This window comes from Notamacropus eugenii, chromosome 2, assembly GCF_028372415.1.
Source record: "Notamacropus eugenii isolate mMacEug1 chromosome 2, mMacEug1.pri_v2, whole genome shotgun sequence".
Classification (NCBI taxonomy): domain Eukaryota; kingdom Metazoa; phylum Chordata; class Mammalia; order Diprotodontia; family Macropodidae; genus Notamacropus; species Notamacropus eugenii.
The window spans coordinates 8133223-8200491 of NC_092873.1; the positions used below are offsets into that span (position 1 = coordinate 8133223).

The 67269-nt window shown below is 37.2% G+C and overlaps 1 long non-coding RNA gene and 2 pseudogenes across 1 annotated transcript; all 3 read right to left on the reverse strand.

The window, feature by feature from the left end:
• Positions 1 to 33675: 33675 nt before the first annotated feature.
• Positions 33676 to 37942, reverse strand: LOC140522467 (bromodomain testis-specific protein-like; annotated as a pseudogene).
• On the reverse strand, positions 37886 to 41636 carry LOC140524326 (bromodomain testis-specific protein-like; annotated as a pseudogene).
• Positions 41637 to 45959: 4323 nt separating this feature from the next.
• Positions 45960 to 52935, reverse strand: LOC140523398 (uncharacterized). The gene is made up of 3 exons (XR_011973384.1): positions 52358 to 52935; positions 51427 to 52220; positions 45960 to 46144 (listed from the first exon to the last, which is right to left on the reverse strand). It is a non-coding gene; the product is annotated as an uncharacterized lncRNA (long non-coding RNA).
• Between the last annotated feature and the right edge of the window lie 14334 nt (positions 52936 to 67269).

Genomic DNA, 67269 nt, shown 5'->3' on the forward strand with positions numbered 1-67269 from the left:
TCTGATTTCTTCACTCTGAGTCAGATCATGCAAATGTCTCCATGATTCTTTGTTTTCATGATATTTGCAGTTTATTATAGCACAGATAAATATCTGACTACATTCATGTACCATAATCTGTTTAATTATTCTCGAATTCTTTGGCATCTACTTTCTTTTCGATTCTTTTCTATGACAAAAATTAGTGCAATAAATATTGTTTTGTGGATGAGGACTTGATTCTTGTCAAAGATCCTAATAGTGCAATCTCTGGCTCAGAAAGTATGAATGTCATACCCTCTTTATTTGCACAACTCCAAACTGCTTTCCAAAATGATTGAACTACTTTGCTGCTCTACCGGCACTATGCCTCTGTGCTTACCTTCTTACAATCCCATACCTTGCTTTCTAAGAGTAGCTTGATGCTTTATGAAGGCAAAATTCTTACCACAAGGAGAATGTCCGGAAACTTCATTTTCTTGCCAGTCAGAGATGGCCAGGGAAGGGAAGGGCAACATAGAGTTAGACTACAAGCCCAACTGTAAGAGTTCGTAGAAAGTTAACCAATCAACAAGAGTTTCATAAGCATTTACTATATGCTAGTCACTGTGCTTAGGGCCAAAGAACATAAGATGACTAACAACATAAACTCACAAAACAGTGAGGATGAAAAGCAGTAGGGGGAAAAGTTAGTGTGGAGTTCTTAGGGTTCTAAGTCGATTCATAAGTTACAGTGGATGAACAATATAGAGACGTGAAATGGAGCAGGTCTGAACATTTTTTCTGATTAGTGGTGATAACGGAACTACAACATTTGAATTCTTCCTCTTCTATGCCCTATTTAGAATGTGAGGAAATGGCAACAGCAGCTGAACAGATAAAACTAGGAAGAACACTTGGATCTAACCAACATATCCAGAAGAATTGCATAACGATAAAATTTACAATCAATTAAATGAGTACAACAAACTTTTGATGGAACTGAGGAATATGTTTTCAAGGTATCTGAAAGGAGGAAAGAGTTCATAAGGAGGGAGAGGCTCCTTTCCTTTTTAAAATGTGACTCAAAAATACAGCAGCAATTAAGCCTCACACACAGTCCTCATCATGATAAACCATAGGAATGGACTGTGCTTGCATACAAGGTATCCTGGATGGATGCATCATAAGGGAAGAAAAGGTTTTCAGAGGTTGTTATCAAGCAGACCATACCTTCTTAAATGGACGTGTTTGGATATCTTTGTTAATTTGTAAAAGTCCTTGACTCAGAAAAAACGTTTAATCTTCTCCTGAAACATGATATCCCCAATCCTATGCTAAAATCATACAAAATTCTGTAACAGAGGCAACCAGTCGTTTAACAGAGGACAAAACACAGACATATTTGCTTCCTTTATTTATCTTTTTCTTGAAGGATGTCCTTTGAAGATTGAAAATGAAAGGATCCCAATCTATTCAATGAAATTAAACAAAAGTATTTTAAAAAAAATATGTAATTTATTTATTTTTCAGTTCTCAACATATAATTCCACAAGAATTTGAATTAAAAATTTTCTCCCCACCTCTCCCCAGCCCCTACTCCAGGACAGCATGCACCCCATCCACCCCTTCCTCCAGTCTCTCCTGCCTTCTAGTACCCACTTTCTTCCTTCCATTCCCCTTCACCTCTATTTTCCTGTAAGGAAAAATAGATTTCTGTAATTCTTTGCCTGTACATCTTCATTTCCACTTGCATGCTAAAGCAATATTTAACATTTAGTATTAAAATTTTGAGTTTCATATTCTCTCCCGCCCTCTCCACCCATCTCGATTGAGATAACAAGCAATTCAAAGTAGGTCATATATGTCTAACAGTGCAGGGCACTTCCAGATAGTTTGGTTTTAAAAGACTTACCACATTACTCTCTGTCTTATCCTGCCCTCCACTTATTCCATTCTCTCCCTTGACCTATCTTGCCACAATAGTGTTTGCTTCTGATTATCCCTTTCCCAAATTTGCTGTCCCTTATATTATCTTCCCTCTCCTATGCCCTTTCCCTTTGCCTTCCTGTAGGGGAAAACAGATTTACACATGCAGTTGAGTGTATGTTATTCGCCCGCTCTAGCCATATCCCATGACAGTAAGGCTCACTTATTTCCCTTTATCCCCCACCCCTCGCCTGCTCCGTTGTAAAAGCCTTTCCTTCTATTTTTCATATGAGATGATTTCCTACATTCCACCTCTCCCTTGCTCTTACTCATAATACATACCCTTCAATAGTAAGTTTCATCTTTTTAGGTATTCTCGCTTCATATTCAGGTCATCCTGTTTCCTCTGTCTATATTGTTTGTGTGTATACATATATACACGTATGTATACAAATATATACGTATATATATATATATACACATATATATATACACAGACACATATATACTGAGACACACATAGGCATATATAATATACATATTTACATACCCATATATATCTGCATCTACTCACAGACATATGGAATTATATACATATAGTATATATGTATATGTATGTATATATACACACACATACATATACATATACTACCTCTAACTGCCCTAATAATGTAAAAGGTCTCAGGAATTGTAAATAACAACTTTCCACGTAGGAAGGTAAGCAACTCAGATTTAATGTGTTCTTTAAGACTTGGCTTTCTTGTTTATTTTTTCATATTTCTCTTGATTCTTGTATTTGAGAGTCAAATTTTCTATTCACCTCTGGTCTTTTCTTTTTTACAAATTCTTATTTCTGAGCATTCATTTCCACAAGATTTTGAGTTCCACATTCTCTCCCCGTCTCTCCCCTCCCCCATCCCAAAACACCCTGCATTCTGATTGCCCCTTCCCTCATTCTGCCTTCCCTTCTATTACACCCCTACCTTCCCTTGTTCCCATCTTGTTTGTTTTATGATGGGACAAAATAGATTTCTATACCCCATTACCTCTATTTCTTATACCCCAGTTGGGTGCAAAGCAATTCTGAACATTCTTTCCTCAAACGTTGAATTTCAGCTTCTCTCCTTTCCTCCTTCCCCACTCATACCTATTCAGAAGTCAAGCATTTCAATATAGGCTCTATTAGCAGGGTTTTGCCAAAGACTTCTATGATAATCGTGTTGTGAAAAACTAACTATATTTCCCTCCATCCTATCCTGCCCCGTATTTATTCCTGTTTTCTCTTTAGATTTTTGTCCCTCCCCTAATGTGTTTACCTCCAATTACTCCCTCATCCCATTTGCCTTCCCACACCCTAGGTATCCCTTTCTCCCCTATTTTCCTGTAGCGTAAGATAGATATTTATAGGAAATTGAGTGTGCATGTTATTCCCTCCTTAAGCCAAATGTGATGACATTAAGCTTCACTTTTTCCCTCCCACCTCACCCCTTTTGCACTCCATTGAGAAAGCTTTTTCTTTCCTCTTTAATAGGAGATCATTTGTCCCCTTTCATTTGTCCCTTTCGCCTCCCAATATATTCCTCTCACCTCTTAGTTTTAATTTTTACTTATCATTACTTCCTATTCAACATACCCTAAGCCCTCTCTCTCTCTGTCTCTCTCTCTCTGTCTCTCTATCCCTCTCTCTCTCTCTCTCCCTCCCTCCCTCTCCCTCTCTCCCTATCTGCACGTGTGTGTGTGTGTGTGTGTGTACTTCCATCAACTAGCCAAATACTGAGAAAAGTTTCAAGAGTTAGGAATATTATCTTTCTATATAGGAATGTCAACATTTCAACTCTAGTAAGTCCCTTATGGTTTCTCTTTCATGTTTACCTTTTCATGCTTCTTCGATTCTTGTCTTTGAAAGTCCAATTTTCTATTCAACTCTGGGGTTTTCATCGTGAATGCTTGAAAGTTTTCTATTTCATTGAATGACCGCTTTTCCCTCTGAAGTGTTCTACTCAATATTGCTGGGTAGGTGATTCTTGGTTTGAATCCCAGGTCCTTTGACCTCTGCAATATCATATTGCAACTCCCCAGTCCCGTAATGTAGAAACTGTTAGATGTTCTGCTTTCCTGATTGTATTTGCACCATACTGGAATTTTTTCTTTCTGGCTGGGTGCTGTATTTTCTCCTTGACCTAGGAGTTCTGGAATTTGGCTGCAATATTCCTAAGAGCTTTTCTTTTTGGATCTCTTTCAGGAGGTGAAATTTTTACCTTCTGCTTCGAGAATATCGGGGCAGTTTTCTGAGATAATTCCATGAGAGATGGTGTCTAGGGTCTTTTTTGGGATCACGACTTTCACGTAGTCCCATGATTTTTAAATTGTCTCTCCTGGATCTATTTTCCAGGTCACTTGTTTTTCCAAAGAGATATTTCACATTGTCTTCTATTTTTTCATTCTTTGGGGTTTTTTACTGATTATTTTATTTGCTTTCAGTGTTGTCCAATCACTTCCCATTATCTTAGATTTTTTTCAGCATCCTCGTCCTCATTGTCTCCTCTCTCCCTACTCCATCGCAAAGACAGCAAGCGGTATTAAAGAGCCTATACAATACATTCCTATTGAATGCAATTTCACCTCCGTCGTGTTGTATAGAAGACTTAAAATGAGTGGGAAAAACCATAAAACCAAACCAAAGGTAACACACAAAAAATGGTTTGCTTCATGCTGTGATGTATCCCACAGTTCTTTCTTTGGACATGAAAGGCATTTTGCCTCCAAAGTCCATTGGGAATTGTTGAAGTCCTTGCATTGCTTTGCAGGACGAAGTCTACCAGAAAAATTCCTCACACACTGTGGTTGTACACACACACTGTGTACAAAGTTCTCCTGGTTCTCCTCCTTTCACTCAGCATCAGTACCTGTAAGACTTTCCTGGCCTCTCTGAAGTCTTCCTGTTCATCATTTCTTATAGCAGAAGAGCATTCCCTTACATTCATATATCACATCTTGGTCAGCCATTCCCCAAATGATGGGCATGCCCTTGATTTCCAGTGTTTGCACATCATAAATAGAGCTGCTTTAAATATTTTTATACGTGGGAGACCCTTTCCTATATTGCTGTATCAAAGGGTATGAACATTTTTGTAGCCCTTTGGGCATCGTTCTAAATGACTCTCTAGGATGACTGGATCAGATCACAGGTCCACCAACAATGAATTAATGTTCCAACTCTCCTACATCGTTTCCCACAATTATCATCTTCGTGTTGTCTCATGTGAGCTTATCTTATAAGTGTGATATGGCACCTCCAAGTTTTTTATTATTTGCATCGCTCTAATCAGTATTGATTTACAGAACTGGTTCATGTGACTACAAGTAGCTTTAATTTCTTACTCTAAAATGTGCCTATCCCTATCCTTTGACCACATACCAGGTGGGAAATGACTTGTATTCTTGTCCACTTGACTCAGTTCTCTCTATATAGTAGAAACTAGACCTTTTACACAGACCCCAGTGGCAAAACTTCTTTCCCAGTTTCCTGTTTTCCTCCTAATCTAGGTTGAATTGGATTTGATTCTGCAAAAACTTTTCAAGCTAATATAATCGAATTTATCCGTTGTGCACTTCATAATGTTCTCTCTCTCTTCAGTCAAAAATTTCTCCATTCTCCATAAAATTGACAAATACAGTATTACTTGCTCCTCTAATTTCTTTATAGTATCAATCTTTATACCGAGATCATTTGGACTTTATTCTTGTGTAGGTATCAGGTTTTGATCTCTGTCCAGTTTCTGCCACACTGCTATCCAGTTTCGCCAGCAATTTTTGTCGAACAGTGGGTTCCTTTCCCAGAAGCTGGAATCTTCGGCTTTCTCGAACAATAGATTGGGACATTCATTGTCTATTGTGTCTTGTGTACCTATATTTTTCCCCTGGTCGGGTCTACTCCTCTGTGTCTTAGCCAGTAGCAAATGGCTTTGATGAATGCTGCTTTGTAATACAATTTGAGATCTGGAAGTACTACCCCACTCCACTCGCATTTTTTAAATTAAGTCATTTGATTTTCTGGACCTTTTGTTCTTCCAGATGAATTATGATTCTTTCTCTATATTTTGTAGCTCTCGAAAATAGTTATCTGGTAGTTTGATAGGTATTGCACTAAAGAAATAATGTAATTTCAGTTGAATTGTCATTTTATTATATTGACTCAGCCTACCCATGAGCAACGGATGCTTTAATACCTACTGAGATCTGACTTTACTTGTGTAAAAAGTGTTTTGTCAATGTGTTCATATAGCCCCTGGTTTTCTTCTGACAGGTAGAATCCCAGATATATTACAGTGAATACTGTAGCTTTCAGTGGGAGAAGGTAGAGAAGTAGGAACTCAAAGTTTGAGGAACGTATTTTGTAGAATTGTTTTTGCATACAACTGGGAAAAAGGAAATAAAGGGAAGATAATGGAGTACAGAAATTTATTTTGCCCTACAAGACAAGGGAGAGGACGGGGACAAGGGAATGTAGGGGTATGATAGAAGGGAGGGTATATTGGTTGAAGGGGTAGTGAGGATGTTCAGTGTTTTAAGGTGGGGTTGGGAAGACATGGGGAGTAAATTTGGAACTCAAAATTTTGTGGAAATAAATGTTGAAAACTAAAAATAGATAAACACTTGAAATCAACGAATGAATCAGTGAATGAATAAAAGCTGTAGCTTACCTGACCCTGAGGTGGCTGTTGTGAGAAAGCAGAGGCTAGATGAAATCATTCAAGATTTCCCAGGACTTACCAGAGAGCTAGCTGCCTTAAGTGTGTGGGAGGAGTGGTCTGGCCACAGAAGATCTCCTCTGTTGAACTAGAGCATAGGAACACTCTGTGGTTGGTGAACGTGTCTGCACTACTGTCTTCCCTAGTCCCCTAGGATTCTGAGGCATGTATAGATTCCTGGTGTTGGTTTGCGGACTCCAACGCACTGGGGTTTCACATTTCTTCCTTGTTCGCTGAAGTTCTTGATAATTTCTTAGAAGATAATTGTCCAGGTCCTTTTTTGCACCATGGCTTTCTGTTAGACCAAGAATTCTTGCATTTTCTCTCCTGGATATATTTTCCAGGTTAGTTCCAGAACACCTACAGTACTGGTCCCCTTCAGCCTCAGCAAGGGGGACCACGCAGCCCTTTGAGATTTTCTGAACCTCACAGGTTAAGAGACTGTTTTCCACTTTGGCTGATCCCACTGTTCCAGGATTTGTCCTGGGGAATTATTTAAAGGGTTTTTCAAAGATCAGCAAGGGGAAGGGCAGAGCATTGAACAATCACTCCTCCATCTTGGCTCCCAGAAGTTCAAGTAGATAACTTACAGACTTTGGATCTGTGGGCTGAGAGTCACAGGAGTGACTGCTGCTGTTACCAAGGGTCCTGTACATCTCTCTCCCTCACTTACACAGGACTCCTTTCCTGGGCTGATATGTTGGAGAATTCGCATACCTTCTTCAGTTTCAGTCCAGCCAGGTGCTCCACTATGGTGTGTTCTGTGCTGATGCAGCATGTGCACTCCACGCTCCCCCAGCCCCATGTTAGAGATTCTTCCCATCGAAATTCCAGACCGTCCTGGGTTGGAAATCTGCCACACTCCATCTCACAGTGGATTCTGCCACTCTCAGATTGATTCAGGGTAATTGTAACAGGGCAGTAGAGTCAAGATAGTAGAGTGAAAGGAACGACTCACCTAAGCTCTTGGCAAAACTCCTTCGGATACCTCTGAAGGCAGAATCTGACCAAATTTTGGAGGTGTGCGATCCAGTGAGAGACAGACTGTGGCGGATTCAGAGCCCAGGACAGACTGGAAGGTCCACGGGAAGGATCGGTTCTGCGGAGGTCAACCCACAGCACACAGTGCAGTGTGGCCAGCAGAGTGGAGTGGAGGGGCCCCGGGAAACCTGATAGCAGCAGGCAGAATGGGCTTAGCTGCAGCCATGTTTGGGAGGCCATCAAAGCCAAGCCAGTGAGAGCTACTGAGTGCCAGATATCAGCAAAGCAGCTCCTGAGACTTTCAGCCCTCAGATCAAACAAGGTGAACCTACTTGAACTCCTGGGAACCAGGATGGCAGAGTGATCAGTAAGTGCTTTCTCCTCCCACCCTGATGACTGTGAAAGAACCATAAAATATTTCCCCATAAAAATCCTGAGTCAGCGGGAACAGCAAAGGGGGCAAATAGTCTCCTAACACCTGAGGCTAGGAATATAGCTAAAGGGGATTTCTCCTACTGTGGCAGAGGCAAACCAGAAGGTCAGAGGACCCAGGGCAGAGAAAAGTCGCACTGGGGCCCAGCCGAGCCTCAGCACAGTGAGAGGGGCTCCAGAAGGGGTGGGAACTCAGACTAGCATCTAGGAGTGTCTTAGCACTCCAGGAGAAAATGGGAAGACAATAGGGCAGCTGTAATCACCATCCCCTGAGCTTACTTTTGTCTCAGTGCAAATGAGGAGATCTCCTGTGACGAGACCACACCTCCCCATACTTAAGGAGCTAACCTCAGGGCTGATATGGGATACACAAAGCAAAAACTTGCTCTTAGTTTTTTCACAAGTCAGCTCAACACCAAGTTGCACAGCTTCTAACTGAAAGCATTAGAAGCCACAACACACAATCAATATCACGAACAAGAAAAAGCAGAAGGGCAAAAACCATAGAATCTTTCTATGGGAATAAGGACCAAAACACAAATATCAAAGAGGTCAGTACTGGGGCTGTACTTCCTTCTGAAACTTCAGAATGGTCTAGAAACAGCTCACATGCACAAACAACTCTCCTGGAACACCTGAAGAAAGAAATAGAAGAAAAACTGACCAATGATTTTAAAATGATAAAAAAAGAATTCACTGATGAGAACATCTCCTTGAAAAGGAAAATCGAAAAAATGGAAAAGGAATACAAAATTAACTGAAGAAAATAACTCTCTAAAAGGAAAAGTTAGTCAAATGGAAAAGGAAGAACAAAACCAAACTGGGAAACTTTGGCAAATGGAAAAGCAAGTACAAAAATTAACTGGAAAAAATCACTCCTTCAAAGGAAAAATTGGACAGATGGAAAAGGAGATGCCAAAGTAAACTGAAGAAAACAATTCCATAAACATTACAATTGGGCCACTAGAAACCAATTAATCAAGGAGACAGCAAGAAGCAGTCAAACAAAATCTAAAGAATGAAAAGATAGAAGAAAATGTAAACTATCTACCCAGAAAAACAACTGACCTGGAAAATAGATCCAGGAGAGACAATTTAAGAATTCTTGGCCTGCCAGAGAGCCATGATGAAAAAAAGAGTCTGGACAGTATCTTCCAAGAAATCATCAAGGAAAACTGCCCAGAAGTGCTAGATCCAGAGGGCAAAATATTCATCGAAAGAATCCACCGTTCCCCTCCCGAAAGGGATCCCAAACTCAAAACCCCAAGAAATATCGTGGCCATATTCCACAACTATCAAGCGAAGGAGAAAATACTACAGGCAGCTAGAAAGAAACAATTCAAATATGAAGGAGCTACAGTCGGGATCACACAGGACCCTGCAGCTTCTACAATAAAAGATCGACGGAAGTGGAACCCAATATTCCTTGAAGCAAAGAAGCAGGGATTACAACCAAGGATCAACTACCCAGCACAGTTCAGCATAACATTTTAGGCAAAGAGACCACCATTCAACGAAGTGAAGGATTTCCAGACCTTCCTGACAAAAACACCCGAAAGTAATAGACGATTTGATATTCAAATGCAGGTCTCAAGAGAAGCAGAAAAAGGTAAACGGGGGGGGGGGGGGGACTTGTTACTCAATTTGGGCAAACTGCTTACCTCCATATGAGGAAAGATGATATCTGTAAATCTTGAGAATTGTGCACCTATTATGTAATATCAAAGGGATATATGCAGAGGGAACGGGCATAAAGTAAATGATGTCATGTTAAAAATATGATTGAAGTATGCCCAAAGGTTTCTAAGAGGAGATGTGAAAAGGAGGAAGTAGAAAATGGTAAATTACATCACAGGAAGAAGTACAAAAGTATAGTAGAGGGAAAGAGGGGAGGGTGATGAGCATTGTTTGAGAGGTACTCTCATCTGATTTGTTTCAAGCAGGGAACAATAACCTTAAGTAGATAATCCTACCTAGCTCCAGAGGCAGTAGGAGGGGAAGGGGGAAGAAAAGGGAGGGAAGATAAAAGGGAGGAAAGAAGCAGTAAGGGTAAAGGAGAGTAAAAGGGAGTGGGGTCAAAAGAAGGAAGGGAAGGCTGCAGGAGGAGGTGGTGAAAAGTCAAATTTATTCAGATTCTCCTTTTAGAGATATCTGAAGGAATTTCTGGTACAGCATAGGTGAGTACACGCTCTCCCTCTCCCATCTTGCACAACAGCCCCCTCAGATTCTATTAAAAAGCAGCAATCATCCAACCCACTTGGTACTGGCTAAGACATAGTTGGTTGGGCATAGGTTAGGTACACAAGAGACATTAATCAATGCTTATAGGATCCTATTGTTTGAGAAACCCAAGGATTCCAGCTTCTGGGATACAAACTCACTGTGTGCCAAACCTGCTGGGAAAACTGGAAAATAGCATGGCAGAAACTGGGCATAGTTTCGAGCATATGCTCGAAAAAAAAAGTCCAAATGGTTCACGATCAAGCTATAAAGACTGATACTATATAAAAATATCAGGGAGCAAGGAATAGATTATTTCTCCGTTGAAGGAGAATGGGGACATTTATGACCAAATAAAAGATAGAGAATATTATGAAATGCAAAATGCATAATATTGATTACACTACATTTAAAAAATTTTGCTCAAACATAGCCAATGCACCCAAATTAGGAGGGAAGCAAAAAACTGGGATTTTTATGAATATTGGCTGGAGAAAGGCCTCATTTCTAAAATATATAGAAAACTCATTCAAGTTCAGAAGAATACAAGGCCTTCCCCAACTGATAAACAGTCAAACGATATGAACAGGTACTTTTTAGAGGAAGTAATTAACGTTATGTATGGTGACAGGAAAAATGTCCTAAATCATTCTTGGTAACCCTAACCCTAAATATGAAAATCAACACAACACGAAGTTAACTCTCAGTTGATGCACTAAGATGTTAGCAATCAGCAGCAGGAACTCACATATGTCGGACCAGTGTTCTCCAGTACACAAAACGGAAGGAAAAATACATCTGAAAGTAAGCTTGTCTTCTTTTTTAATTAAAAAATGACAACTAGTTTAGCAATTGTATCTGAATAAGAAGTAAACCTGTCTTACCTATTATCTCTTAAATAGAAATTACATTATAACGTTCAACGATAGGTAATTAAAGTGTTCTAGCCAATTTAGTGGTCTCTAGAATTCCTGCAACAACTAACAATTTGAGGGACACTGTTAAAAATATAGTGAAATAAACGTTTTTAATAAAGGATTGTACAAACATATTTTCATACATATACACATGGTGCATATTAAAACAAGACACAACATATTTTCGAAGTCAAGATTTGTTCACTTTTGTATATTTAATGGAAAAGCAGTAAACATTGTTAAACATAGTTCATTTGATACATAAACATTATTTCTTCCTCTAAGCGTATTTCCGGATGCTGATTCATCTTTGGCATTCTCAAGGATTTTTTAGTCTGTTGTCTCCTGGAGAAGTCCGTCAAGGTTTGTAATCAAAGTTTATCAGTAGCTGCTGGGAAAGCAAAGAAGGAAAATCTATTGACCTTATATATATGTACGTCTATATGTGTGTATGTATACACATACCACATGTATGTATGTGTGTAATTCTTTACTTTTACTTGGGACAAAGGATTCATTATAGGAAGGAATTCTGTGTGTGAGAAGCATGAAAATTGTCACTGGTCCAACTGAGCCTAAGAGTGTCCTGAGCCCTTTGAAGTGAAGGAAGTTGGTCATGGTGTCATAGGCAGCATGTATCTTATCATAGGGATGAGTTGAACTCAAGCTCTTGGGGAAGTCATCTGCCATACAAGGTGTTTTAAAGTTCAAACACAAGGCTTTCAATGTTTCAAGTGCTATAATAAAGTTCCTCTTTTTATTACCCTTAAGATGTGTGTTGATTTGATTTTAGCAAATTGTTACTATGATCTTCCTTTTAAATTTTTGCTGTAGAAATCACTATATACATAACAATCAGGATGATGTTCATAAAAACTTCTTTACTTATGCTCATATTGAGCTTTACTTCCTACTTAAGAATGCTGATATTTGCTTTTGAGTTCACCACACAATCAATCATGCCAATAATTTGATTTGCCTATTTCAAGAAAATAAGAACCACAATAGCAGTTTGCGGCAACTTCTTTGTATCTTTTGGTTAAACTGATACCCAGGGCGTCAATAAAAATTTTGCTTTGATTTTCAGTACTGTTGGTCATGGGAAAAAGAGTGTCAATTGAGGTACTAACAATTATATTGATATTTGTAAACGGTTTTTCAATCCTGGCATTCTTAGTACGGTTTGCCCCCTCTCTCTTCACCCTCATGAAATCATCGTAGAATCACAGGATTAAACAGAATAATAGAATCTCAGGATTGAATATGACTTCAATAGCTTTCTAATCCAGACAGTCCTTGATCCTCTATCATCCTGAGGGCATTCGCCCAATGTGACTCATTTCTCATTTGAAGATCAGAAGGTGCTACCGAGAACTCAGCACTATTCTTTCTTCTGTTTCATGGGATATGGTGGCCAAAGATTCATTACTTACTGACCAGGCTTCGGCATGTCAGTCTCTCTGTAATTGACCAGGCTTCTCTTCTGGAAACAGACACAAGAGGGCTTGTGACACCTTTCTAGCTTATTGGAAAGAAGCTGCTAAATCTTGCACTTCACCTGCAAAGAAGAATCCCTGGTTGCTTCAACGTGATGAAGAAGAGGGATGTGGAAATGAAACAGCACCTCTGTGGAAGTTTTTCACCATATTTAAAAATCAGGTATAGTATCTAATTATAACATTTTATTTGTGACCAATTAGGACATACCTTCATTGAATTCCCTAGTTATATTTTCTTCCAACTCCTGTCACATCTGAAGTCAAATGAAAAGACAAGTCAGAACAGTGAGGTAAATGAGGAAATGGGAAGTCAAGATAATACACAGAACTCAAAAAATCTTATAAAGAATGCAGACATCCAAAGAAATGACTAATAAAATTAAGACCTCAGTATATTTGATTTTAGACATTCAAAAGAAAAGCTATTGATGTAATAAATTAATATTATTATGAACACAATCATGAATTTCTCACGATTAAAGACAAAGAGACATGTGAACATTTTTAGCACAGTAGTCATGTCTCAGGTTGGGAATACAATTTTCGTCTGTGTTAAGCAAATTGTGCCCTCTTTATTTCCATTGGATCAATATAACATTTTTCGTTAAAAAGAAAATCAATTTCATATTCTATGCTTAAAATACTTAATTTCAAACATTAAAATTGTCTTCATTAAGTTTCAGTATAAACAGAAAATGACCCGTAAGTGGTCCTTAACAGAAAAGAAAATTCCTGGAAATGATGAAATACAATACACTATCGCCAAGGAAGGGCAGAGAGTACTAAATGAAAGCCGCTCCTGCATTGTCTGTTACATTCGAATTATTTCTTTATCCAGGCAGACACTGATTTCATTTGAATTTCAAAATACATGCTTTCTCCTTGTGCAGATTTTAGAAACCATGCTAAGATAAATTCTACTTCCATCTTTAACTTGTAAAGAAGGAAGGAAAGATTGTTTCCTCATTCATTACTTCAATTCTTAAAACCACTTCATAGATACAGAAAGAGAAGATGAAATGGGAAATCACTGTTGATAACGATTAAAATGGTATAGTTTCCCTTTCAGGAGACAAATGAAATAGTTTGAATAGTATAGATAGATATGAGGTCAATCTTACAACATACACATACACCATTATTTGGACATTTTGTTTGTATTGAGTGTGACCTGGTGTGGAGTATGCCGACTTCTCATGTACTATAATTTTGTGCCTCCACTCTTAAGGCCACTCTCGTAATTAGTTTTTGCGTTCTGTATTCTGCAAATGTGAAGTTCAAGATGGGTTTGTGGGAATTATTTCGTGTTTACCTAAGTAATGATAATGTTTGTTGCCTACGTAAGGGTCAAGGATGCCCTTCGCGCTGAACATAAGGTGAATGTAAGGTTAATGGTACATGGGGGAAGAATTCAAGACCTCCCCATCCATTAATGGGCCTCAGACATGTTTTGCTAATTTCTAACGAGGCACAGAGTCACAATAGTCTTGCCCTTCAGCCCTGAAAAAAGTATCTATGCTTTGACGTGAGGGTTTATTTTGGGCCTTAGTATTTGGACTCTTAATAATCACTCTGAAGGCAGGAGTGTCCATACTCTGACTACTTCTTAAAGAGGCCTATTCAATGAATGAGCAAGGAGTCACCCTAAGGGAATACCTGTATAGCCATTGGCCTAAAAGTGCCAAGGTCTCCCATTGCATCTGTGGTCATCTCCAGGCTTCCTGAGGAATATCACTTCACTAGATTCAGATGGCTCTGGGGACGAAGTGATTCTATTGACGTTGCACAGCCCTCCCTCACTCAGAACAAATTCAAGTGTCATCAGTTCTTTGATGGGAAGGTGTTCTTCGGGGATGAAGAACAAACACATGTACGTGTCCATGGAGAAAAATATTTATAGCAGCTCTCTTTGTGGTGGCCCAAAACTGGAAATCAAGGCGATGACCATCAATTGGGGAACAGCTGAATAAACTGTGGTATTTAACTGTAATGGAATGTGAATATACTATAAGAAATGATAAAGAGGAAGACTTTGAGAGACCTGGAAAAACTTGTATGAAATGATGCTGAGTGAAAGGAGCAGAACCATCAGCCCTTTTCACACAGCACCAACCACAATGTGTGAGAAATGTTTCTAGGAGACGTAGTCCTTCATTGCAATGCAAGGACTTAAAAAATTCAGAATGGTCTCTTAAGGTAAAACGCCTTATACATGCAGACAAAGAACTACGGAACTGGATCACAGAATGAAGCAGAACATTTTCTTTTGTATTATGTTTTCTTTTGTTTGATGATTTCTCCCATTCGTTTTAATTCTTCTAAGGAACATGAATAAGGTGAAAATGAATTGAGTAGGAATGTATGTATAGACCCCATATGAAATTGTATGTTTTCTCATGGAGGGCGGGTGCAGATAGGAGGAAGGGGGGGAAGGGACGAGAAAAAAATCTAAGATATATGGAAGTGATTGTAGAACACTGGAAACAAATAAAATAATAATTAAAAAAGAAAAAATGTTATTCCATCTTCTATCTCCAAGATGTTCCAAAGACTTTCTCCCATGCCAGCATATAATCCCACCTTCCCTGGGTCTTCAGAATACCCAGTATCATTTGAAAGCTCAGTTCAAGTGCGTCCAAGTCCTATTTTCATTCCGAGTTCATTTGCCCACCGTGCAAAACAAATGACCTTGTAGGTAGTGTGTATATGCTTCGTACTTACTTAGATAAAAGCATAAATGGCTTTCAGTCCTTCTCAAAGGCATCCCTCCTTCCACACAGTGGAGATGGGTTGACAATCATAGTTTAAGTCATTTTATGAATATTAACTCAACCGTTGGTAATTTCAGTGTACGATGACTGAGAAATTGCTCTGTTATTGCTAAAAATCCTTAACACACTTAATGAAGTCACCACAATAAGGGAGAAGACAAAATAAAATTCTAGTGAAACTGAAAGATAGCTTAGAAGGATCGATCATTGTTGGTTTCACTACGTGCTCCAAAGCAACAAGATCCATCTTTCCACATAATTGGCCATCACATACAGCAATGATTACGACAAGTCTTTATAAAAAGACCACCATGAAGATAATTGTTACCTCCATGCCAGTAATGTGTTGAATAGAGCAAAGAAGAGACCTTCTGTGAGAAATAAAGAGGTATTTATTCAAATCATAACTTCTTTTGATGTTTAGTGACTTCAGAACAAAGATGGAAAAAAAGGGGATTCTAGAAGGTATGCTGAAAAACATAACTCACGTTTGAGAAATAAAAGAGAACAAAGGCTTTTAAGATGATTTAGAATATTTCTCTGTCTGCATGTCTCTTCTGATGATTTTTTTCCAGAAGAATTTGAAGGTAACTACCCAAAGCAAAAGAAAACCACACACAAAGAAGAAATGAAATTGGTTATTATGAGAGAAGAAAAGATTGATTCCTGGAAATGACATCAGAACCAGCTGACTACAATCTGAATATAGACTAGTTGTTGTTTTTTTAATGGCAAAAATAAACTTCTATTCATAAGGCAATTATATGGTGATATAGATGCCCCAGCATCTATGGTGGTCCAAGCCATGAACAGAGAGCAAGTAAGACCATTGAGTAATATTGAGTACACCCATTTTCATGGATATAGTTGCAGAGAACAGAAGGGTGAAACAAATTGTTGATTAAGGAGCTGCAGAAGTAAGAACACATGTATAGATCTTATACCACACGGTTCAATGAAATAAAATGAAGTGAAGGTGAGCTGATTGGCAAAGGGAAGGAGTGATTATAATTCCTATCTATGTACAAGTAAAACAAAGTGGTCAACTATGGCTTAATAAGGAGACTTTCTCATGCAATATTTTCTTAAAAATTGCAAAACTATCTGTTTTCAAAATGAACGTTTTAATTAAAACTTCACGATGAAGACATGTTTATTAACTTTTATTCATGTTTCATTATATCAAAATCACTCAGAAGATTACTAGACACTGACCCAAAATGCTTAATCATTTGATCTTCCCTGAGTGATTAACACATTCAGTACATATATTTTTAAGGCATTTTAGTAGTGTCTTTAAAAAAAACGAAACATTTGCTGTATTGAATGTTGACTGCATTACATTTATCATGTTGGCTCTGGGAGGTCCTTAGAATTAGGCACGTTTTATAAAGGGAGAGAAAGATGCCATAGATATGCAATATCTTTTAAGTTTCTAAACTTAGTTGAAGAAAATACGCATACATATAGGATATTTACTAATATACTATTTTACTATTTTACTATTAGTACTTTACTAATACTAATAACTAAATTAGGACGTAATTCTGTATATTATATGTGATGACTTTGCAAAAGATTTCTCTACAGTATTGAATAAAAAAGATGTGTTGATATGGGTATGGTTTTTTTTTTATGTACATGTTGAAGACGTTCTAAAAAAAGCAGAAGGATCACAGAAAGACTGTGTTTTAAGTGTTAAGATGCCAGTACCATGGGAAAATAATCAGAGGAGATAAAACCCATCTTTAAGAACTGGTTAAAGAGGAAATAGAATTCATTTTATTTATTTTTTTTATTTTGTAATGTTTAACAATCACTGCCATACAATTGTGATTTTATCCCCCCCACCTACCACCCACTCCCCCCTCCCTCCCCACGACTGCATACAATTCTGTATAGATTCTACATATACTTTCCTATTGAGTATATTTTCACTATAGTCATGCTATGTAGTCAGACTAAGATAAATGAAAGAAATCGTATAACAAATCAGAACATGATACACAAACACATACACATACACAAACATGATCTGCTACAATATGTGAGTGACTTCCATATTTCTCTCTCTGAGTGTGGCAGGCATTTTGCCTTGAGATCCTCCATTGGGATTTTTTTTTTTTTTGGTAAGAAGTTCTTGTGTTATTACACAAATCTAAGTCTACCAGAAAAAACTCTCACATACTGTGGTTGTTGCTGTGCATAAAGTTCTCCTGGTTCTGCTCCTTTCACTCAGCATCAGGTCATATAAGTCCTTCCAGGCCTCTCTGAAGTCTTCTTGTTCATCATTTCTTATGGCACAATAGTACTCCATTACATTCATATACCATAATTTATTCAGCCATTCCCCAATTGATGGACATCCCCTTGACTTCCAGTTTTTGGCAACTACATAGAGTGCAGCTATAAATATTTTTGTACATGTGGGACCCTTTCCCATTTTTATGATCTCTTGGGGATATAGTCCTGGTAGCAATATTGCTGGGTCAAAGGGTATGCACATTTTTGTAGCCCTTTGGGCATAGTTCCAAATTGCTCTCCAGAATGGTTGGATGCGCTCGCAGCTCCACCAACAATGAATTAGTGTTCCAACTTTCCCACATCCTCTCCAGCATTTATCATTTTCTTGTTCTGTCATGTTTGCCAGTCTTATAGGTGTGATGTGGTACCTCAGAGTTGTTTTGATTTGCATCTCTCTAATCAATAGTGATTTAGAGCATTTTTTCATATGATTATAGATAGCTTTAATTTCTTCCTCTGAAAATTGCCTGTTCATATCCTTTGACCATTTATCAATTGGGGAATGACTTGTATGATTATACATTTGGATCAGTTCTCTATATATTCTAGAAATGAGGCCTTTATCCCCGAGCTTAGCTGTAAAAATTCTTTCCCAATTTACTACATCCCTCCGGATTTTGGTTGCATTGGGTTTGGTTGTGCAAAAACTTCTGAGTTTACTGTAATCAAAGTTATCCATTTTGCATTTCATAATGCATTCTATCTCTCCTTTAGTAAAGAATTCTTCCCTTCTCCATAGATCTGATAAATACACTATTCCTTGCTTCTCCAGTTTATTCATGGTATCAATCTTTATACCTAAATCATGTACCCATTTGGACTTTATTCTTGTGTACGGTGTCAGGTATGGGTCTATGCCTAATTTCCGCCACACTGTTATCCAGTTTTCCCAGCAATTTTTGTCAAACAATGAGTTCTTATCCCAGAAGCTGGGGTCCTTGGGTTTATCAAACAGAAGGTTGCTATATTCCTTGCCTACTGCATCTTGAGTGCCAAGTCTATTCCACTTGTCTACCTCTCTGTTTCTTAGCCAATACCAAGTGGTTTTGATAATTGCTGCTTTATAGTACAGTTTGAGGTCTGGTAGCGCTAGGCCACCTTCCCAAGCATTTCTTTTCATTAGTCCCTTTGATATTCTGGACCTTTTGTTTTTCCAAATGAATTTTGATATTATTTTGTCCAGCTCTAGAAAGTAATTGTCTGATAGTTTAATTGGTATGGCACTAAATAGGTATATTAATTTGGGTAGAATTGTCATTTTTATTATATTAGCCCGGCCTACCCATGAGCAACTAATGTTTTTCCATTTACTTAAATCTGACTTTATTTGTGCCAAAAGTGTCTTGTAATTGTGTTCATATAATCCCTGGGTTTGTTTTGGCAGGTAGACTCCTAAGTATTTTATACTGTCTACCCTAACTTTAAATGGGATTTCTCTTTCTATCTCTTGCTGTTGGACTTTGTTGCTAATATATAGGAATGCAGAAGATTTGTGTGGGTTTATTTTGTACCCTGCAACTTTGCCAAAGTTGTTTATTAATTCTAGTAATTTTTTACTTGAATCTCTGGGATTCTCTAGGTAAATCATCATATCATCTGCAAAGAGTGATAACTTAGTTTCTTCTTTGGCTATTTTAATTCCTTGGATATCTTTATCTTGTCTAATTGCTACAGGTAACATTTCTAGTACCATATTAAATAATAGTGGTGATAATGGACAACCTTGTTTCACCCCTGATCTTATTGGGAATGCATCTAGCTTATCCCCATTGCATATAATGCTTGCTGAAGGTTTTAGATAGATACTGCTTATTATTTTATGGAAAGTTCCCTTTATTCCTACATTCTCCAATGTTTTTGGTAGGAATGGATGTTGTATTTTGTCAAAAGCTTTTTCTGCATCTATTGAGATAATCATGTGGTTTTTGTTAGCTTTGTTGTTGATGTGATCGATAATGCTAATAGTTTTCCTAATATTGAACCAGCCCTGTAGTCCTGGTATGAATCCTACCTGATCATAATGTATTAATCTCGTGATAAGATGCTGTATTCGTTTTGCTAGAATCTTATTTAAAATTTTTGCATCTATATTCATTAGGGAAATTGGTCTATAATTTTCTTTCTCTGTTTTGTCTCTTCCTGGTTTGGGTATCAAAACCATATTTGTATCATAGAAAGAATTTGGGAGGACTCCTTCTTCCCCAATTTTCAAGAATAGTGTATGTAGTATTGGAATTAACTGTTCTTTAAATGTTTGATAGAATTCACTGGTGAATCCATCTGGCCCTGGAGATTTTTTCCTAGGGAGTTCATTGATGGCTTGTTCAATTTCTTTTTCTGAGATGGGGTTGTTTAAGTATTCAACTTCCTCTTCTGTTAATCTGGGCAATTTGTATTTTTTAAAATATTCATCCATCTCATTTAGATTATCGAATTTGTGGGCATAAAGTTGGGCAAAGTAGTTTCTAATTATTGTTTTAATTTCCTCCTCATTGGAGGTGAGTTCACCCCTTTCATTTTTAATATTAGTAATTTGGTTTTCTTCTTTCTTTTTTTTAATCAGATTGACCAAAGGTTTATCAATTTTATTAGTTTTTTCATAAAACCAACTATTGGTTTTATTTATTAATTCAATAGTTTTCTTAATTTCAATTTTATTAATCTCTCCTTTGGTTTTCAGTATTTCTAATTTGGTATTTACTTGGGGATTTTCAATTTGTTCTTTTTCTAGCTTTTTCAACTGCAAGCCTAAGTCATTGATCTCCTCTTTCTCTATTTTATTTATGTAAGCATTCAGAGATATAAAACTTCCCCTAATAACTGCTTTTGCAGTATCCCATAAGTTTTGGTATGTTGTCTCACTATTGTCATTCTCTCGAATGAAATTGTTGATTGTTTCTATGATTTCTTCTTTAACCCAACCCTTCTTTAGAATTAGATTATTTAGTTTCCAACTGATTTTTGGTTTCTCTTTCCATGGCCTTTTATTACATGTAATTTTTAATGCATTATGATCCGAAAAGGATGCATTGATTATCTCTACCTTTCTGCACTGGATTGTGAGATTTTTATGTCCTAATACATGGTCAGTTTTTGTAAATGTTCCATGTACCGCTGAGAAAAAAGTATATTCCTTTCTATTCCCATTTAATTTTCTCCAAAGATCTATCATATCTACCTTATCCAGAGTTTTATTTACCTCCTTAACCTCTTTCTTGTTTATTTTGAGGTTGGATTTATCGAGTTCAGAGAGGGGGAGGTTGAGGTCCCCCACTAGTATAGTTTTGCTATCAATTTCTTCCTTCAACTCCCCCAACCTCTCCTCTAAGAATCTGGATGCTATACCACTTGGAGCATACATGTTTAGTAATGATATTGCTTCATTGTCTATGGTGCCTTTTAGCAGGATATAGTTTCCGTCCTTATCCCTTTTGATTAGATCTATTTCTGCTTTTGCTTTGTCTGAGATTAGGATTGCTACTCCTGCCTTTCTTACATGAGCTGAAGCACAATATATTCTGCTCCATCCTTTGACCTTTATCCTATGTGTATCCCCCCGTTTCAAATGTGTTTCTTGTAAGCAGCATATTGTTGGATTATGGCTTTTAATCCATTCTGCTATCCGTCTCCGTTTTATGGGAGAGTTCATTCCATTCACATTCACAGTTATGATTACAATCTGTGTATTTCCCTCCAACCTCTTTCCCACCATTTGTGCTTTTAGCTCTCCTGTCTCCCTTCCCCTCCTCAATAGTATTCACTTTTCTCCCCCTCCTCCTGCAGCCTTCCCCTCCTTCTTTTGACCCCCCTCCCTTTTAGTTCCCTTTACTCTTATTGCTTCTTTCCTCCCTTTTAGCCACCCTCCCCTTTCTTCCCCCTTCCCCTCCTACTACCTATAGAGCTAGTTAGGCTTATCTACTTAAGATTATTGTTCCCTCCTTTGAACAAATCAGATGAGAGTACCTCTCAAACAATGCTCATCTCCCTCCCCTCCTTCCCTCTACTATAGTTTTGTACTTCTTCTTGTGATATAATTTGCCATTTTCTGCTTCCTCCTTTCCACACCTCCTATTACATTCCCTTCTCATACTTAAATCATATTTTTGACATGACATCATTTACTTTATGCCCGTTCCCTCTACATATATCCCTTTTATCATAATAGCTGCACAGTTCTCAAGATTAACAGGTATCATCTTCCCTTATAGGGAGGTAAACAGTTTGCCCTAATTGAGTAGCAAGTTTTTGTTTTTGTTTTTTCCCCTCTGTTTACCTTTTTATGATTCTCTGGAGACCTGCATTTGAAGATCAAATTGTCTATTGAGTTCTGGTGTTTTGGTCAGGAAGCTCTGGAAATCCCTTATTTCGTTGAATGACTTTCTCCTTGCCTGAAATGTTATGCTGAACTTTGCTGGGTAGTTGATCCTTGGTTGAAGTCCCAACTCCTTTGCCTTACGGAATATTGGGTTCCAATTCTTTCGATCTTTTAATGTAGAAGCTGCAAGGTCCTGTGTGATCCTGACTGTGTGTCCTTGATATTTGAATTGTTTCTTTCTGGCTGCTTGTAGTATTTTCTCCTTCACTTGATAGCTCTGGAATTTGGCAACTATATTTCTTGGGGTTTTGAGTTTGGGATCCCTTTCGGGAGGGGAACGGTGGATTCTTTCGATGACTATTTTGCCCTCTGAGTCTAGTAGTTCTGGACAGTTTTCCTTGATGATTTCCTGGAAGATATTGTCCAGACTCTTTTCTTCATCATGGGTTTCTGGCAGGCCAATAATTCTTAGATTTTCTCTCCTGGATCTATTTTCCAGGTCAGTTGTTTTTCCAATTAAATATTTTACATTTTCTTCTATCTTTTCATTCTTTAGATTTTGTTTGACTGATTCTTCTTGCCTCATTGAGTCATTAGTTTCTACTTGCCCAATTCTAATCTTCATCGTAGTGTTTTCTTCAGTTAGCTTTTCCATCTCCTTTTCCATCTGACCAATTTTTCCCTTTAGGGAGCTATTTTCTCCATTTAATTTTTGTACTTCTTTTTCCAATCGACCAATTTTCCCAGTTAGGTTTTGGGTTTCCTTTTCCATCTGATCAATTTTCCCAATTAGGTTTTGGGTTTCCTTTTCCATTTGATTAGCTCTTCCTTTTAGGGAATTATTCTCTCCAGTTAATTTTTGAACTTCCTTTTCCATTTCTTCAATTTTCTTTTTCAGGGTGATGTTCTCATCAGTGAATTCTTTTTTTATGGTTTTAAAATCATTGGCCAGTTTTTCTTTTATATCCTTCTTCAGACGTTCCAGGTAATCTAGTTGTGCTTGCGAGAAATTCATAGTCCCATCTGAGGTTTCAGATGGAAGTACAGTCTCAGCTCTAACCTCTTTGGTGTTTGTGTTTTGGTCCTTATCCCCATAGAAAGATTCTATGGTTTTTTCACTTTTCGTCTCCTTTTTCCGATTCATGATGTTGGCTGAGTGTTGTAGCTTTTGGTTCTTTCAGTCAGAAGGTACAGATCTTTAAGTTGAGCTGATGTGTGTCTGGGCTAAAAGCAGGCTTTTGTTTTTTGTTTCCCCAATCAACCCTGGGGTTAGCTTGTTAGGTGTGTGGGAGGTGTGGTGTGGTCTCAGGATATCTCCTCAGCTGACTTGAGGCAAAGGCAAGGTCAGGGGATGGTGATCCCAGCTTCCCTATTGTCTTCCCTTTTCCCCTGGAGGGCTGGGGCACGCCTAGAAGCTAATGCGTGTTCCCGCCCCTCCTGGGCCTCGTCTCCCGGCTCTGAGGCTTGCCTGGGTCTCAGTGAGAATTTTCTCTGCCCTGGGTCGTCTGTCCCTCCAGATCGCCTCCACCACAGTAGGAAGAATCCCCCTTTGCCACTTTTCCAGCCTCTGGTGTTATGAGACCGCCCGCCCCCTTCTGCTGTTCCCGCTGATCCAGGATTAATCTGGGGAAGAATTTTATGGTTCCCTCACGGTCATCAGGGGGGAGGAGAGAGCACTTACTGATTACTCTGCCATCCCAGTTCCTGGAAGTTCAAGTAGTGACCCACAGAAGTCCGTCTTCAGGCTGAAGATTTCAAGGGCTGCTGCGCTGATGTCTGGCACTCAGCGGCTCTCACCGGCTCGGCCTGGCTTATCTCCTGCTCCGCTGGTCTCGCCCGCCACTCTCGGGCTCCTCTGGTCCCCTCTGAACTTTACTTCCTACGTAAGAATGCTAATGTTTGCTTTTGACTTCACCACACAATCAATCATGCCAATAATTTGATTTGCCTATTTCAAGAAAATAAGAACCACAATAGCAGTTAGCGGCAACTTCTTTGTATCTTTTGGTTAAACTGATACCCAGGGTGCCAATAAAAATTTTGCTTTGATTTTCAGTACCGTTGGTCATGAGCAAAAGAGTGTCAATTGAGGTACTAACAATTCTATTGATATTTGTAAACAGTTTTTCAATCCTGGCATTCTTAGTACCTTTTACCCCCTCTCTCTTCACCCTCATGAAATCATCGTAGAATCACAGGATTAAACAGAATAATAGAATCTCAGGATTGAATATGACTTCAATAGCTTTCTAATCCAGACAGTCCTTGATCCTCTATCATCTTGATGGCATTCGCTCAATGTGACTCATTTCTCATTTGAAGATCAGAAGGTGCTACCGAGAACTCAGCACTATTCTTCCTTCTGTTTCATGGGATATGGTGGCCAAAGATTCATTACTTACTGACCAGGCTTCGGCAGGTCAGTCTCTCTGTAATTGACCAGGCTTCTCTTCTGGAAACAGACACAAGAGGGCTTGTGCCACCTTTCTAGCTTATTGGAAAGAAGCTGCTAAATCTTGCACTTCACCTGCAAAGAAGAATCCCTGGTTGCTTCAACGTGATGAAGAAGAGGGATGTGGAAATGAAACAGCACCTCTGTGGAAGTTTTTCACCATATTTAAAAATCAGGTATAGGATCTAATTATAACATTTTATTTGTGAGCAGTTAGGACATACCTTCATTGAGTTCCCTAGTTATATTTTCTTCCAACTCCTGTCACATCTGAAGTCAAATGCAAAGACAAGTCAGAACAGTGAGGTAAATGAGGAAAGGGGAAGTCAAGATGATACACAGAACTCAAAAAATCTTATAAAGAATGCAGACATCCAAAGAAATGACTAATAAAATTAAGACCTCAGTATATTTGATTTTAGACATTCCACAGAAAAGTTGTTGACGTAATAAATTAATATTATTATGAACACAATCATGAATTTCTGACGATTAAATACAAAGAGACATGTGAACATTTTTAGCACAGTAGTCATGTCTCAGGTTGGGAATACAATTTTCGTCTGTGTTAAGCAAATTGTGCCCTCTTTATTTCCATTGGATCAATATAACATTTTTCGTTAAAAAGAAAATCAATTTCATATTCTATGCTTAAAATACTTAATTTCAAACATTAAAATTGTCTTCATTAAGTTTCAGTATAAACAGAAAATGACCCGTAAGTGGTCCTTAACAGAAAAGAAAATTCCTGGAAATGATGAAATACAATACACTATCGCCAAGGAAGGGCAGAGAGTACTAAATGAAAGCCGCTCCTGCATTGTCTGTTACATTCGAATTATGTCTTTATCCAGGCAGACACTGATTTCATTTGAGTTTCAAAATATATGCTTTCTCCTTCTGCAGATTTTAGAAACCACGCTAAGATAAATTCTACTTCCATCTTTAACTTGTAAAGAAGGAAGGAAAGATTGTTTCCTCATTCATTACTTCAATTCTTAAAACCACTTCATAGATACAGAAAGAGAAGATGAAATGGGAAATCACTGTTGATAACGATTAAAATGGTATAGTTTCCCTTTCAGGAGACAAATGCAATAGATTGAATAGTATAGATAGATATGAGGTCAATCTTACAACATACACATACACCATTATTTGGACATTTTGTTTGTATTGAGTGTGACCTGGGGTGGAGTATGCCGACTTCTCATGTACTGTAATTTTGTGCCTCCACTCTTAAGGCCACTCTCGTAATTAGTTTTTGCGTTCTGTATTCTGCAAATGTGAAGTTCAAGATGGGTTTGTGGGAATTATTTCGTGTTTACCTAAGTAATGATAATGTTTGTTGCCTACGTAAGGGTCAAGGATGCCCTTCGGGCTGAACGTAAGGTTAATGTAAGGTTAATGGTTCATGGGGGAAGAATTCAAGACCTCCCCATCCATTAATGGGCGTCAGACATGTTTTGCTAATTTCTAACGAGGCACAGAGTCACAATAGTCTTGCCCTTCAGCCCTGAAAAGAGTATCTACGCTCTGAGGTGAGGGTTTATTTTGGGTTTTAGTATTTGGACTCTTAATAATCACTCTGAAGTCAGGAGTGTCCATACTCTGACTACTTCTTAAAGAGGCCTATTCAATGAATGAGCATTGAGTCCCCCTAATGGAATACCTGTATAGCCATTGGCCTAAAAGTGCCAAGGTCTCCCATTGCATCTGTGGTCATCTCCAGGCTTCCTGAGGAATATCACTTCACTAGATGCAGATGGCTCTGTGGACGAAGTGATTCTATTGACGTTGCACAGCCCTCCCTCACTCAGAACAAATTCAAGTGTCATCAATTCTTTGATGGGAAGGTGTTCTTCGGGGATGAAGAACAAACACATGTACGTGTCCATGGAGAAAAATATTTATAGCAGCTCTCTTTGTGGTGGCCCAAAACTGGAAATCAAGGCGATGACCATCAATTGGGGAACAGCTGAATAAACTGTGGTATTTAACTGTAACGGAATGTGAATATACTATAAGAAATGATAAAGAGGAAGACTTTGAGAGACCTGGAAAAACTTGTATGAAATGATGCTGAGTGAAAGGAGCAGAACCAGAAATCCTTTTCGCACAGCACCAACCACAGTGTGTGAGAAATGTTTCTAGTAGACGTAGTCCTTCATTGCAATGCAAGGACTTAAAAAATTCAGAATGGTCTCTTAAGGTAAAACGCCTTTCACATGCAGACAAAGAACTACGAAATTGGATCACAGAATGAAGGAGAATATTTTCTTTTGTATTATGTTTTCTTTTGTTTGATGATTTCTCCCATTCGTTTTAATTCTTCTAAGGAGCACGAATAAGATGAAAATGAATTGAGTACGAATGTATGTATAGACCCCATATGAAATTGTATGTTTTCTCATGGAGGGCGGGTGCAGAGAGGAGGACGGAGAGGAAGGGATGAGAAAAAAATCTAAGATATATGGAAGTGATTGTAGAACACTGGAAACACATAAAATAATAATTAAAAAAGAAAAACATGTTATTCCATCTTCTATCTCCAAGATATTCCAAAGACTTTCTCCCATGCCAGGCATATAATCCCACCTTCCCTGCGTCTTTCAGAATTCCCAGTATCTTTTGAAAGCTCAGTTCAAGTGCGTCCAAGTCCTATTTTCATTACGAGTTGATATGCCGACCATGCAAATCAAATGAGTTTGTAGGTAGTGTGTATATGCTTCGTAATTACTTAGATAAAAGCGTAAATGGCTTTTAGTCCTTTTCAGTGGCATCCCTCCTTCCACGCAGTGGAGATGGTATTGAGACAATCATAGTTTAAGTCATTTTATGAATATTAGCTTAACCGTTGGTAATTTCAGTGTACGATGACTGAGAAATTGCTCTGTTATTGCAAAAAATCCTTAACACCCTTAATGAAGTCACCACAATAAGGGAGAAGACAAAATAAAATTCTAGTGAAACTGAAAGATAGCTTAGAGGGATCGATCATTGTTGGTTTCACTACGTGCTCCAAAGCAACAAGATCCATCTTTCCATATAATTGGCCATCACATACAGCAATGATTACGACAAGTCTTTATAAAAAGACCACCATGAAGATAATTGTTACCTCCATGCCAATAATGTGTTGAATAGAGCAAAGAAGAGACCTTCTGTGAGAAATAAAGAGGTATTTATTCAAATCATAACTTCTTTTGATGTTTAGTGACTTCAGAAGAAAGATGGAAGAAAAGGGGACTCTAGAAGGTATGCTGAAAAACATAACTCACGTTTGAGAAATGAAAGAGAACAAAGGCTTTTACGATGATTTAGAATATTTCTCTGTCTGCATGTCTCTTCTGATGATTTTTTTCCAGAAGAATTTGAAGGTAACTACCCAAAGCAAAACAAAACCACACACAAAGAAGAAATGAAATTGGTTATTATGAGAAAAGAAAAGATTGGTTCCTGGAAATGACATCAGAATCAGCTAACTACAGTCTGAATATAGACTAGTTTGTTTTTTTTTTTAATGGCAAAAATAAACTTCTATTCATAAGGGAATTATATGGTGATATAGATGCCCCAGCATCTATGGTGGTCCAAGCCATGAACAGAGAGCAAGTAAGACCATTGAGTAATATTGAGTACACCCATTTTCATAGATATAGTTGCAGAGAACAGAAGGGTGAAACAAATTGTTGATTAAGGAGCTGCAGAAGTAAGAACACATGTATAGATCTTACGCCACACGATTCAATGAAATAAAATGAAGTGAAGGTGAGCTGATTGGCAAAGGGAAGGAGTAATTATAATTCCTATCTATGTACAAGTGAAACAAAGTGGTCAACTGTGGCTTAATAAGGAGACTTTCTCATGAAAAGTTTTCCTAAAAATTGCAAAACTATCTGTTTTCAAAGTGAACGTTTTAATTAAAACTTCACAATGAAGACATGTTTATTAACTTTTATTCATGTTTCCTTATCATAACTAAATCACTCAGATTACAAGCCTTTGACCCAAAATGCTTAATCATTTCATCTTCCCTGAGTGATTAACACATTCAATACATATATTTTTAAGGCATTTTAGTAGTGTATTTAAAAAAAATGAAACATTTGCTGTATTGAATGTTGACTGCATTACATTTATCATGTTGGCTCTGGGAGGTCCTTAGAATTAGGCACGTTTTATAAAGGGAGAGAAAGATGCCATAGATATGCAATACCTTTTAAGTTTCTAATCTTAGTTGAAGAAAATACGCATACAAATAGAAACTAATAACTAAATTAGGATGTAATTCTTTATATTATATGTGATGACTTTGCCAAAGATTTCTCTACAGTATTGAATAAAAAAGATGTGTTCATATGGGTATGGCTTTTTGTGTTTATATAGATGTTGAAGACGTTCTAAAAAAAAGCAGAAGGATCACAGAAAGACTGTGTTTTAAGTGTTAAGATGCCAGTACCATGGGAAAACAATCAGAGGAGATAAAACTCATGTCTAAGAACTGGTTAATGAGGAAACAGAATTCATTTTAAAGAATATGAGCTGCACTAGTCACGGGTACATAAAATGTGTTCATTTATGTATGGCTACAACTGAGGACGTAACAGATGGCATAGGATAGTTGATCCATAAAAACATAAGTACATTTGCCTGCATAAAATTTAAGTATCTGGCAATTGTTCTTCCAGTAGAGGTGTTACCTCCGCAAATTTGCATGGAGTGTTTCTTGTGTTAAGAAGAACACCACGGGATTAATCCCATCCACTGTAATCTCCAATTGTAGTGATCTCTCCCTTTTATAAATACTTATGTGTATATCATTCCCTCAATAGTTGTTTATGTGTTATCTTATATTAAAAATGAAATTCCTCTATTTTGCATTGGCTTCCTATTGAGGCTACAGATTCTTCAAGGAGAAAGGGCATGTCTTACACAAAGCCTTTGCAACCTATTGAGGACCTACTATAGTGCAATTAGCATAATTAACATGCACTAGTTGATGATGTAAGTTTTGAACAAGGAAGAAGCTGTAATTTGACTGAAAGCTGACATACTGAAAACTTGCATGCTCTGGGACATTAGACGAAAAAGGGTGCCAGTTTTCCCTGATCACAAATAAAATGAGGCAATTTGTACTGACAAAGATGGACTATAACTTATTGCTTCCTTGCTTTACCTTCGAGGGCTCGGTCCACACCTAGTTTTTGACTGCAGCCTGAAGCCAAAAGCTTTGGAAGGTTAATATTTCCATCAATGTGCTCCTAAAAGAAGGAGGGAAATGAAGACAATGAGTGATAGGGGAGTTAAATGGAAAACAAAACTTATTTCTTTGCTATACTGATTTCTGAAACTTAGAAAAATTTCTGAAACATGAAAATGCAAAAGAAAAAAGTTTCCATAGGAATGAGACTGGCCCTCACAATAATTTCTTAGTTAAGACAAGTAAACTGAAATGAACCAGGTGAAGAGAACACTTTTTTAAAATTAGGAAGTGCTTATGAAAATGTGGGAGGCCGTGATTAGTTTTACATAATTGGGAATGGTCAGTCACTATGTTTTTGGAGCAGAGACAGTAGCATTTATTAAGTGTCTAATATATGCCTAAAATAAAGGCCACAAAGCTAAGAGATTTACAATTATTATCTCTTTTGATTCTTACACCAATCCTGGGAAACAGCTGTTGTTATTATCCCCCAAATGAGAAAGATTAAATGACTTGTATCACACAGATAGCATCTGAGGCAACATTTGATATCAGATCTTTCTAACCCCAGGCTCAACTTTCTATCCATAATTCCTTCAAAGTACCTCTAAGTGGAAAAGAATCTCATCCTCAAAAATTCTGTTTTTGACCACATTGGCTTAAATTTCACTTACTTTATCACGTATGATGGGTACTAGGTTGAAAATATGTTTTGAAGAACATCGCTATTATCCACTTCCATACTTTTTTGGTTGGCATAATGATGAATAGCATACATAATTACATACAAATATGGGAAAGCAACCGAGAATGGAGAAATCTACTTGATGGTAATAAAGTGAACTCTTTAGGAAAATTTGACTGCAATGTTATTCTACGCTTAACTTTGCCTTCATTGTAACAATTTCCAAAAATAATAATAGTAACAATACAATAATTATATATGGAATATGTATTTTGCCATTGAGGGCTCTGGGAAATTGAAAATTTGTTTAAAAAAATCAGACTAGAAAAACTCAAAGTGCTTTAGTCCAAATGTCACCTTGCAACAATTTTAATTTTAGCTTAACTTTCAACTCATGGCAAAATCCACAAATAAATCTTTCGTTTTCTTCTTCTTGTTCTTATTCTTCTACTGCTAGTACTACTGCTAATACTCGTACTCCTGCTACTAGAATTACTGCTACCACTACTATCACAACTACTCGTACTACTTTTACTACTACAATAATAAAATTACTTCTACTGCTAACATGCTGTGAAAAGGAATTCTTTCAAAAATGACAAAGTATAAGTAATCCCTGTCTTGTAGGAACATTTTTCTAGTTGAGTTACAAAGACTTAGAAAAAAGAAATGATAGTTTGATAACAGATGTGAACACCATAATGAATATACACTTAAATCCTAAATTATGTGCTATCTGATGACACGTGGAATTCAGGAGATTAAGAAGTCAAGACAGGTGAAAAGTCCAAAAAGGAGCCTGGGAAAACATTCAGTCAAAAGTCTCTTGAAGTTGAAGAGTAGAGTAGGAGGAGTTGTTGTAGTAGTGGTAGAGGTAGTAGTGGTAGTAGTAGTAGCAGCAACAGTAGTACTATTAGTACTAGTAGTAGGGGTAGCATTGGCAGTAGCATTAGTATTAGTAGTAGTAGTTTTCAGAACGTTTATAATATTGGTGAAAAAAGAGAAACATCATACTGAATATACTTTTCATTAATCAGGGACAAATTATTAATTGCGTAATTTGATTTTAGTTTTATTTTTTTCCTTCTGTAGTTTTTTCTGATCTTCATTATCAATTCGATAAAATGATGTGACTTGCTGTGAAACTACTGTCTGCAATTGATATTTGAGGGAAAGACGAAATTTTGTTGCAGGTATCTGACTTTAGCCTGATAGAAATATGTCCAAATAATTTCTATTACTGATTTCGTAAAACAAGATTAGCTTCCAGAGTCTGCAATTTTGGACACTGTGCAAGAATAAGTGCCAAAGCAATAAAAAAAAATGGAGATAAATGAAAAAATTCTAGGGAAGCACAATTAAAAAATAAGATCAGTAACACCCAAAAGTTAATGCTACATGCATAAACATAATCATTTTGAACAGAATTACTGTCCTCAATTTTACAGAAAAGTGGTGGTTCGTGTTTGGAATTTCACTAAAAATATGATACAATCTTTAGTGTTTCAAAAGTTAGTTCAGAGCAGTCTGAGTTGCAACTACTCGGATTGTTCAGCATGTTTACATTCTTGTAAAACATGTAATGGTAATATGCTCTAGTATCTCAAAAGAGATGTCTGATTTGAATTGTGATATTATTCCTAGCATGACATTGTAGAATTTTTCTTAAGTTTTAGCACTTCAAATAATTTATTCCATTACAGTATTAAAATGGAACATTAGGAATATTGTTAGAACAATAAATTTATCAGTACTTCTGCATTAATGATTTCCCCTATCAATATTTATTGTCAAAATTTCATGCAGTACATAATTTCTTTCAGCAAAGTGAGCCATCTAGCCTAAAAGATGATTTTAAAATTTTATTTGTATAATTTAATTTTTTATTTTATTTTTTATTTAAGATTATTGTCATTTGTTTATTTCATTACGCTTATTTTATTTCACTAATTTATTACATTCATATTAACTTAGAGACTATTATGTCATTATTTTCTTATCATATGTCATATTATTGGTTCTCATGCTCCTTTCTTACATAGCAGAATTTTTACAATAAAGTTAAAAATGTCTACCTGCTGAAAATTCAAATTCCTCAATTATTTTGATCAAAATTAGTTTAACTTCCATTTCTGAAAGTTAAATGCTTCTCAAATACATTATTTAAAGATCTACCTCTGCTCAGCTTTCTCATTTTCATATTTACATATTTGCTTTTTAAATTGGTTACATTCACTGATTTAACAATTTTTTTCTCTCTTCTATCACAAGAACTTCCTTTTTAGTATCAGCATAAACTCTATTGAATAGATCAAGAAACTGTACCTGGGCAAGACTCAATAGCTTTTCTTGAAGGATGACTGTCTTTTGGGTGTCTTCATGCTGTAGCTGAAGGAACATATTTGAACACTGAATTTGGGCACGTATTTCTTGGATAAGGTCCTTTTTGACAAGATGTATTTTTGCGTATTTTTTCCCAATATATTTATTTACTTTTAATCTTCAACATGCATTTCCACAAGATTGTGAGTTTTAAATTTTCTCCCCATCTCTCCCCTCCCCCACCCCCAAAACAGTGTACATTCTCATGACCCCTTCCCCCAGTCTCCCCTCCCTTGTATCACACCCCTTCCTTCCCATATCTCTATATTCTCTCTTTTCCAGTAGGGCAAGACACATTTCTATACCCCATACAGTTTTCTACACCCCATTACCTGCATTTCTTATTTCCCAGTTATGTGAAAAAACAATTCACAAGAGTCATTTCTAACACTCCTCAAAACTGATTGTTTGTAATTACTTCCTCCTCCCATTTACCCTCCCTTCTGTCATCTCCCAAATCCTACTTATCCCTTTCCCCCGTACTTTCCTGTAGTGTAAGATAAATTTTCATGCCAAATTGAGTTTGCATGTTCTTCCCTCTTTAAATCAAACGTGATGAGAGCAAGCTTCACTTTTTTCCTCTCACCTCTGCCTTACCTTAATTTTATTTATTTAGATATCATCCCTTCCTATTTAAGTCAATCTCTGCCCTCTCTCCCTCTCTCTCTCTCTTCTCTCTCTCTCTCTCTCTCTCTCTCTCTCTCTCTCTCTCTCTCTCTCTCTCTCTCTCTCTCTCTCTCTCTCTCTCTCTCTCCCTCTCTCTCCATATATACATATATATTTACTTATGTGTGTGTGTGTATGTGTGTGTATAATCCCTTCCACTACCTAAATACTGAGAAGAGTTTCAAGAGTTACAAATATTATCATTCCGTGTAAGAATGTAAATATTTCAGGTTAGTATATAACTTATGATTTCTCTTCACTGTTTACCTTTTTATACTTCTCTTGATTCTTGTGTTTGAAAGTCTAATTTTCTATTCAGCTCTGGTCTTTTCGTCAAGAATGCTTGAAAGTCCTCGATTTCATTGAATGACCATTTTTTTCTCTTAAAGTGTTATATTCAGTTTCACTTCCTAGGTGATCTTTCAGTTTAGTCCTATTTTCTTTGACATCTGCAATATCATATTGCAAGCACCTTGATCCCGTAATGTAGAAGCTTCCAGATCCTGTGTTGTCCCCATTGTATTGCTGCAATACTCAAATTGATTCTTTCTGGCTGCTTGAAATATTTTCTCTTTGACCTGGGATCTCTGGAATTTGCCTGCAATATTCCTAGGTGGGTTTTTTTTTCAAGTCACTTTCAGGAAGTGATTGGTGGATTCCTTCAGTATTTATTTTGCCCACTGGTTCCCGAATATCAGGGCAAGTTTCCTTGATAATTTCATGAAAGATGATGTCTAGGCTCTATTTTTGATCATGGCTTTCAGGTAGTTCCTTAATTTTTAAGTTGTCTCTCCTGGACCTGTTTTCCAGGTCAGTTGATTTTCCAGTGAGATATTTCACATTATCTTCTTTACTTTTCATTGTTTTGGTGGTGTTTTGTAATTTTTTGGTTTCTCATTAAGTCAATAGCTTCCATCTGCTCCTTTCTGATTTTTCAAGGACTATTTTCTTCAGTGAGATTTGGAACCTCCTTTTCCATTTCACTAATTGTGCTCTTTAAAGCATTCTTCTCCTCATTGGCTTTTTGGGCTTCTTTAGCCATTTGAGGTAGTCTATTTTTAAAGGTGCTAAATTTTTCAGTATTTTTTTGGTTGTCTTTTCGCAAGCTGTTGACTCGTTTTTCATGATGTTCTTGCATTACGCTCATAACACTTCCCAATTTTCCTCCACCTCTCTTAGCTGATTTTGAAAATCATTTTTGACCTCTTATATGGCCTGAGACCACTGCATATGTATTTTAGAGGTTTAGGATGTAGAAGACTTGACTTCCCTTGATGGTATGCATTGTTGTTCCTCATCCAAAGAATGGAAGAAATACCCGTTCACAAAGAAAATAGTCTTTTATACTCATGGTTTTTCCCTTGTTTGAACTTTTCCCCAGCCAGTTTCTTGACTTTTGAATCCTTTTTCAAGAGGAGGGTCTACTCTGGTTACATGTAAGTTCTCAGTTCCTGCGAGGTGGCAAAAACAAGGGGGAGGGATTGATTCCTCTCCTGGCCTCTGGTCGGGTCAGTGAGCAGTATTCCCTCTACAGATACTCCACTAGCTCCACCACACCAGCTACCATTCCTTCTAACCCCAAGGTCCCCACTCAGGATTGAGATCCACATCAGTTTCTCAATTCACCCAGGGGTTTAGGCCAGGGCTCCAACAATGGAAGATGCAACTGCAAGGGTCCTGCACCTAGACTGCTGCATTCCCTTCTCACCCAAATGAAAGAGCTTTCTCACTGACCTTTGAAGCTGTCTTTGGCATTTGTGAGTTGAGGAATATGGGACCTGCAGCTGCTGCTGGTGCTTTCTTGAGGCCTGCTCCAGTCTTGTCCCTGTCACTGTGCTACCTATTCTGTGGTTCACTCTGCACAGCATGACAGACCTTTTCTGTGGACTTCAAGGCTATTCAGGGCTGGAAATCTCTTTCAATCTGACATTTTGTGGCTTGTGCTGCTCTCGAGTTTGTTTAGATTTAATTTTTACACGTATCTAATGGGCTGTGGGAGGAGAGTGCTAGAGGTGCGTGCTTCTACTCCAGCATCTTGACCATGCCCCTTTGACAACGCATTTGATCGGTTCATCCTTTTCCTGTCAATTGTGTTTTCAAATTCCTTTTGCCTTCTGTTTTGCATGGTGTAATTCTCTCTGTATGCTTTCTCAAATGAATGTCTTTTTTCTGAGGGAATCATGTACATGGTACACCTCTTTTTCTAACCTAGTGGTTATGTTCACCTTTAGAGAGCTCTTAACAAAGGGAACCACGGTTTTCTCTTAGGCTAGAAAAGTCATGACTTAGTTTGTGTTGTAAACGAAGCTATTCTTCACGTTGTCCCTGAAAGGAATGTTCAAGAGCTCTCTCTGATGTCCCATTTGGCTCATGAGCATGAAGAGCAAAAATCAGAAGGGAACAGTATGATGCAGTTTCTTTCTCTAGACTGCTGTCCTTCCCTTTGCATTGTTTAATTTAGAGTTCAGCGCTGCATTCCCAGTTGTCAGAACTTTTATTTTTTCCACCCTAGTGGAATATGAATTTAATTAATGCTTCTTTATTCAGTTGTAATTCCTTTTGAAGTTCATCATTCTTTGCTTTTAAAACTTCAATGTCTTCTACATATTGATTTTATTTTTCCTGATCCTTAATTGTTTCTGCGTCTACATCCACTTTGAACATGGCAAATTCATCCTGTATGATTCCATTTTTATCCAAAAGATATTTTTCTTTTTCATTCCTAACAGGAACCCAAACATAATAAACAGAAAATATGTTAGTGAAAATAAATTCATGAATTATGAGTTTTGCTTAGAAATTCAAAATCAACCCCAGGAGGCCAAGATGGATAGTGTTTTCGGTAAACTGAGGAAGTTTCTTCTATTTCACATTTCTGTCAGACTCAATTTTCCTAAAGAACAGGTCTTAAAAGTGCTTCATCAGTCAGAAAATATGGACTGTAATTTTAAGCCCACAAAGCTGTCTGCTTTCGGTATATTTGATTTCTTTTGCACTATCCATTCTATCCCACACGGATTAGTCACGATGTTACAATAAAAATAGCAAAACCTAATTATTTATGTGGGCCTTCTACGGTTTTTCAAAAGTACTTTCAAAACATCATGTCACCTAAAACTTTGATGAACCTTTTGAGAGACATATTTGTAGTCATCCTCCCCATTTTGCTGATGAGGATTTATGAATGAAGTATCCCACACCAGAGACAACATTTTTTAGGCTTGCTTACCATGAGGAACCAGATGATAGTCACAGTCACTATGAAGTGACATGCCTTTAGCGACCCTTTATTATTGTGATAAGTTGATGGAGATCTCACATTTTCAAACTTTTTATTAAGCAATCGTCTCTGTTTTCATCAACTATTAATTATCTCTGGGACATTACCAGTCTATGAGAGACTTATACAAGTTCACATACTTGAAGGTGGGAGGGAAAGATTGGGATGGAAAGCAAGGCAAATGGACCTGGCAGTACAAATCACACCTTCCTGTTGGATGCAACAAATACTCCATAAAGAGAACAGTTCTGGTCTTTCAAGGAACAGGTGTGCCACCTACACAGAGAGATGGAAAAGGGACACTAACCTGAACGTGAATCCCTGCTATCAGAAGAGCTCGAGTTGCTGCTGCTGCTACCCCAGCCTGAGGAGCTGCTGCCACCGCCGTCACTGCTGCTGCTCTTCTGGCTCAACCTTGTGCCCCGCACTCCCCCGCCCCCCGCATGTCCTTGGACACTTGTGTTTTCACAGTGTGAGATTTCCTGGGTCTCTTTCCCACACCATAACGTATTTTTCTATTTCTCTCAGGATTGATGCTTTTAGTGTTTCAAAATCAATTTCTATGTCATCAGAATTAGAATTCAGTAAAGATGGCTCTCCTAACTCTGTTATATGGACGACTCACACAAGTTTATCTCTGCGGCGTTTGTTGATAGCCAAGCTTAACTGCCTTTTTTCATCATAGTTCCTAGGCTTAGCATTATCTTCCTCCGCAGATTTATTGCCAACATTTGTTCCTTGAAATGTTTGGCAGGCTATTTTTCAGCTTTTTCTGTAGTTGTTTGCTTAATTTTTTTTCCTCTCACTTTCATCTTTATTGATACATTTTTTTTTTGTTTCTTTCTGCTTCTCTCTTTTAGATCTTTTATTCTTTTTCTTCAGCTTTTGGTAAGGTCCTTCAGACAGAACTTGCAGGTGTTGATGAACACATTTAAGCTGCTCCTGCAGTTTTTCACTCTCTCATCAGGAGACTCTCCAAAAGAGTTGTCTTCAAAGGAAGCATCTGCTGGGGATGGAAGCTCAATTCCAGGTGGACAGTCTCGGGCGGGTAAAGGTGGGAACTTCTAAATCTTAGAGTTCTCACGAGACCCCCCAGGAAACGACTGGGAATCGAGGTGAACCGAGCTATCTCGTGTATTTCCGCCTCTTCCCGTGAGAAACGTGATGGGAGAGAGCTCTCCCCGCCCTCGACATTGTTCCAGATCTGGGCACACTATTGTTATCTAACAGCCCGGAATTCAGAAGAAAACTATGCTGCTGGAGGGTTTAAGTAGGATCAGGAAAGCCTGAAAGCTCTCTTGGGCGGAGGGGCACGGAGTGGTGAGGACAACAAGGCTCAGCTTTTCCTCTCTCTTCTCTCCCCTCCCCCTCTCTCCCCACTTATACTTCTACTTCCAATCTCTTATTGTAAGATCTTTGCCTCCTTGGGAGATTCTTCGTTCCCTCCTAAGGAAGAATTCCCCTGCACTTGTAAGTAGACCCTGAAATAAAGCTCAACCCTTGTTCGACTCTGGAACGTCCTTTCTCTCATACGAGCATCCGGTTTGGCCAACCGAAGACCTCGGGATAGAGGTAAGAAGACTCGGGTAGCCCTCAGGCCTCTAGGCCTGGCAAGCATCACTGCTACTTTCTCTACAGAATGCTTTGGTGACATCCTTTTCTATATAGCACATAGACATTCTTGCAATGGGTTCATCTGTGATCTTGGAAACTGAATCTCAAAAACATCTGAAGTGTTGTTGCCATCACTACCACCTCAAGATCTGGTGGGTTATACTTGCAGCAATTCATAAACGTTAACTGAACATCTGCAGCAAATTCACGTGCATCCTTACATTTCTGGTTATACCTTTTTCTTTAGTTGTGCCAAGGTCCATTGGATTTTTGACAACATCATTGTACTTATGGAGTCCTAGAGCAGTACTAGCAACAGGCTTATGGAAAGGTCAAGTATATGCTACTTCGTCCTTTGAAAACATTTCTTCAAGAATTTCATTACGGTATTTTAATTACTCAGTTAATTTAACATGTTCCCAACTCTATATTTTTGCTGAGAATCTGGTATGATATTCTTCCCTACTTTTTCTATTACAAGTGGTATTTTAGCAGATTTGTGCTCAACCAGGCTTGATGAAGATTCACTACTTGCTGTATCTATCCACGTTATACAGGTTGTAGTATCTGCTTTCCTTTTCACACCCCTTTTCACTTATGTTACAGCTTGTGTGTTATAGCTTGGTGGAGCTAGTTTAGCAATGTGCAATGCAGAAAATAACGTCTGAGGACATAGAGGAGATGGAATCACTTGCTGTTTAGCTATCTTTTCTGATGCCTTAGGGAATGGTTTTTCTTTCATAGTGGAAACTCCTGAAGATTGTTGAGTACCTTTTCATTTTTTTTCCTTTCCACCTGCCACTAGTTGTTCTGAAGGCATTTGAGACAGTTTTTGCAGAAACAGTTTCTCTAAGACTTGTGTCATTAGAACAATGTCATCACCTGGCTTGCAAAACAATTGCAAAACAATATTTTCAAGTCTTCTATACATTCTGAGGCTTCCGCATAGTATTTATGTTCCAAGAGCTTTAGGAGGCTGTAATAATCTGGGAGAGTGAGCTTGGCCGCATCCACAGTCTGCTGGAAGGGTAAAGAGAAACTGTGCTGCCATAGAGCCTTCAGGACAACCTTCTGCAGTTACTGCAGTTGGTTTGTGAGGAGGACAGTCTTTCTGGCATTTATGTACTCTGGTGGAAGGGGGTTGGCAATAGCCATCTGTTGGCTTGACAGAGACATTCTGAACAGCTTTTTCCTGATGGAGTGTTGTCTTCCATGTATTTGTATCGCCACTCACCCATCGGCGTTACTGCTCACTCGAAATGGTGACCAGCCTGAGTCATTTTGGAAGTAGTAGCTTCTATTTCTTTGTTCACTCATGGAGGCTTATTCAGAATTCCATCTTGCAAAGAACTGACACTCAGACCCTGCCTTTGTCTTTGAGTGTCATTTTGCTCTTCAACCTGGGCAGAACAATATTGTAAAGTTTTTCATCACTTTTTTCTTTAGAATTCTGCAGAGACATTTTAACTTTAACTGGAATATAGAATGTGAGAAAGGATGGAAAAGAGATAAAAATTCTAAGAAAAGGAGGCTATTGAAAACGAAAGGGAATAAGGATATCATTTCAAAATTGTAAGGGACCCTCAACAACTATTCAGTCCAATTCATATCCATTGCTAGGTGTGTAACAGAAGTGCAGTTTACTCTTTTAGAAATATAGATTGTGAGAGCAGAAAGGGATACTAGCGATGAGTTAGCACGTCATGGAATAAATGAGGAATCAGAGGCCTGAAACAGGAAGCCATTTGTTGAAAATCATGTGGATAGCAATGGACTGAGGTAGGACTCAAAATCTGGTAAAAGTCACAGTCAGACGCAGATTTTGGACAATTTGTGTATGTACACATGCATATGTTTCTGTGTACATATATATAGGGGAACAGATATACACATATACACATATGCATATATACATATATATGCATGTGTGTGTATAGATATCTATATATATATATATATAGATATATAGATATATACATATATAATGTAGGTATTCGGCAATTGTTCTTCCAGCAGAGGTACTAACTTAGCAAATTTATATGGAATATTTTTGGAGTTGGAAACCCAGTAATGGATCAACATCACCTGCGCTAATCTCCAACTATAATAATCTCTCCTTTATATAAATACTTACAGGTATAGCATTTATTTAATACTTCTTTAAATTCTACCTTGTATAATAAATGAACTTCCTCTGTTTTGTATTGGCTTCCCAGTGAGATTGAAAATTCTTCAAGGTAAGAGGCCATGTCTTACACCAAGTCTTTGTAACCTGTTCAGAATCAATCATAGTACTATTTGCATAATTAACAGTCACTGGTTGATGAAATAAGTTTTGATGAAGAAAGTAACTATCATTTCACTGAAGTCTTACATAGTGAACATTTTCATCATCAGGAAAATTAGACAAGAAATGGTGCCACTTTCCCCTGAGTGTGAATTAAATGACCAATTTCATGTTGTCAGAGATGGACTCTAAATTGTTGCTTCCTTGCTATGCCTTCGCACCTAAGACCATATATGAAGGCAGATCTTTGAAAGTCTAGGTTCAAATCTCTATACAAAATTCCCCAATGTATCTCTGAAAATTCTCACCATCCAAAGTTCTCTTTTTGACTGCTTTGACATAGATTTTGCTTAGTTTTCCACGTATGATGGATACTAGGTTGAAACTGTGTTTTGAACGTTATCAGAAATATCTATTTCTATAATTTTGGGCTGGTATCATGATAAATAGCCTACTACATAATACATGTAACTGTGGGAAAGCAACTGATTATGGAGAAAGGCATTTTATAGTAATAAAAGGAGCAGGTTGTGAGACTTTGACTGCCATGTTATTCTACGATTAACTTCACATTCATCGTAACAATTTCTAATACTAAAAATGTTGAGAATGAAATAATTTTATACTGAATTTCTATTTTGCCACTGGGTCTCTGGGAAATTGAAAATGCATAAAAAATAAGACCAGAAAAACAAAAAAATGCTTTAGGCCCATTATTGCCTTAGAACAAATTTAATGTTGGGTAAACTTTCAATTCATGATAAAATCGACAAATAAACATTTACTTTCCTTGTTCTTATTTTTCTACTACTAGTACTACTACTGCTAGAACAACTACTACAACTTCTTTTACTGTTACAGTAATAACACTTACTTATACTGCCAACACTCTGGGAAAAGGAAGCTCTATTGAGTAAATGAAGAATAAATAATTCTTGTCCTCAAGGAACCACAATCTAGTTGAAAAAAACAGACTTAGAATCAGGACATGATAATTTGTTAACAGATGTGAACACCATAAGGCAATCAGTATAAAGTTAACCACTAAATTATGGTTTGTCCAAATGTAAGTGGAATTCAGGAGATTAAGAATTCAATAGGTATGAAAAGTTCAAAAAGTGTTATGGCAAAAGAATCATACTTTTGTAATTCAAAGGCACCTTGAAGTGAAGAGTAGATAGGTTTTAGATAGGTATACTAAATAGGGAAGTGTAACTAAGTGAGAAGAAGAGGGTGCTGAACGTATGGAGCTGGAAATCAGCATGGTGAGGTCACTTTGATTAAGGTAGAAGATAATAATGAGATTCTCTACCTAATTACTTCCATTCTCAATGGCATTTTGCATGTGTAGTTTATATATTTACAAATTTTGACGAAATGACATTTTGCTTTTATTCAAGGAGTAGTTCGAAGAGAAGGAGACAAATAATTTCTACTTCACAGTGCTGTTTGGGGGAATAAATCAGGAAATAAATGTAAAGGTCTTTCTAAATATGAAGTATGATAGAAATGATTTACTTATTATTGGCAGTTGGAAAAACACCTGATTCTTTGTGTAAGGCTAGAAAAACAAAATTGGCAACCACATAAAGAGTGAATGCCGTGAAATGATTAAATATTGGGTGGGGCTAGGATGGAGGAGTAGGAAGATGCATATACTTTAGCACTTCCCCTACAGCCCACAAAATAACGGTAAAAAGGTCTCTCCACAAAGTGTAGAGCAACAGAAGTCTCAGAACAACAGAGCAAAAGAGGTTTCCAGTCAAAGGCAACCTGCAGGCTTACAGGAAAGGTCTATCTCACAGGACGCTGAGCAGAGCAGAGCTCAACCCTGGCCACGCGGCACTGGGAGGAAGAGGACCTGAAGAGACCTCTGGGAAGAGCTCCTAACAGGGAGAATCCCACTTACTTCAACCCACAAGCAACACAGAAATCACCCAAAGTCAATGGGGGAGGGATTTCCCAGCTGAGGAGAGGTAAAGGGATTTCTTCAGCAATAGCCCAAAGTGATGGCAGAGGCCAGGAGCAGACACGGGAAGCCACAGAGGGTGGGAAGTAACCTGGGTCCATTGTTCAAGAAGCTCAACTGAAAGCCTCTGGCAGTAGGGAGCAGCTGATCTAAACGTCATCCCTGAGTGATAGTAAATGGCTGTGAAAGTGCCCCAAAAAGGGAACAAATGTAAGACCATCAAAGGTTACATTCTTGGTGACCAGCTGTCTCCTCCCATCCTTTCAGACAAGAAAGAACAAGACTTACTGTCACAGGAAGTTAAGACCTCTGCCTCCAGGGCCTCCAAACTGAACTTAAAGTAGACTCAGGCAATGGAAAAACTCGAAAAGCAAGGTAGCACCTGGTTCAAGGACAACCACAAAAATGCTGAGGAAAATAAAACCTTTATAAAGAGACTGACTCGATTGGGAAAAGAGGTCCAAAAAGCCAGGGAGGAGAAGGAGGCAATAAAAAGTTGAATTAGGCAAAAGAAGGAGAAAGTTCAAAAGCTCAGTGAGCAAAACAGTTCTCTGAAACAGAGAACTGAGTTCAGGGAAATGAATGAGTGTAAGATAAACCGAGCAGTTGGAAAACAAACAAAAAAGAGTTTGAAAAAATACAAGATAATGTGAAACACCTCAATGGAAACGCAAATAACCTGGAAAATAGATTCTGGGAAGACGATATAAAAATTATTGGACTACCTGAAAGCCATGATCAAAAAAGGAGCCTAGACATTATCTTCCATGAAATTATTGAGGAAAACAGTGCTGATATTCTAGAACGAGAGGACTAAATAAACATTGAAAGAATCCACCTACCACCTCCAGAAAAACACCCGAAAAGAGAAACTCCTAGGAAGATCATGGCAAATTTCAGAGTTCCAAGGTCATGTAGGAAATTCAGCAATCAGCTAGAAAGAAAGAATTCTAGTGTTGTGGAAATACAATCAGGATAACACAAGATGTGTTAGCTTCATCATTAAGGGATTGAAGGGCTAGGAAAAGCATATTCCAGAAGTCAAAGGAACTGCGATTAAAACCAGGAATGAGCTACCCAGCAAAACTGAGTATAATACTTCAGGAGAACAAATGGTCATTCAGTGATATAGAGGACTTTGCAGCATTCATGTTGAAAAGACCTGACTTGTACAGAAAATTTGACTTTCAAACACAAAAATCAGGAGAAGCTTCAAAAGATAAACAGGAAAGAAAAGTCATAAAAAAACTCTCTAAATCTGAAGTGTTTATCTTCCTACTTGGAAGGAAATTATTTGTAACTCTTGAGACTATTCTCAGTGTTTGGGTAGGTGGAAGGATTGTATACACATGCACACATGCACACACACACACGCATTGACAAAGAGTACAGGCTGTGTTGAATCAGAAGAGAGGATATCTACAAAAATAATATATAGAAAAAACCGGAAGTGTGAGGGAGTAACATACTGGGAGGAGAAAGGAAGAAATGCAATGGGATGGGCTATAACTCATAAAGAGATAAAGAAAAATCTAGTTCAATGGAGGAGAAAAGGGAGAAGAGGACAGGGGGTAAGTGATGCTACTCTCACTACATTCGTCTAAAGGAGGGAAATTAAATGCTCACTCAAATTGGTATAAAAATCTCTGTTATACTTGAGGAATGTAGCGCAGGAGGCAACAAGAGGGGTGAGGGGAATGATAGAAGGGTGGGCAAATGGAAGAAGGGAATAACTAGAAATAAACACTTTTGGGAAGGAAGAAGGTTAAATGAAGGAATAAAACATAACGGGAAATAGAACAGGATACAGGGAAATATAGTTAGTATTAGAAAACATGATTATTATAGAAGTCTTCTTCAAAGCGGCCTGTATTTACTCTGTATTAAATTATTTGCCTTCTCAGGGGGATGAGTAGGGAGGGAGGGAGGGAGAGAAGGAGAGAGGGATGGAAAGAAGGTTGAATTCAAAGCAGTAGAAAGGAATGCTGATAATTTTTATTGCATATAACCCATAAACAGGTAACACAGGTAGTGAGGTACAGAAATTTATCTTGCCCTACAAGATAAGACAGAAGATGGGGAAAAGGGAAGGGTGTGGTGTGATGGAAGGGAGGGCTCATTGAGTGAAGGGGTAATCAGAATGCAGGGAATTAGTGGGTGGGGGGACGGGAGAGATAGGGAGAATAATTGGACATGTTACAAAGTGATGTTAAAGCACTTAACATTAAAACAATTGACAGAATTAATTACTGAGACTACACCAGAGACATCGTTAGATTGGGGAAATGCATTTTATTCTAAACCTCCTAGAGTCAGGTAACCTGGGGTAAAATGGGCATTGATGGAAAGGTTAAGGTTTGATTGGTAAATTTGTTTTTATGATCGTTATTTAAGTGGGAACTAAAACAGGTATAGAACGGCATGGAAGTCACTTAAGACTTCTCTCAAAAGATGTGCCTTAGCCAATGTGAAATTATAGTCATAACTGAAACCGTGGTCATTGCAACTTGCTATTTGAAGATGCTATGAGACTACTAAGTGACTGTTATTCTGAATCTAACTCCATATATGGATAGCAAAATAGTAATCTGAGCCTCCAATCCATGGTGCCATTAAGCCTGTATAGGAATTGAAAAAGGTGATCTCATGGGAAGGGTGGGAGAGCGGCTGTACAGCCTGGGCTGAGGTAGGATTCTCCTGACTCAATTTCCCCACTGATAGCTGGCAGACTCGAAGCCTCAGTGAATGCAAGTTGACAATCTATTCCTGCCTGAAACTGACAGGAATTTGGGGAGATTTGTTTTTCGCTGCAATGTCCTAACACTTAGTGGCAATTTCCTCTAGTCAAAAGGGTGGTAAGCCTAATACGAGATCAATTAAATTATAGCTTGTTGGTAGGGGAACATCCAAGGTCAAGTCTAAAATTAAGCTATTAGGCTTAGGAGTTTAGAACAACAACAGTAAGCTAAGGTCGTCTACTTCTTAGTAGGAATGTGGAGACAATTAGGACAAGGGCTTATGAAGTTAGCATACATAGTTATCATTAGTATCTCAGTTGGATACTGCTAAAAAAAATTACATTGCGGTCTACATTGTGAACACTTTAAAAGAGATATCACCCGACCAAAGGTGGGAATTGTTTTATGTGATATGAAATATGTTACAAATGAAAAATTAAAAAAATTATTAAATATAATATAATTTAATATATTAAAATTCAAGTGTACAGTTGGTGGAGTTTTTATGTCTGGCTTTATGTGAGTGTAAATGACAGGCATAGTGTTCAGAAAATTTATAATATTGATGAAATAAAGGAAATAGCACACTCAACACACTTTCCGTTAACCAGTGAGAAATTACAGATTTTATGCATACATACATTACTTTTCCTTTGATCTAATTTCTTCTGTAGTTTTTTCTTATTTTCAAAATCAGTTCGATAAAATGATGCAACTTGTGAAACTACTGTCATGGAATGATATCACAAAGAATCAGCAAGTTCTTGTTGAAGCTTTCTTACTGTAACCTGAGTGAAATATTTCCAAATTATTTCTGTTCATGATTCCATGACATGATATTAGCTCATAAAAATACGAATACACTTTTAAAATGTACAGAAATTAATATTTTCTCTTTCAACTTAACTTCATTTATATATTCATAATTACCATAGATTTACAGCTAGAGATATCTTAAGGACTATTTAATACAAGCACCTCATTTTGCCAACATGAAAACTGAAGCCCAACGAAGTTAAATGAATTGCTCACGGTCCTAAAGGCAGTCATTGAGAGAGAAAAGGATTGGAACTTGGCTCCTGAGACTACAAACCTCAATTAACTATACAACTTCACCTCCACTCAGCATGGATCAAATGCTGTCTTCTTCTTGCTCAGTGTACTCCCCATTAAGCAATGCATTCAACCTGATTTCCCCATCACCTCTTTCAGAGAAAAATTAAAAGACCTCCAAAGTTACCTAGGGACTAAACTCTTTTATCTGAAATTGACATGGAAGGTGATGTAATGGAGTGGGAATAATCAATAGTTTTTATATTTGATAGAAACATTAGGGGTTTCCCCTTCCCTTTTTCAGAAACGTGAACTACTTTCTTTCTCTGCCCCTGCCTTTACAATGAGGAAGACATGCATAAGAAAGGGATGCATTTTCGTTCCTCTCATAGTTTCCCCTGGAGAATGAACATAGGCGCTGATATCCTTATCAGGCTTAGTAAAAGCACTTGACAAGTATGTTTTAGTTTGCTCGCAGCCAAAACCGCAACATATATCCTTGTTAACTACCTTTCACATGTTCAACTCTCTTTGCCAAGCCTTCAAAGCAATTCTCTTATCCATTAGAATGGGAATTACACGTCTGGCTGTAGCCAATGGACAGAGAAAATGGAAACAATAAAAATAGGGTAGTTTTCCCACTTATGTATACACAGTATATTGCAAGGTCAGTGTTTCTACATACTTAAGTATATTCATCCATATGCACATATCCATATGTCCAAATATGCACAGAAATACACAGTCACAAATGCATAGAGAGATATGCTACAAAATATCATCTTCACTTCACCATACAGTAAAGTATATGAATGCACCAATGAGTAAGAGAAAATGAAACCAAAAAATAAAAGGAACTAAAGCTTTTTTTTCTCTTATTAGATAATATTAAGTGCCTTGAAACACTAAATTTAAATAACGTCTAGTAAATTTTTGAAGGAAGCAGAAAGCAGAAAGATGGCAATAAAAACTTGTGAAAATAAAACTGACCTAATTAACTAAATTCATACAAGTAAACTGAATTGTAGTATGGAAGGACTGGATTCAAATTCATGACCACATATACTAAAAATAAAATTTAAAAATTTTTTTGTGACGTGTTTCCCCATTGAATTGATGATGAATCAGAGAGAATGAGAACTGCTAGTAGATTGTAAGGGGCAATGCATATTCAACAAATAAAAGGCAATGATTCTAGAAACTGCAATTTTGGACACTGAGCAAGGATAGTTATTAAAACAATAAAAAATACTGAGATAAAAAAAATTAGTAGGGATGCCCAAACAATTAAAAAATAAGATTAGTGAGGACACCTCAGGGGCTGAATCTGCAGTTGCAACAGTGAGGCCTCAAACCCCTTGGCCCACAGGCACCAAAGGCCAGTGATGGGGTTCAATCAGCAGACCAGGAAGGGAGATGGCTTCCCCATAGCTCTGGCAGCAGGCAGTGGCCACAGATCTTGCACAGCAGCCCCTATGGTAGCTCCCTTGTTGGAGCGTAAAAACCCCTGGGGCCATTGAAGAGCTGAGTCTTGCCTCTGCCCTGGGTGGAGGCCCTGGGCTAGCTGCTCTTTGCTTCACACTGAATGGTGGCCCTGCCATCCAGCCTATCTGAAAATCAGCCCCAAGTGCTGACTTGGGAACTCGAGGCCAAGTGCCAGTGGAGAGGTATCTGCTAAGATTCTTGGCATAGAAATCCCTCTCTGCATCCAGACCAGGACACGCTTGATTGTGCCACTTTGGAGGAAGTGAAATCTCACAGATTCCCGGAGAATACCCTACTCTTGACAAAGGACCCAAAAGTCAAGTAACTGGTTGGGAAAATGCCCAAAAAAGGGAAAAAATATAAGACTGTAGAAGGTCACTTTCTTGGTGAGCAGATGTCTCCTCCCATACATTTGGATGAGGAAAAGCAATGCTTACCCTCAGGGAAAGACATAAAAGTCAAGGCTTCCGTATCCCAAACAACCAAAATAAATATTCAATGGGCTCAGGCCATGGAAGAGCTCAAAAAGGAATTTGAAAATCAAGTTAAAGGGGTGGAGGAAAAACTGGGAAGAGAGATGAGAGAGATGCAAGAAAAGCATGAAAAGCAGGCCAACACCTTGTTAAAGGAGACCCAAAAAAATGCTGAACAAAATAACACCTTCAAAAATAGGCTGACTCAATTGGCAAAAGAGTTTCAAAACGTCAATGAGGTGAAGAATGCTTTAAAAAGTAGAATTAGCTATATGGAAAAGGAGGTCCAAAAGCTCACTGAAGAAAATAGTCCTTTAAAAATTAGAATGGAACAGATGGAGGCTAATGACTTTATAAGAAAACAAGGAATCTCAAAACAAAACCAAAAGAATGAAAATATGGAAGATAATGTGAAATATCTCATGGGGAAAAACAACTGACCTGGAAAATAGATCCAGGGGAGACAATTTAAAAATTTTGGGATTACCTGAAAGGCATGATCATAAAAAGAGCCTAGACATCATCTCTCATGAAATTTTCACGGAAAACTGCCCTGAGATTCTAGAACCAGAGAGCAAAATAAATATTGAAAGAATCCACGGATCACCACCTGAAAGAGATCCAAAAAGAGAAACTCCTAGGAACATTGTGGCCAAATTTCAGAGTTCCCAGGTCAAGGAGAAAATCTTGCAAGGAGCTAGAAAGAAACAATTCAAGTACTGGGGAAATAAAATCAGGATAACAAGAGATCTAGCACCTTCCACATTAAGGGATCGAAGGTCATGGAATGTGATTATCCAGAAGTCAAAGAAACTAGGACTAAAACCAAGAATCACCTACCCAGCAAAACTGAGTATATTAGTTCAGGGGAAAAAATGGTCTTTCAATGAAATCGAGGACTTTCAAGTACTCTTGATGAAAAGACCAGAGCTGAAAAGAAAATTTGACTTTCAAACACAAGAACGAAGAGAAGCATGAAAAGGTAAACAGCAAAGAGAAGTCATATGGGACTTACTAAAATTGAAATGTTTACATTCCTACATGGAAAGATAATATTTGTAACTCTGCAAACTTTTCAGTATCTGAGTAGTTGGTAAGATTACACACCCACAGACACACACACACACACACACACACACACACAGCACAGAGTGAATTGAAGAGGATGGGATCATATCTTTAAAAAAAATGGAATTAAGTGGTGAGAGAGAAATACATTGGGAGGAGAAAGGGGGAAATGGAATGGGGAAAATTATCTGTCATAAAAGAGGAAAGCAAAAGACTTTTCAGTGGAGGGAAAAAGAGGGGAGGTGAGAGAAAAACATGAAGCTTACTCTCATCAATTCGACTAAAGGAAGGAATAAAATGCACACTCATTTTGGTATGAATACTGATCTTCAATACAGGAAAGTGGGGGAGAAGGAGATAAGCAGGGTGGGGGGGATGATGGAAGGGAGAGCATTGGGAGGAGGGAGCAATTTGAAGTCATCACTCTTGGGGAGCAACAGCATCCAAAGAGAGAATAGAAGCAATGGGGGGCAGGATAGGATGGAGGGAAATATAGTTAGTCTTACACAACACGACCATTATGGAAGTCATTTGCAAACTTACACAGACATGGCCTATATTGAATTGCTTGTTTCCCAAAGGGAATGGGTGAGGAGGGAGGGATGAAGAACAGTTGGAAGTCAAAGTTTTAGGAACAACTCTCAAGTATTGTTCTTACTATTAGGAAATAAGAAATACTGGTAATGGGGTATAACAAGTTATCTAGCCCTACAGTTCAAAAGAGAAGATCGGGACAAGGGAAGGAAGGGATGTTCGAAGAGAGGGTCGATCGGTAATAGGGGCAATTAGAGTGCTCAGTGAATTGGGGCGGGGGGAGGGGAGAAATGGGGAGAAAATTTGGAACCCAAAATTTTGTGAAAATGAATGTTAAAAGCTAAATAAATAAATTTTTAAAAAATCCAAAAAAAAAGTAAATATGTACTGGTTGACTTTGTAGCTGCAAAAAAAAAAATAAGTTTATTAACACAAAAAATATTAATGCTTAGTGCATAATTATATTCCTTTTAATAGAAATACTGTCCTAAATTTTAAAGAAAAGTAGAGACTAGTCATTGGAATTCCACTAAAAATATGATTCACTCTTCAATGTTTCTAAAACTAGTTCAAAGGAGTATGAAGAAAAACTCGTCAGACTGATAAATATTTTAAAAATCTTATGAAAAGGGTAACGGTAATACTCACGAGTATCTCAAGGGAGATATGTGATTTTAATTGCTACATTATTCCTAGCAAAATTTTGTAGGATTCTTCAGAAGTTTTAGCATTTCAAATAATTTATTGTATTTCATTAAGAAAATGGAATATTTGGAAAGGAATGAGAATAATAAATTAATCAATATCTATGCACAAGAGATAACACTATCTATGCTAATGAAAAGAAAATTTCATTGACTATACAATTTCTTTAAGCAAAGTGAGTCATCTTACCTAAAAGATGATACTGACACTTTATTTTTTTATTTTGTTTTTATACTTTTATGTATTTATTTTTATTTATTTCTACATAAATATTTTCTTTATGAAAATTTATTTCTATTTAATAAAAATTTTAATTTGATATGTTAAGTATTTACTTTTATGAACTTAATTACCTGTATTTTACTGTATTACATTTCATTACTATTATTAAATTCACACTTACTTATGCATTTTTATGGTATTATTTTATCATACTATTGCTTCTCATTCTTCTTTCTTACATTTCAAAATTTTGACAATAAAAGTTAATAATATTGCGTGCCTGCTGAAAATTCAATGCTTAAATTATCTTCATCAAATCAATTTTGACTTTCATTTCAAAAAGTTAAATGTTTACCCAAGCAGAATTTTTAAAACCGTACCTCTCTTTCAGCCTTCACATTTTCATATATACACATTTGCTCTCTTAAGTACATACATTCACTGGTCAACACTTTACTTCTCTATTCTACCGTAAGAACTTGTTTTTCAGTGTCAGCACAAACTGTATTCAAGAGATCAATGAACAGTACCTGGGATTCACTCAAGAACTTTTCTTTAGTCATGGTTTTCTTTTGGGTGTCTTCAAGCTGTTGCTGAAACAACATATTTTCAATCTGGATTTGTGCTAATCTTTCTTGGATAGATTCCCATTTGATAATGTAACTGTTCACTTTCCCCTTTTTCAGTTGATTTGTGTGTTGAAGTTCCTTTTCTTCTGTTGGGCAAGGTTTAATTCTCTCTGTATGCTTTTTAAATGGGTGTCTTTTCCCTGAGGCAATCGTGCACCAGACAGCTAATTCTCTAAACTATTGGTTTTTCTTTCAGCTTTAGACAGCTCATGAGGAAGGACACCATTGTTCTCTCTTAAGCTAGGGGTGTCATGATAGCTTGTGTTGTAAACAAAGCCACTCATCTCATTCTCCCTGAAAGGAATGTTCATGGGCTAGTTTGATGACTCACTTTGCTCATGATCGAGAACAGCAGAAATCGCATGGGAACTTCATGATGCAATTACTCTCTCTAGTCTGTCTCTGCTTTGCATTGTCCAATTTAAAGTTCAGCACTGCATTTTCAGTCGTCAGATCATGTACTTTTCCACTGCACTGGAATGTAATTTTTCTTAAGACTTCTGCATTCAGTTGTAATTCTTTTGAAGCTCCTCAATCTTTTCTTTTCAAACTTTTATATCTTCCATACAATGACATTCTTTTTCTTCATCCTTAATTATTACTGTGTCTAGTTCGAGTTTGAGCTTGGCAACTTCGTCGTGTAGGATTAGATTTTTATTCAACAGACATTTTTCTTTCTCATTGCCGTTAGGAATCTAAATATAACAAACAGAAAAAAAATGTTACTCAAAACAAAATTATGTATTCTGATTTTCCTTAGTAATTCAAAATAAATGCCAAGGTGCCAAGAAGCAGAGTTTCCTCAGAAAAAATTAAATTAAGGGAGTTTCACCTATTTCACATTTCTGTCCAACTCAGTTTTCAAAAAGAACAGGTCTTAAAAGTGCTTCATCAATCTGAAGATAAGAAGTAAACTTCTAGTCCCACGAAGCTGCCTTTCAGCATATTTTATTTCCTTTGCTCTATCCATTCTATTCCAAACTGGATAGTCAAAGCGCTACAATAAAAATAAAAATACTTAATATTTACACATTGCCTTTTTATATTAAATTATTTTTTTGTTTTCCGTGTTCTAGAATCACTTCCATATAGCTTAGATGTTTTCCCTTTCCTTCTCCTCCATCACCTCTCTCTACACACACCCTCCCTGATTCTGTGTACAATCTTATATAGGTTCTACACGTACATTCCTATTAAACACATTTTCCTGTTTTTCACGTTGCAGAGAACAATTAAAATGAATGGGAGAAACCATAAAACAAAACATAATCCAAAGGAAAATGGTCTGCTTCATTCTGTTATCCAGTTCAGTATTTCTGTCTCAGGATGTGCAAGGCGGTTTGCCTCCAGAGGCCATTCAGAATCTTTTAGGTACTTGCATGGCAATGAATTACTAAGTGTACCAGAAAAATTCATTGCACACTGTGGTTTTTTCTGTGTACAGAGTTTTCCTGGTTCTACTCCTATCACTAATCATCACTTCTAATAAATCCTTTCGGGCCTGTGTGAAGTCTTCATGCCACGTTGCCTTTTAAGGTATTTTAGAAAGTTCTTCCAATATATTATCACGGCTAAAATTTGCAACACACTTAAGAAGGAAATATTTAGATTATTCTCCCCATTTTACACATCAGGACTTAGGGTAGGAGATATTACTGAATAACCTGCCCATTGTCACACTCAGTACGTAGTAGCAGCAGTGTTTCAAACCACGTCTCTTCAAACTCCAAATCAAACATGCTGTTGCAATAGCTAATTCCTCTTAGGAGCTGAAGACAAGCATTTGTCCTACGTTTAGAATCATTGTCTTGGTACAATTATATTATCTCCAGAACAATGAAGTGATAAGTCATAAATTTCTTAGTGGAAGTCCTCAGAAAATTCTCTTTGCTGATAGCGGTAGCGTTTTCACAGCAACACTGATTTAAATCTTTTAGAAGTTGTTAAGTCAAAACCTCTCATTTTCGGGATGGAAAAAGTGAGACCTGCAGTGTGTTCTCCTAGTGATGGTAACCTACCCTTCACCATCATATTTTAAAAGAATGATGAAAGCATTACTGAGGCCAAAGTGTAAAAAGCGCATATTGCACTCCTATCATAGTAAAACTGGTCCAGGAGCATTGTTCCCCATTCAGGACTGGTGGAAAGAGTTACATCAAAAAGCTTATAAGCTCCATGCTGTGACATCCTTTCTGGAAGTGTAGCAGGAGGGTATGAGGAGGTTTCAGCTGAGTTAAAAGGAGCACCCCAGGGCACCATTAACCAAGGATTACTCGGGGCCACCAACACAAATGATTTCCTTCAAACAACTTTTGAAGAAAATATGAAAATGCAAAACTGTAAACTTAGAATTTGATGAATATGTATTCCTATCATTGTGAGCAATGTTGAATTACAATGAATGTAGGAATTCAGGTCACAGATAAAGCCAGAAGTCAGAAATCTAAGAAAAGCTTTTCTGTGGCAAATATTTTTTACTTCTCTTTCATGGGACATGAATGAGACAACAAAGTGAAATAGAGCAAATTAATAATATATATATGTGTGTGTGTGTGTATATATATACATATATATGTATGTATATATATTATATATTATTATATTATATATAATTATATATATTATTATATATTATTAATTTGCTCTATTTTTATATATTTGCTCTCTCTGTATATATATATATATATATATATATATATATATATATATATATATATATATATATATATATATATATATATATATATATATATATATATAGTAACCCTTAATCTCTCTCGTGAAAAGTACAAAGAGATGAATCGCTTAATCAAGGAATAAAAATGGTTTGTTTTGGAGGTGTCACTTTCTACCTCTTTGCATTCCTTTCTCCCACTAATTTAGGGGTGAATGACACTGATGAGCTCCCCTTTTTCTCTGACCAGAAAAGGCAAAGGCATTACTGAAATCCAGGGATTTTTTGAGTTGAAGTAGAGTTGGGTCTCAACAATGGCCATTGAATGAAAAAGGAAAAAGGAACAACCAAGCATAACAAACAGCATATGCGGATTTTGATAACCAGCCATGTCCCGACTTGTGTGCTGTAGACAGATGTACCGGACTGAGGATGACAAATATGTCCCAAAATGAAGAAGCACAATCCTGATTTTGAAAATATGGACATAGGTTGGAAAGTGATCAAAGTGAATACCTCAGAAATCTCAGTGATTTGGGAAGAAGCTACTTCTTTTTCTTTCTGCTTCCAAGAGGATTATTCACAATTCCACCTTGTTCAACTCTGGCTTTTAGCTCCAGAAAAAAGTCTCTTTGAGATGAGCTCTTCTTCGTCCTGGGGACAACAATTTCAGAAAATTTTAAATCATCTTTTTTCCTTCCAAAGTCAGCAACAACATTTGACCTTCAACTGGAATATAGAATGTGAAAAAGCAAGGAAAATAGCTTTATAGATTAAAAGAAATGCAGGCTACTGAAAATGAAAAGCCAAAATATAATAGCATTTCAAAGATGGAAAGCAACCTCAGTCACTACCCAAGGCAAGCCTTATCAATTCTTAGGGACCTAACTCTTACAAGCCTCAACTTGAAGGCTTCACAGGTGGGGGTGGCCACCACGTCTCAAGTGAGCGCATTCTGTTTCAAGATGTTTGTGTTGGTTAACAATTTTTTCCTGACATTCACCCTAAAAATGTACATTTTGGAAACTCTGATCCATTGCTCCGAGCTCTGATCCTCAGTCTGAAGCACAGAATGCTTCATCTTTCTTCAAAATGACTGTCCTTCAAAATCCTGAAGACATAAGAATCAATATCTTTAGTTCCTTTAACAGATCCTCACAAGTCATGGACCCCCAGGGTCTTCCTGTTAGGCATCGTGCTTACTACTTGTCATAATTCTGTGAGAGCCACAAATGAATTAATCAGGATAAGCCAATCTATTCACTTCAGAGTACACAGGGATTTTCACCTTGTCTGTTTTGAAAGCTATGCTTCTCTGAATAGGATGCAAAATTACACTAGCTTTTGGGTTCTCAGATAACAGTACCAACTCAGCTTCAGTTTAGAACTGACTAAGATTAACATCTTCTCAGACAAAATGCTGTCCAATTCTATTTCCTCCAACTTATACTTATGAAACTATTTTGTATTTAATTATATAATTTTGTATTCATTCTTACTGAATTTCATGTGATTAACAGGTTCCATCCAGTGCTCTGACTTATGAAGACTTTGTCTTTCCTCCATGTAGAAAGACTTGAATAATTTTACGTAAATTAATAAGAAAATAAGTAAAAGATAAAGATCCTAGAGAGCAACGAACTATTCTGAAATAGTGAGGGATGTATACTAAAGTGTAATGTAAGGAAGAGCAAAAGGGAATGAACTTGAAATTTCATTCGCCAAGAATTTTCAGGTAAGGAAATACTCTCTGCAAAAAGAGAGGATTTCTCTGGAACTTATATTCTTATGGAAGGTGAGGAGAGATCAGTGGTGTCAAATAGATGCCCCCAGGACTGAGTTTTGTGAAGAAATTCGGGGCAATTTCAGACCTCTGGCTCAGAGTCAGGTAAGATGAACTCTGTGTCAACATTTGAAACCAGATCTTTCTGGACTTGAGGCTTATTGTATTCATTACATCATGCTGATTCTGTATTGGGAGAAATACTTCACAAAGTACCAATTCCATTGTACTTTTCCATGGCCTTTTAGACTGTAATTTTACATTCAAATGATACTAGACGGGAATTTTTTTGTTTGTTTTATATTTATGTGTACTTATTTACAAATGATTGAACATAACTTATTTATTTAAGACATTATTTATTTTATGTCTTGTTTAGGATGAAGTAGCTTGGTAAACTGCATTGCCTGTTGTATTTCCCATTTCCATGTAAAAACAATTTTATAACATTTGTTTTCAAAACTTTGAGTTCCAAGTTCTCTCCCTTCCTCCCTCCCCACCCACCTTTATTGAGAATTCAAGCAATTCAATATATGTTATACATTTGAAGTCATACTAAATACTTCCAAAATAATCATATTGTGAAAGAATAACTATATTTGCCTCCATCCAATCACACTTCCCATTTATTCTCGTCTCTCATTTCACCCTGTCCCTCCTTCAAAGTGTTTGCTTTGGATTACCCCCTCCCCCAAACTTCTTCCCTTCTGTCAATCCCCCCCTCTTATGCCCTTCCCCTTACTTTCCTGTACGGTAAGATAGATGTCCATACCCAAGAGAGTGTGGATGTTATTCCTTCCTTAAGCTAATTCTGATGATGGTAAGGTTGACTCTCTCACTCTCACCTCCCTCCTCTTCCCGTCCACTGTAAAAGCGTTCTCTTACCACTTTTGTGTGAGATAAATTACTCCCTTCCACCTGTCCCTTGTCCATTTCTCCTCCTCCCGGTACATTCCTCTTTCAACTTTTATATTACTTTTCAATACCATCCTTTGATATTCAACTCACCCAGTGCCCGCCAACTATCATAATGAGAAAAGTCTCATGAGTTACAAATTTTTTTTCCATATAGGAATATTAACAGTTTCATTTTAATAAGTTATTTATGATATCTCTTTCCTACTTTCCTTTCCATGCTTTTCTTAAATCTTGTATTTGTAAGATTCTTTTTCTGTTGAGCTCTGTTTTACTCAAATATGTATTAAATTCCTCTGCATCATTGAATATAATTTTTCCCCACTCAGTTTTGATAGGTAAGTAAGTCTCAGTTTTAATCCTTGCTACTTTGACCTCTAGAATATATTCCAAGTTCTCTGACTTTTATATTGCCCAAGCGCCCAATTCTTGTGGTACTGGGATTGTTGTTCCACAATATTTGGATGATTTCTTTCTGGCTGCTTCCAATATTTTATCCTTGACCTGGGAACTCTGGAACTTGGCTATGACATTCTGGGAGTTTTCCTTTTCATATCTCTTCCGGGAGATGATAGGTGCCTGCTTTCAATTTCTATTTTATTCTCTGTTTCTAGAATATCTAGAATATCAGTTCTCCTTTAGAACTTTTAGAAATATGATGTAGAGACTCTTCTTATATCATGTCTTTGAAGTAGTCGAAGATTTTTTCAATTATCCCTCCTGCATCTATTTTCCAGGTCAGATGTTTTTCGGTTAGATATTTCAGATTATTTTGTGTTTTATATTCTTTTGGTTTTGCTTCGTCATTTCTTCATTTCTGATACACTCTTTATCTTCTGTTTGCTCCATTCTAATTTTAAGGACTCACTTACTCAACGAACTTTCGAGTTTCCTTTAAAATTTGGATGATTCTGCTTTTTAAGGCATTCTTCTCCTCATTGATTTTGTCCACCTCTTTTGCCCTTTGGTCTAGTCCACTTTTTTAACACGTTATTTCCTTCAAGATATTTTTGGTCTCGTTTGTGAACTTGTTGACTCCTATTTTGCCTATGATTTTTTTCCCCTTACTCTCTTTTCTCTTCCAAATTTCCCTCTATTTCTCTTATGTGATTTTCAAAATCCTTTCTGAGCTCTTCTATGACCTGGGACCAATTTATATTTATGTGATATAAAAATCATAGCCCTTTCTTAAGATTAAAAAGACTATAATACTCACCTCCCTATTCCAGGAAACCCATACATATTCTTAACAAAAAGAGATGGAAATAGTGTCTTTTAAATTTCATTTTCCCTGATTCAAATGATTTGCTACTGTTCTCAGTTCAAGGTCCAGAATTCTGAGAAAGCATTGAAGTTTCTGTTGAGCTCCACTTTTTTACATCATCATTCTTTTTTCCTTAACTGATGTCTAATATTTTCAAATAGCATTTCTGCAGTCACTTGCTTCACTTCCTCTTGTTTCAGAGTAAACCTAGGTGAAAATTGCCTTTTTTCAATGACAGTTCAGTGGAAGGAAGTAATAAATGCCATTTGAATATACTCATCTGGATGTCTAAAAGAAAAAGAATGTTCATTTCAGCTGAACTAAATCCATGTAGGGAACTCATTGTCAAGAAACTCCCTCTATTGATGCAGAGTGGTCCGTGCTCTACCCTTTGAAGCTTACCTTTTCGTATTACCTGTGGCACTGAGAATTTGTTGGCCTGCACAGGCCCACAAAGTCAGGACATGTTAGAAATTGATGGGGTGCTTGGGTGCATGTGATTGGACTCCTATTCTAAAATCACATTTCTCTTCAAAGATAACATTTGTTGTTAGCCTCAAAACCCTATCTCAGGCAGTTTCTCCCCAGTCCAAGAACACAGCCTGCCCCAGCAACCACTATTTTCTCATTTACTGATACAGTAGCAAGTTCCAACTAGAGAATTCATGAGTTTAAACAGCTGTATGCTGGCTGACCTGTTTGTGTACTTGATCATAATGACATTCACTACTCACTGACCAATCATATGTATCTTAGACTTCGATATAAGTACACTCCCTTTCATTTATCTCCTCCAACAAGATATTCATGAGATCAGGACGGTATTCCTTAGTCAGTCCTGTGGCCAGTGGTCAGTCCTGACCACTAGTTGACTTAGTGAGGTTTCAGGCCTAAAATTGTACCTCCATGGAGTGGCCCTTATTCGTTTCCAGACGAATGTTGGGTAAAATACTTCCCCAGTAGCAAAACTACATGTTCCTTTAAGAACTATCCATTCCATAATCCCACCTTGAATCATCTAGTTAGCCTATTTGACACATGTTTTACTATAGAAAATCCTCTAGAAACATTACCTGTACACAGATAAGGTTGCAGGTGCCCTAAGGACCCTTGTCCGCTGAAAAATGTAAATCTTTACTTTGAGTTCAGAAATGCTTGAGTCTTTGCATTCATTCGAAGTGAACTGCCCCTTGTACTATGATCTTGGCAAGGGTCTCACTGCCCCCCTTCTAGCCTTCATCAAAATCAGTGAGGAACCCATTTTTTATCCAGGCTACTTTAGGGCATTATAGTTCTATGAAAAATGGGTCATATTCTTATTTGTGTACAACTTCTTTTTTGTATTCAATGAAAAGGAATTCCATAAATTCTATATAGCTAGAACAACAGACTTTTTTCATTATTCCTGAGTTTTGATGCATTGGGATGACTCTGGAGAAATGTGTAGAAGGGCATGTACATAAAATTCTATCCATTTTCCCATCACTATTGATTATTCAGAGTTGACTTTTTTACTTCATTTTGAAAAATAAAACACAAATAATTGTGCTACCATTTTCAAATTTCGCTCAAAATACATCTCTTCCTTACATCCCTAGAGTGCAAATGAATAAGTAAGGCTCAACAATAATACTGTTTTAATGACGTAGTCCTTTTGCCTTTCTAATCTTAAATCCCCTGTCACATTTCTTCAACAGTAAGAATAATGCTTCCAAGACTTTCTTTAAAATCGCGAGTTTCATACCTAAGGCCATGGAGTTCTCTGTTCCATTCTGCTTTTTGGTGTACGAACTCACATATCCTTTGTCCTGTTTCTGGCCATCCTTCCTGTAGTCCACGAATCTTGCTTTGTAAACTCTTAACTTTTCTGGTGAGTAGTGGGCAATGCCTTTTTTCACGTTGTAGTGATCAGTCCTATCCAGGAACAGCATCCTCAGGTTTCACAAGTTTAATAAGATGTATACAGACAAAAACACAAAATAAAAATATGAGTATTTTAAAATCTGCAAGACAGTAGCAGTATTCCCAGAACTGAAATGCTCTTGCAATGGCAAAATAATATCCAAGCATAAATCCGGAGAATATAACAAAATATTACTTGGTCAAAAACTTCACATTGTGTATCAGAATAACCTATTTTTCTGTGAGCATTGAAGAAAATGATAAAAGATCACTAAGGGATAAATTACTTAATAGAAAAAATATATATGAAAGCTCAGAATTCTTCACAGTATGAGAAAAATATATGTGGAAAGTAAATATTTTGATGTGTACTCTGCGATGGGACAAATAAGATTAATATAATGGATGCTATGCCTAATATCTATATATTTCAAATATACTGAATGATTTTATAAGTATCATAAATGCGTTTTATTTTACAAAGTTGTGTGGAAACACGGCTTCTCCTTTAGAGATTGATAATAGCAAAAACCGTTCAAGATTCACATGGTAATATCAATCTTCGTTTATTCATTGGCCAGACTTCTAGTAACTTGAAACAAATATAGCTGAAACAGCAGAGGAAAGTGAAAAATTCTTTATAGTATTAAGCAAAATAGCTGCCCCTTTACTCTTCAGAGAGGTATGGAGCCAAATTGTTACCTAACCCAGAGGTAGTAACGTGTGTTATGTCAAGTTACAGATTCAACAGATTTGAGTATTGGGTTTCCCTTGGTAACTTTCAATTCTTCGTATATTTCAGTGTTTAGCAAAACTGAGGCAACAAGACAAAACTCGCTTGCTAGATGGAGCCACACTGATTGTAGCAGGAAGTGAAGCTGACGGTAAGAGAAATGATAAGCTGAAACATTCAAAACAAAGGAAGAAGCTGTGGCACAGAGAAGTCAAAAGGCATGTTAATACTCACACAATTGGTATGTGTATAAGGCAGAATCTGAACCTAGCCATTTCTGGTACGGTGTCCAGTACACTGTACTATATGTCATGTTGACAGAAGAATTACAAAAATTAGGCAGAACACTGACAAGATTGTTGACATTTTGTGCCGTTTTATGGAAGATTTTAGTAATTTAACCATTCTTTTCATGAAAGAGATCACTGCCTGATCTCTTGATACTTGAAGTCAAGTCAATCTCTTCAATGGTTCTCCTTTCACCAACCAAGCAAATAAAATTAATGCACCTTATCCTACCATGAAGTATTAATAACACACATTATATAATATAGCACTTAGAGGCTTACAAGATACATTCCACCCCCAAAAAAATCCTGTGAACTATGGTATTTTCTTGATTAAGAAACTGAAGCTCCAAGTTTAAGTGACTTGGCAACAGAAAAAATCTCGGCCCTCGGCAAATTTGTAATCCCCTAAGTTTCCATATTTAATTCTCACTGCTAAATACTGTCCAGAAAAACTCGATTTTTCGCTGTCACTTTTCTGCCTTTTTACTCAGTTTCCATCGTTTAAAGGTTCATTTCACCTCCCTATACTCCCATGATCTATAGCTACTGAATTCATACCTATCCTTTAAAACTCAACTCACATGCTACCTTCACACACAGGTTATTTTTTCTTGAAAGTTAGTGTTCTTTCCCCCACTGAAGCTCACAGAGCATTATGACGGTGCATTTCATACATATGCGTATATATACAAATATGCATTTGTATGAATATTTATATATATAAATACATATAAAGCACATGTGTACACATATATCTACTTAGGTACACATGCACTTATATTTATATGAATATACATATCAGTATTCGAGTTACCTAGGTAGGGTATATCCCCTATTAGATTGCACACTCAATGAGATAACTTATACAAACTTTGTGTATTCAGCACAAAATAGGTACTTAGTAATTGTTTTTGAACTGACACAAGTAGAAGATGGCTGAAAAATTTATGACCCTGCAATCAACACAATCCCTTTCCCCTTGGCCAAGGCCTGTCAGTGATTGACTTTCCTCTATTTTGTTGTGAATGAATGGCATAAGGTTGCAATGGTCTCTTCTTGTATACATGCACGTCCTCGATTTCTGTTTAACAGTTATTATGTTTCGAAATTTTAAACTGTACTTACCTTTGCAATCACTACTGAGCTGTTCAACCAATAACAAAATATTCTTACAGTTTAAGGGAGATAAATCGTCATCCTCTTTATTTGTCTCAGAGGACTAAGTGACGTCCTCCCAATCATTTGCACACCACTTTGTCCTGTAAAATAAGTAACAGTAGGGGAAAATTCAAAAAAAAATCAGAAATCTTTAAAATAATAACGGTGGCTAACATTTCTCTCACACATGAGGGTTTTCACAACACTTTATATACATCATCTTGTGGCATCCTCACAACCATTTTGTGAGACAAGCATTACTCAAACTCATTTCACAGATGTTAGGTGGCTTGTCCAGCACCACAGAGTTAGCTAGGATCCCAAGGATGGATTTTAATGTGAGTAGAATATAAGGTAGTTCAAAGTTTACTCTAAATTCTTCATGATTAACCTTTTAACTTTCAATATGCATTACAAATCTAAAAGGCAAATAACAGTTTATAGAGTTTATGTATTCTCACTTCAGATATTATAACATGACCTTTATACTAGGCTCAAAAAGTGCAAATTAAGGACAATGATGTATGAAAGGTGATATAAACACCACACTATCCAATATATGTTTAATTTCTGGGTTTTTAAAATTTCTCCTATCTTCATTGAATTTGGCATCCCTTCAGGTTATTTTTATGTAGTGTCTCCCCTCCTTTTCCCTGTCTAAATATTAGAGTTATTTACAGTCACTCCTCAAACCCATTTATCTGACTGTGACCCTAAAACTCTACTCAAACTGCTTCCTCCAAGGTTGCCAATGGTATCTTCACTGCTAAATCTGATCACACTTTTTGAAGTCTTTTTCTTTCATCACCTTACCTAGCATCACAGCCTTGGTAATGAGGCTGACACAGGCACTGACTGACCTAACTCAGTGTTTGGGAGGGTCCAAAGAATATTATGGAAGAGAAACTGTATTATACTGTTGTATGCCTGTGAAACCTGGACACTATAGGAGGTCCATGACGGGAAACGGAATCTCTTTCATTTGAATGGTATTAGGAAGATTCTGAAGATTATCTAGAAGGACAAGGTACCAGACTAAGTTCTTTTCTAGATATTGAATGTTCAGGACTTCAAACTCTACAAATCTGATGGGCTGGTCACATGGTTCGAATGAAAAACTTACGCTTGCAAAAAAGACTCTTTTTTGAAGGACTCACAAAGAACAAGCGTTCACACGGTGGTTAGAAGAAGCAATGCAAGGACACTCTCATGGTCTCTCTTAAGAACTTTGGAATTCATTATGTGACATCGGAGACACTGGCACAGGACTGCTCATCATGGGGTGACCACATCACAAAAGGTGTTGTGCTCTGTGAACAAATCTGAATTGAGATAGCTCAAAGGAAACACAGGATACCCAAATTTGTTCACAAATACTCACAAGGACCATTTCTGCCTAAAGTGAGGTAGACCATTGCTAGTCGGAACTGGTATCATCAGCCACAGTCAGACACACTGAATCTGGACTCAAGCACAATGATGTTATTTTGGTCTGCTTTGAGAACAGAGGTCATACATACTGGAAGCATTTTCAGGTTGAGGAAGGATACAGTGGAATTGTTATTGGCAACTGGAAGACGGGTTTAATTTCCAGGAGAGAGGGATAGCTTATGCTACTGGATGTGATCAAAGTTGGTCCCTATATGTACATTCTTGTGGGGATCAATCAAATCCTGGCAATAAGGTGCTGATTGTTTTTGCTGAGAAGCGAATAAAAAAGTCTCTAGGTAACTCAGACCAGATGGAGAAAAGTTCTCGGGTTCAATCTGTATCAGTTTTAGGGAATCTGGGCTAGAGTCTAGACCTATGAATTCAGGGATCGTGGGATAATTGAACACTTACATATAATCATTGCCATTTCTATTTAATATTTGTCCACTATTTCCCTTTATGAATAGTTCAGAAAAAAAAATGGCTGTTAGGTCAAAGTTTGGCAAACTTTGGGATGGATTACATTATCATGCATGTAGTAGTAGGTACTCTGTTACATTAATTGATAGAGTTTTTATTTAGTATGCCTTTAAAAGAAACAAATAAATCAATTTATTGGGAAATGATTATCAGGGAGATGAGCAAAATCCAGGAAAGCTTCCTGGAGTTTACACCTGTGAAAGTTTCTGAAGGAAGAGAGAGATTTCAACAGATAGCCCGAATGCATACAGAGCAGGACAAAATACAGAGTAAGTGGTAGAGCAGTTTGGCTGAAAAATGAGAGTGAAGACGAGCAGGATGAATTAAGACTGCTCAGACTCCTACTGTCAAGGGTCCTAGAAGGCAGCGCTCCTTCATCTCCTGAACATTTGCTGGAAGGTGTGTTTTTCTGCTGGGTATTGGAAATATTTTTTTTGACTTTGTACATTACCCTATGCCCACCACATTTGAATATCCTTAGACTACATATCAAGATAGCAACACGCCAAGAAAAGGAGGCAAAAGGTGCAAAGAAGGGTGAGAGCAAAAAGCATAACCTATTCTTGAATAAATGAATTTAGGGAGGGAAAACATATGTCTGGGTAAAAGTCAGTAATAAGAACTCCCAGTATAGACTGAGGCCTTCATACCCTCCCTCAAACTTTATGAAAGTAAGAGAATTCTTTGTTTCTTTTTCTTCCTGATTCCAATGAACTCATTTCCTACTATCTATATTTCTGACTTCCTATTGCCTACATTTTTCTTCAGTCACTGTTTGCTGTCAAGAGTGTGAACATTAACAGCCTTTCGAAAGCAGATACATAAGATTGTTTTTTAAAGATGAAGGTTATTACTCATTTTCTTCAATTTGTGTTTTATCTGATAGACACAGCGAATAAATAACCAGAGGTTTCAGGATCAGGGAATGAGAGCGACCAGGGAGTAAGCATCACAGGCAAAATTTGAATTCAGGTCCTCTGCTTCTACAGCCAAGGCAACGTTTCTCCAATGGACCACACTTCATTCCTGTCTACCTAGTTAACATTGGAAAAAAAACTGGTTTACTCATTTTTATTAATGAATATAATGTCTACTCTTGATACCGAGTTCCCAATGGAGTCATGGATTTGTGAATTAAGGATTTGTTAAAAATCATCATCGAAAAGTTCAAGAGCAGTCTGATAAGTTCAAGTATTATTTCCTTAGTGTCTCTGCCTCGGCTTACCTGTATAATTTGTTTGACAATAATTGTCTAATTTTTAAATCTTCAAAAGAAAGCTGGGCATATTTCTGTCTCTCTCTCCCTCAGTACCGTCTTGATATGAGTTTGTCATTCTTGAGAGTTGGGATTCCAGATCTCTTATTGGTTGCTCCATTTGGTTCCTTAGATCAGCATTCTTATTTTCTAATTTGTAATTATAAATATTTATAATTTATTTTCTCTTCATTGTTCTAACTTGTCTGTCTCTGCTGAGTCTAAACCAAACGGAAAACAAAGAATGAAATTAATGAGAAACTGCCCAGTTTTATCGTGGAAATTAACAGATGTCTACTTCTTAGCTTTCACTTTAATTTCAGTCAGGGATTCAGAGACCGATTCTGAATTTCTAAAAATAGATTCGAACTTTGAAAGTATTGATCATAAAGTTCATCTGAATTAAATTTTAACTAAAAGCAACAACAGCCCTATTTCTACAGGAAGTTAGTCATTAGTTTGCACTCTGGTACTTACTCTGGTGCTAGTATTAGGATCATTCCAAAAAACATGTATAATTCCAAAAGTTGTCTTCAACTCCAGAATCTCTGGGAATGCTTACTTTGGGTGTACAACCGGGAAAAATATCCTAAAATTTCATTTACATTGAAATATTTTACAATCGTAGTCGTGGTAAATGAAGTTACCTGGAGGAATGTATGGAGTTCCTTTGGTTTTTCATCAGTTTCCAGCCATGCTCGTTCATCAAGATCATGTTTCTATTCTGTGTCATTTAGCTGCATTTTAGCTTAGGAATTTCCAGATGATGTCTAATAGCAACAACTTCTTCTTCCAGGTGTTTGCTGTCTGCTTCCAACTGGTCACATTTCTTTTGCAAGATTTTCCTGAAAAAAAACCTCTTCTTGAAGATTTTGATCAATTGATCCCAAGTGTTTATAAAATGAAAATGCTGCTTCCAATTGCTGTGTAAGGTATTTAATCTGTATAAAAGAACATTATCAAGTTACACCAATTCAATTTAGGTCTTTCAAACTAAAGACTAATTTTAAACTGATAACATTAAATTATTTTGAATTCAGTTGTAATTAAATGCATCATTCTCTACATATTACAGCTACAAATTGTATTTCCTGAAATGATTACTCAGGTAAAGTGACAAATCAAAAACAAAATTAAGACTGAAATGATAAACCAAGAATTTCTTTGATTAGCTCTGATACTCAGTGTAATCCACATTTCATATTTCATCCCATATTTTCTTCTGTGATCTCTAATTTTCTCATGCATCTTTTTTCCAGCTCTTAATACAGTGCGCAGATATCAATAAAATTCATACTCGAAGGAGATCAATAAATTCTTCACTTATGCCAGGCCTAAGGCAGCAAGACATCTCAAAAGGAATTTGGAAAGACATGAAATTTCCTTTCTCATTCTAATGAGAAGACTGATTCTATGTTGATAAACTTCACTGAGAAATCAAATACATTTATAGCCATTTGAAGGCGACATGGTAGGATTTTGGGTTACAGAGCCAGAGAAAACCAGAGAGGTCTTTCTCAAAACTCAGGTGACAGTACCCAGGGACATCACATTGTTTCTCAGAGCTTCTGTTGTGAAATGGCCGTCTTCCTGCTCCCCAAGTGCTTTAAGGGAATAAACCAACACGCTAAACAGGACTCGATCGTTATTCCTTCAGACCCAGGGGTTAGAGGACAGACTGAAATAAGTGATCAATAAAACATATGCTACCACTGCCTTCCAGAGGACCAATCCTCAGTAAATGTTAAGAAGTTAATTCTTTATGATAAATATTGATGAGAACTGCAAGACAGGAGATATCATCTACGAACATTAATGAGAGTTAAGATAAAATGTTTCTAAGGAGTCACTTGACATAG